Source organism: Alosa pseudoharengus, unplaced genomic scaffold, assembly GCF_046254945.1.
Source record: "Alosa pseudoharengus isolate Yale_2024_CS ecotype anadromous, Long Island Sound unplaced genomic scaffold, YU_APseudo_1.1 YU_APseudo_1.1_scf_12, whole genome shotgun sequence".
Taxonomy (NCBI): domain Eukaryota; kingdom Metazoa; phylum Chordata; class Actinopteri; order Clupeiformes; family Clupeidae; genus Alosa; species Alosa pseudoharengus.
Window position 1 is genome coordinate 10,720,745 of NW_027468587.1, and position 60,000 is coordinate 10,780,744.

At 42.8% G+C, this 60,000-nt stretch overlaps 5 protein-coding genes across 9 annotated transcripts; 4 read left to right on the forward strand and 1 right to left on the reverse strand.

Annotated features, from left to right (window-relative positions):
- Positions 1-12,158: 12,158 nt before the first annotated feature.
- Positions 12,159-25,163, reverse strand: rbfox1l (RNA binding fox-1 homolog 1, like). Of its 3 annotated transcripts, none has more exons than XM_076280125.1 (13): positions 24,878-25,163; positions 20,079-20,315; positions 16,995-17,174; positions 16,827-16,880; positions 16,630-16,722; positions 16,447-16,504; positions 16,169-16,261; positions 15,961-16,029; positions 15,243-15,381; positions 14,467-14,506; positions 14,150-14,223; positions 13,945-14,026; positions 12,159-13,633 (listed from the first exon to the last, which is right to left on the reverse strand). In XM_076280125.1, exons 1-13 carry the CDS (start codon positions 24,962-24,964, stop codon positions 13,589-13,591), a joined length of 1,251 nt encoding a protein of 416 aa, XP_076136240.1. In that variant the 5' UTR covers positions 24,965-25,163; the 3' UTR covers positions 12,159-13,588. The 3 variants fall into 3 exon arrangements, with proteins under 3 accessions (XP_076136240.1, XP_076136241.1, XP_076136242.1); XM_076280126.1 differs by lacking the exon at positions 24,878-25,163 and adding an exon at positions 21,084-21,136; XM_076280127.1 differs by lacking the exon at positions 16,169-16,261.
- Positions 25,164-26,945: 1,782 nt separating this feature from the next.
- Positions 26,946-29,476, forward strand: rps9 (ribosomal protein S9). The gene is made up of 5 exons (XM_076280132.1): positions 26,946-26,970; positions 27,497-27,609; positions 27,694-27,816; positions 28,443-28,629; positions 29,214-29,476. Exons 2-5 carry the CDS (start codon positions 27,513-27,515, stop codon positions 29,389-29,391), a joined length of 585 nt encoding a protein of 194 aa, XP_076136247.1. The 5' UTR covers positions 26,946-26,970; positions 27,497-27,512; the 3' UTR covers positions 29,392-29,476.
- A 701-nt stretch (positions 29,477-30,177) lies between these two features.
- Positions 30,178-40,257, forward strand: mboat7 (membrane bound O-acyltransferase domain containing 7). Of its 3 annotated transcripts, none has more exons than XM_076280130.1 (9): positions 30,178-30,317; positions 31,105-31,241; positions 31,390-31,519; positions 32,315-32,441; positions 33,130-33,286; positions 34,073-34,268; positions 34,604-34,756; positions 35,867-36,043; positions 37,578-40,257. In XM_076280130.1, the coding sequence occupies exons 2-9, from the start codon at positions 31,166-31,168 to the stop codon at positions 38,002-38,004; spliced, it is 1,443 nt and encodes a 480-aa protein (XP_076136245.1). In that variant the 5' UTR covers positions 30,178-30,317; positions 31,105-31,165; the 3' UTR covers positions 38,005-40,257. The 3 variants fall into 3 exon arrangements, with proteins under 3 accessions (XP_076136245.1, XP_076136244.1, XP_076136246.1); XM_076280129.1 differs by having other exon boundaries at positions 30,179-30,317; positions 31,133-31,241; XM_076280131.1 differs by lacking the exon at positions 37,578-40,257 and having other exon boundaries at positions 30,181-30,317; positions 31,133-31,241; positions 35,867-36,047.
- Positions 40,258-40,631: 374 nt separating this feature from the next.
- On the forward strand, positions 40,632-49,847 carry tmc4 (transmembrane channel-like 4). The gene is made up of 16 exons (XM_076280142.1): positions 40,632-40,808; positions 41,199-41,391; positions 42,232-42,368; positions 42,849-43,010; positions 44,133-44,218; positions 45,037-45,182; positions 45,321-45,468; positions 45,594-45,752; positions 45,925-46,082; positions 47,149-47,269; positions 47,414-47,511; positions 47,694-47,877; positions 48,132-48,262; positions 48,513-48,668; positions 48,977-49,055; positions 49,205-49,847. Exons 1-16 carry the CDS (start codon positions 40,766-40,768, stop codon positions 49,364-49,366), a joined length of 2,163 nt encoding a protein of 720 aa, XP_076136257.1. The 5' UTR covers positions 40,632-40,765; the 3' UTR covers positions 49,367-49,847.
- Positions 49,848-51,283: 1,436 nt separating this feature from the next.
- On the forward strand, positions 51,284-55,957 carry leng1 (leukocyte receptor cluster (LRC) member 1). Its single transcript, XM_076279404.1, has 4 exons — positions 51,284-51,932; positions 52,659-52,850; positions 53,708-54,048; positions 55,561-55,957. Exons 1-4 carry the CDS (start codon positions 51,801-51,803, stop codon positions 55,781-55,783), a joined length of 888 nt encoding a protein of 295 aa, XP_076135519.1. The 5' UTR covers positions 51,284-51,800; the 3' UTR covers positions 55,784-55,957.
- Positions 55,958-60,000: the final 4,043 nt, after the last annotated feature.

Below are 60,000 nucleotides of genomic sequence, written 5' to 3' on the forward strand. Positions count from 1 at the left end.
TTATTAGCAACCCTTTGAAGTAATCAATAATTTTTTTTTTTTTAAATGTATAAAAGTAGATGAAAAAGTGAGTTTTATTACCGGTCACAATTGTGACCGGTGGGATAATATGCGTATACTCAATTAAAGGTTGCTCAAATTGCTTTTTTGTTAAAATAAAGGTATTCTGACAGGACTTTTCAAACTGATATGAACACTGACACCATTGGCAATAATAAATATGAAAAATATGTAAACATTGTTTATTTACCAGGAGCTTCGGCTCGTTAAAATAGAACCCTGAATGTGTACATGTATGTCTGTGCGTGCGTGTCTGCATGTAGTTGTGAGAGTTAGTGTATATGGTCTCTGTGCGTGTATCTGCATGGGGTGTGAGAGTTAGTGTGCATATTGTGTGTGTGTGTGTGTGTGTGTATATATATATATATATATATATATATATATATATATATATATATATATATACATATATATATATATATATATATATATATGCACTTTGCCTGCTGCTCTCACACACCCACCTGCAGATACACACACACACACACATATATATATGTGTGTGTGCATGTGTACTGTATGTCTCTGTGTGTGTCTGAGTGTCTATATCTGTGTGTGTGAGTGTGTATGTCTGTGTGTGTGCGCGTATATACACACACACACACACACACACATATATATATATATATATGTGTGTGTGTGTGTGTGTGTGTGTGTGTGTATCCGCATGTGTGTGTGTGAGCAGCAGGCAAAGTGCATGTCGCGTGCAATGTGAAGTCCCCTTGAGTGTGTATGTCTGTGTGTGTGTTTGTGTCTTTGTGTGTGTGAGTGTGTATGTCTGTGTGTGTGAGTGTATATCTGTGTGTGTGTGTGTGTGTATTTGTGTGTGTGTGAGTGTGTATCTGTGTGTGTGAGTGTGTATATCTGTGTGTGTGAGTGTCTATGTCTGTGTGTGTGTTTGTGTCTGTGTGTGAGTGTGTATATCTGTGTATGTGAGTGTATATCTGTGTGTGTGTGTATGTGTGTATTTGTGTGTATGTGTGTATTTGTGTGTGTGTGTATGTGTGAGTGTGTATGTGTGTGTGTGAGTGTGTATATTTGTGTGTGTGTGAGTGTGTATGTGAGTGAGTGTATGTCTGTGTGTGTGTGTGTGTGAATATGTATGTGTGTGTGTATCTGTGTGTAAGTGTGTGTGTATGTCTCTGTATGTGTGTATGTATGAGTATGTGTATGTGTGTGTGTTTGTAGCTGTAGAAGTATGTGTGCATCTAGATACAACATTCTATCCCACCGGTCACTATTGTGACCGTTAACATGTTTACTCATTCTGCAAACACACCAAAGACATTTGAATAATTATAAATGTATATATCATAACTAGACACCTAGTGTACAAAAAATATTTGTCCTATGTTTATTTTAACATACTTTAAAAGTGAGTTTATTTTTATTCATCTTCTTCTGACCTATAGGAGTGTATTGCAGAAAATGAAGTAGAAAAGAATAACTTATAAATGTAATGTAAAGAATAAATGTAATGTCTATCACATGCTTTGATGGGCATGTTTACAACAACAATGACACATTGCATTTATAAGGCGCTTTTCAAGGGACCTGCAGGCAGTGCAGGAGAGACTGGCGCCACTGGCACTGCTGGCACTGTGAGATCTCACACACACACACACACACACACACACACACACACACACACACACCCTTCGAGATTGTTTACCATGGCAGTTCATGTTCTGCAGGCAGTGGGGGAGAGACGGGCACCGCTGGCCCCACTGGTGCCCCAAAGCCCTCATGCTGGTTGGCAGCGGCATGTCTGTGCCTGCTTTGTGCCACCCTCTTCCTGGGCATCGCCTCGCTGGGGATCCACTGTGAGTTAGAGTTCCCCACGCATTTACACCCCTTAGCCGCTACCCCCTAGAGTTACCCGTAGGCATCCACTGTGAGTTACCCCACACAATTACACCCCTTAGCAGCTACCCCTTGAGTTACCCTCGAGTAACCCCTCAGAGTTGCCCCACGTGGCCAAGAGGGCATCAGTCCTGAAGAGCCTAAACAACAGGAGCACACAGATAACATGTGTAGCCAATTCTCTGGTGTACCCCACCTGTGTAAATGACTTTGTGTGAGAGTCACATAACACCACAAATAAGTCATCAGTTTAAGTGTATGTAGGCCACGATGACACCAGTTAATGTTTGCAATCAGAAGAAAATAGAGCGGACCTGATGACCATTATCATGACTAAATAGGAAACATGAGCATCATTTTTATTCTACCATTCTGACATGATAGATTCAGAACAGAACAGAACAGAGGAGTTGAATGAGCTGACTACAAGTATGCCATGACAGTACCTTCCACTGCATCAAATTCAGAACACATATGGAACAAAACTGACCTCAAGTGTCACCTCTTGTGAGCCATTTCTGTACATGATCATGTGATTAGTCCATCTTGTGTCCCTCTTCTTTCCCTTTTGGCGGTCAGATCACAGAAGCTCTCTGAAGTTCACTCTCCTGAGCCTGGAGCTCAGGGCCTTGCAGGAGGCCAAGGCCCTGCTGCAGAGGGAGAACGAAGCCCTTCTGGCCTCCCACGTCGCACAGTCCAGCCGCGCAGCCATGGCCAGGGAGCAGCAGGCCCAGAGAGACATCCTCACCCTGGTTCAGTCCAGAGCGCGGCTGCAGGTAGACGCCGCCCAGCTTGTCCACGCCAACCAGCGGCTCAGGGGGGAGCTGGAGGAGGTCAGGGCGTCCGCCGCCACGCTGCGCGGAGAACACGGCCAGCTGCAAGAGGCCCAGGGCCGGCTGGAGGCGGAGTGGTCGAACCGGACGGAGGCGTGCGTCCGGCTGCAGGGGGAGAGGCGGGAGCTGGCCGAGAGCGTGGAGCAGCTGCTGAGGGAGCACGCGGAGATGACCGGGGCCAGGGGCCGGCTCCTGGCGGAGAACGTGAGGCTGTCCGAGGGCAGAGCCCTGCAGGCCCAGCAGCACGCCATCCTGGAGAGGGAGAAGGGCAGACTCAGGAGGACACTCACCCAGCTGGGACACCTGCCCGCGGTGGAGCGACACTGTCCTCGGACAGAGCTGGGGACAGAAGGTTAATGACAACAACAACAACAACAACAACAACAACAAAATAGAAAACAACAACAAGATAAACAACAACTGAAATATTTACAATATTGATGATGATGATGATGATGATAATAGTGATAATCATGGTGATGGTGATCATTACAACAAAAACTATAAGAAACTTTGCACTTGCACTTGCAGTAATCATAATATAGAGTCACTGTGATTACAATAATTATGAAATCATTATCAAATGAGAAAATGAGAAAGAGCAATGACTGTAAAATAGTAACACAAGGAATGAGTTGACTGAAGGAGAGTGTTCCGCAGCTTAGCTGCTGACAACAGGTTTCCTGTGTGTGTGTGTGTGTGTGTGTGTGTGTGTGTGTCCTGACAGAGCGGGTGTGTACACCCTGCTTGAGGGGCTGGAAGCTTTTTTCGACCCACTGCTATTTCTTCTCTACGGAGCTGAGGAGCTGGAGCAGCAGCCGGATGCACTGCCTCCAGCAGGGCAGCGATCTTGTGGTGATCGATAGCATGGAGGAGCAGGTGCAACAACTCATCTCATTTTACTTCCATAATGCCAATGGAACTGGCTACACCAGACGGGAGTGTGCTGCGCACATTCCAAAAAATCAAACCAGTCTTCTAAAAAAAAAAGTTCTCGCTCGGCAAACGGAACGTCCCTAGAATCTAGAACTCATGAGGGTTCTCTTATTCCAGAGCAGGCTCTTCTTAGACATTTCTGACGAGGGCTTTCAAGGGTGCTTTGCTAATTGGAGTCATTTAAATGGAGTAAAAGCTCTTCCAGCCCTTTAGGATATTCAAAAGATGAATCATGTTAATGCTTATTTAGCAGGCTCTTTTATACGTGGGTGCAATAAAAAAAATTCCCATGTGCACTGACTCTGTAAATCTACATGATCTCAGTATAGCTCTATTAACGTACATTATATATATTTCTTTTAAAACCCTCGGCATATCTAGTTTTCTGGGGGAACTCACTTAAGAATGTCAAAAAGCTTTCCCAGCCCTGCAGTGACTATGAGCCATCTAGTGTGAACGAGAGAGCAAGCAGTATATAAACATGACCTCACTTACACCCCTCTACTGAGTTTGCCAATCAGGCTGCCCACAGCAAGGCTGGCGAGAGTGAATGGCCCTGCTTATGACAGCAAAACCAACCATAGTGCCCTGTCCAGTCTTCACTCTGCTTAGGACTGCAAAACAAACTATATAATAGTCTTCACTCTCCATACCCATCTGTGAAAAAGCAGACATTACCAGAGTGTGTATTGCAGTTTGTGTGTGTGTGTGTGTGTGTGTGTGTGTGTGTGTGTGTGTGTGTGTGCGTGTGCGCGTGTGTGTGTGTGTGTGTGTGTGTGTGTGTGTGTGTGTGTGTGTGTGTGTGTGCGTGCGTGTGTGTGTGTGTGTGTGTGTGTGTGTGTGAGAGAGAGAGAGAGAGTGTGTGTCTTTGTCAAGTGCTTGTGAGTGATCAGAGGAATAACAAAGCATTGCATAAGTGTGGTGCATTTGTCGTTTACCTCCAGGAGTACCTCCACAGACAGACTCCTCAGTACCGAAGCCCAGAGTATCGGTACTGGGTCGGGCTGAGCGATGAGGACGCAGAGGGGGTCTGGGTCTGGGTGGATGGAAGTCTACCTATGCAGAGGAGGTGGGGGCACTTAGACCAATCCGATTTACATCAGTGGTGACTTCTGATGGCAGAGTACTTACTCTTGTAGTTGGAACATCTTGATTTCTCTCACTGTGTGTGTGTGTGTGTGTGTGTGTGTGTGTGTGTGTGTGTGTGTGTGTGTGTGTGTGTGTGTTTTCTCAGCTTCTGGGTGATTGGATCTGGAGGAGAGGCTGCTGATAAAGACTGTGTTTCCATCCTCAAGGAGACCAGCCCTGTGAAGAACTGGAGGCACGACGCCTGCAGCAAGACATTCAGATGGATCTGTGAGAGCCCAGCACTAGTGGAAACAGCATGAAACACACACACACGCACACACACTCAGACACACAGTCTCTCCTCTCTCACACTCTCTCTCTGTTTCTCTCTCTCTCTCTCTCTTTCACACACACACACACACACACACACACGACAAGCTCACAAAACATCCATAAATAGAAACACAGACAGCTTTGCGTATCAGCCCAGTTTTGTGAGCTTTATTTATTTACGGGAACATATGTAGAATCTACTTAAGTTTACTTTCATTCTTGACTTAAATTACCATGTTTACATTACTGTGTGCCGCTCTGCACATTTGCAATCTGTGCTGAGTCTTCATGTTCCTTTTACAATATTCATTCTGTCATCCCTTTTCTTTGCCAGATAAACCACAGATGATGTTGTTCAACAGAGCGAGTCTGATTCTTTGTCTTTGAAAAAAAAAAAAAACACTTTGAACAGGACTCTAGTTCAGCACAGAGTGGCAGCCATTTTATTCACCATCGATTCATACCTGTGTTTGGCCTGGTCGTGGGAACGTGTTACCTTGAAATATTTAAACATGTTCATATAAATATTTATTCACTGCTTGTCTGAGTTTACATTTTTAATGAAGAGCACGAACAGTTATGTACTCTTCCTTGCAAAGCAGTGCCTGTGATGGCTTGGTCCTCCCTAACATCTCAACAGATATTCACAGTAACCAAACCACCGCCTGGACAGATGAGCTCAAATCTCATGGCCCTAGAAGTACAATGGCCATGTATTGGTCAAGTACAATGGTCATGGTCAAGTACAATGGTCATGTATTCGTTAAGGATTTTAGGTCAGTGCTCAGTCCAGCCATACACATTGTTTGAAGTTTCTATTAACCCCAAAACCTTCTCACCTAACCAACCAAACCATGTCACATTGTTGAGATGTGTTACAGTAGGGTTGTAAGTAACACATGCACACACAGCCATTGCAGCCTTGTTCCTCCCTGGCCTGCCCTACCAAACCTCTCTTTTATATATAGGCTATACATATTCATATTCCATATCATATTTATGTTGATATTTTTATATAATGTGGACATATAAAGACAATTTGCAATATTTTAACCCATGTGTGTCCATGCAATTATGGAATCTCAGGACTATGCTGCTAAAAACTGGTTTTAGTATGTATGTATGTGGTGGGTATATATGTCATGTGTGTATCATGTGTACAATGACAATAAAGGTAAACTAAATCTATGTACCGTAAGTATAGTTCATATGGCGAAGAGGATACACACATATCACCTACTGACATGTGTCCATGTGTACCAAAGTTATATTTGATCCTATTTTATTTTTAACTATTTATTACATTTGTTTCTGTTATAAATGTAATACATGTATATCCAGGTGCTTTTGTATATTCTAAACACAGACAAATCCATTTCCAGTGATGGTTCTCCTGGATCTACTGCAGAATCAGCGGATATGTCAAAAAACAGTGCAGAATGACAACAACAATCCCATCCCAGGATGACCACTTAATTGATCTCCCTTACACACATATCTGTAGACTAGGTCCACTCATCAACTATTGTCAAATGCTACAAAATTAGCTTGTGGACTGAAAGATACTCTGGCCTGTTTTCAAGCCTGAAAATGACCATAGCAGAGAAAATGACATGACAAAAAAAACATCATTTATTGTGAAACATCAGAGGGAACAGCAATGCGAGACAACAGCACTTGGTTGAGGATACAGCAACTACATGGGTGATTAAATGCAGACAAGCACCACCTCAGTGATGAGAGGATCAGTGGGACGCTCATTTCAAAATTCATGGCTTGGTGTCGTACAAAAACACTAGAATAAAGGTAGACCCAGGAGAGAAAGAGAGCATTTTAGACAGTAAGGTGACTTAGAAAACAAAAGAGGACAGCAATGCATGCAAGAAAATTTAAAATATAGAGAAGGCTAAAGAAGACGACTAGAAGACTAGAAAGGCTAAATATAGATATACTTAAGAAATGAGAGACAGAAATGCATGCAAGAAAATAAAGGTTTTGAGAATATCTATTCTAAGAGACAGCACAAGCAGAAAGCAGTAGCGAAAATGAAGGTGCAAGAAAGAGAGAGGAGACAGCAAGCAGCAAGAAAAATAAAAGGCAAGAAGATTAGGAGCAGCAGCAGAGGATGCCGTCCAGAAAGGAAGAATGAAAATCTACCATGACATGCAAAACAAAAGATATCAAAGACAAAAGGAGGTAAAACAGTAGCACCCGGGCATAACAAGCATGCACAAAAGCCTGCCACTCACAAGTAGGTAAAAATTAGCAGCCTTCAGTGATGGCACTCAGAGAAAGAAACAGCTTTACAGCAGTAGGAAAAAGAACAGAGAATGCCAAACGACATAAAGAAGAATAGGGACAGACAACTCGTTCACAAACACAGAGTTAAAAAAACAAAACCCGACTGTAGCCTTCAGCTCGGCAGTAACAGAAATAGACAAGCAACATTAGGGGGAAGAGCAGTGAGAATAGACTGTTTCAGTCTCAGTAATTCAACCCCTTCTAAACCAAATCCCCCTGTTCTAACATGGCACGAAAAATGCCTTTCTGTGCACTGCACCACTGAATGGGCCACTCTCTACATACTTGACTGATGCTACTACAAAAACTCAAATTGAAGTTCAAGTTCTGCTATTACTGTGGCCTTGGTTGACTGAATTGAGAAAAGCACGAGAGAGAAACAGAGACAGAGAGAGAGAGAGAGAGAGAGAAAGAGACAGAGAGAAGAAATGGAGAAAGCAGAAAATACTAGCAAAATCAGCAAAGCAACAGTCCACGGGAAAGATAATTGGTGAAGAGAGGAGGAAGACAGGAAAGCTTTGATGAGCATAGCCTGGTAAATTAAAAAAGAAAAGATAATGAACATTACATTTTCCATCTGATTAGGCCTTTACAGGGCACCATTTTGTAAGAGGAAATGCAACATCTTGCCAATTAACGTCCATTTATCATAACCTCAGATCCGCTTGGACTAAATATGCACTAATCCTAATGTTACAATCACTTATGAGGAGCCATAGAGTAAATCTGGCACTTGTGACAGCAATTAATTACGGCCTCATAGAATAACAAAGCAGCTAAAGCAAGGATGGGCAAAGGCTTAGCAATGGAAGAAGGGAGCAGACTGGACACCTAGAAAGATGCAAACACATCACAGATGACAGTGAGGACAGGAAAGACAAGAAGAAGAGGAAGAAGGAGGAGGAGAGAAAGGCAAAGTAGGAAGAGGAAGAAGAAGAAAATATGAGAATACAAAAGTAAGATAAGGAAGAGTCATTCGAAAAGAAGACTGGGAAAGATGCAAGACAGAACAGGAGAGGAAAATAAATGCAGAAGATGATAGGGACCTGTGTGTTAATTAAGAAGTAGGCAGTTGTGAAGTATAAGACAAAGAAAAGCAAGGTGACAAAGCAGTGGTGTAATCAACAACACCTTTTCCATTAGGCTACACAAGGAATTGAGATGAATAGATTGCCTCATGGTAATTATGATGAAAAGCAATCAATAATATATTTACTGTCCTGACATTAATTAATGTTTGATGAGCTATTTGGACTCCCCATTCATATACAATGGTGAGATTTAAGAGAAAAAGCAAAGTCAGCAGCAAAGTCAAACCACACAGGAGAAAAGGCAAGAAAGGCAGAACTGAGAAAGCCTGATAGATAGACAGATATAAAAATAAAACAAAGAGTGAAAGACACATCAGGCAAATAAGAAGAGTATCGCCATGCAACAGGAGTACAGGTAGGAAATGGCAGCGAATGAAGGACAGAGAGAGAAGCCAAAAGAAAACAGCAGCTAAAAAGGGGAGAAGAACGGGCCTACAGGGTCCAGAGAGAGGAGCGGGCGAACAGGAGGCTCGTGAGGGGCCACAGAGTCTATCTAGCACAGACAACAACTCCTCTGCTCATGCCAGCAACAAGCCATTACAACCTCCGTTGTGTTTTGAATGCGCAGGTCAAACCTTGCCCAGTCTCAAACCTGCAAACTTGCTGCATCTCGGACTGGGAGGCTGGTGTGTCAGCATGGAGGCTACAACTAATAATGAGTGCTAGTGTTAAAAACTAATGCTAAAACTAATAATGAGTGCTAATGCCTGTGTTAGCACGTCTCTTAAGATGTCGGGAGCAAGTTTTAGCCACTTACTGCAACAGCTACTGCAACAGCTGTCTACTGTTACACCATTTAATGACAGGAGCTGATTGTAGGATAGACCTGGCCTGGATCAGCACAAGATCACTCAACCCTGATGGATGGGAAAGCAAAAGGACTGAAGGCAAGCAGAAGAAGAAAAGCAAAAAGAAAAGCTGAGGGACAAGCCAAAAAGAAAAGCACAGAGTAACGCTAAGAGAAAAGCAGAAAGTAAAGCTGAGGGAAAAGCACAAAGAAAAACAGAGAGAAAAGCTAAGGGAAAAGCAAAAAGAAGAGCAGAGAGAAACGCCAAAAGAAAAGCAGAGAGAAACACTGATGGAAAAGCAGAGAGAAAAGCTAAGGGAAAAGCAAAAAGTAAAGAAGAAAGTAAAGCTGAAGGTAAAGCAAATAGAAAACGCAGAGAGAAAAGCTGAGGGAAAAGCAAAAAGAAAATACAGAGAGAAACGCCAAAAGAAAAGCAGAGAGAAACACTGAGGGAAAAAAGCAGAGAGAAAAGCTAAGGGAAAAGCAAAAAGTAAAGAAGAAAGTAAAGCTGAAGGTAAAGCAAAAAGAAAACGCAGAAAGAAAAGCAAATAGAAAACGCAGAGAGAAAAGCTGAGGGAAAAGCACAAAGAAAAACAGAGAGAAAAGCTGAGGGAAAAGCAAAAAGAAGAGCAGAAAATAAAGCTGAAGGAAAAGCAAAAAGAAAATACAGAGAGAAACGCCAAAAGAAAAGCAGAGAGAAACACTGAGGGAAAAAAGCAGAGAGAAAAGCTAAGGGAAAAGCAAAAAGTAAAGAAGAAAGTAAAGCTGAAGGTAAAGCAAAAAGAAAACGCAGAAAGAAAAGCAACAAGAAAAACAGAGAGAAAAGCTGAGGGAAAAGCAAAAAGAAGATCAGAAAATAAAGCTGAAGGAAAAGCAAAAAGAAAACACAGAGAGAAAAGCCAAAAGAAAAACAGAGAAAAACAGAGAGAAAAGCTGAGGGAAAAGCAAAAAGAAGATGAGAAAATAAAGCTGAAGGAAAAGCAAAAAGAAACGCAGAGAGAAAAGCCAAAAGAAAAGCAGAGATAAACACTGAGGGAAAAGCAAAAAGAAAAGCACAGAGAAAAGCTTAAAGGAAAAGCAAAAAGAAACGCAGAGAGAAAAGCAAAAGAAAATGCAGAGAGAAAATCTAAGGGAAAAGCAAAAAGAAGAGCAGGGAGAAAGCTGAGGGAAAAGCAAAAAGAAGAGCAGAGAGAAAAGTAGAAAGGAAAGCAGAAAGGAAAGCAAAATAAAAAGTAGAAAGTAAAGCTAAACTTTGCAGGACACTGGGGTTTTGTTTTACGATAAGAGCGTCATTGTATCATTTATATTTAAATCCTTTTATGCAAAACTACGCAAGTTCAAGTTTCTGGTAACATGTGGCAGCTACGTAGCTGATTGACAAAAGAATAATTAAGAAGAGCTAAGAAATCAGTAATGTAGCAGTCCTGTGGCACAGCTTAGAGAGATCAAGAGCCAAGCATGCAGGGGAAAGAGTAGAGCAAGAGAAAGCCAAGAACCCAGAGTGATGAAGATCAGCAGAGAGGGCCGGCGTAGGAGGAAAACAAAGAGAAACAGAGAGAAAGATCAAAACATGCAGAGAGGAAAAACAGGTGGTGATTAAAGTCAGAAATCAGATGTTTAAAAATAGAGATTTGTTAACAATGACAGATATCTGAAAAAGCGAAAGTGTGTTAAGAGACAGTAGGGACAATGAACAGAGGTAGGGCAGATAAATAAAATAAATGTTTGATCTCTCTAAACAGATATAGGTGTTTTAGAGGTAGGCTATAGGTGAAAGACAATACTTCTGGACAGTGGACTGTATCATCAGACCATAAGCTTTTTAAAGTATCATATCCAATTCAAGTGTGTTTGTGGCTTCTGAAGAACTTCTGGGCTTGTTGATTTTTGTAGATTTGCGCTAGTTGGTCATTTTGGCAGATGAAAACCTGGTTAAAAGCACGAAAACGCAAGGGGTTGTAAGCCACCACAGCCATTACAAGCATGAAGCCTGGAGCCAGGTGGAGAAATAGATTTTTAGAGACAGCCAGGAGACAAGGGAAAGGGAGCTGAAGGACAGCACTAAAATAAGGAGGCGAAAGTAAGCAAAGCAAAACGCAGAAAATGATAATAATGGAAAATGGGGAAAGCAATTATAGGAAGGAAAGAAGGAAGAAAAAAAGAAAAAAAGAAGTCAAATCCATATAAGGATAGAAAAAAGGAAAAGCACAGCACTCAGATCACAGAAGTTGGAAAAAAGAAATGGGAAAGTAAAGGTCTACCACGAGAAATGAGAGAAAGAGAAAGAGAAGGAGAAAGAGAAAGCCATGGAGAAGGGATGGGTACAACTCTCACATGTGTGTTACGTTGTCCCTTCAACATTTAAGCTTGAGCACTGAATAACTTGATTTCTATCATATATCAAGTCAGGTCATTGTTATCTCCTAGACATTAAATACAAGCATAATAGATATGCTAATTAATCCATCCAAATAAAATATGTAAAATATTACATATTCACATTATTAGTCACATTATGAAAAAGCACATTTATTTAGTAATGATACAATGCAATATTATGTTTTGTTTAAATATTGTCAATAAATGGCTAAATTGCAAGTAAATGTAATGTTTTTTACCATATCTTAATTTCATACCAATGTTGAAATGTTAATTTAATAAATAATATAAAATCTCTATAAATGCTTATCTGTTAGCTGACTGATGGAACCTGGCTAATCACTTGTTTTCCAACCAGAGAGATGCAAGCTCAGAGAGCTACAGAGACATGCTCAGGGAGAATGATGCAGGAGAGGATGCTAAGAGAGAAGACCAGAACAGCAAGGGACTGAGGAGTAGCTACCATAGACACCAGGGAAGAAGGAAAAGAAAAGAAAAGAAAGGAGATAGGATGACAAAAGAAGGTTTTATTGAGAGAAATAAACAGCAGTCACAAAGACATTGAAGTATGTACAGTGTCCAGACAGCAGCTGACTACAGAACAGATACAGGTTCAGCTGACCCAGCATGGACATACCATAGGGCCAACAGAGGTGGGCTCAGTTTTGATATAATGGAGGTAAATGTGTTTTGCTTTAAATTTTCATATTTCTTTTGAAATGTTTCTTTACATTTGTGTGTGAAGATTTCAAATTGTTTGGTTTAAACTGTAAACCTTCATCCGGCGTCCATATTTGTTTACCAAGAACTATCTCTTCAGATCATTTGTGTTGTTTGTAAATGGTCGCAGTAAACTCAAAGCAAGCGAAACCATGTTTGAAAATATTGCCGAATGATTGCTGTTTATAATGATTACTATTTGGAACACACCACTGAACCTGATCTGTTCCTGTTTAAACTGCTATTTGGGGAGAAAAGGGGGATGAAGTATGACAAAGCAGAAAGAGGTACACAGAAGGAAAGAAAGAATTAAAGGAAAATAAACAGAAATAGAAATAAACGATAGCAGTAGTCTGGACACCAAAGAGAAAAGTTAGTGACATTTGCTTGGCACCAAACAGCCATTTAAAATATTGCACATAAGAACCCACAGCCTCTCAGCATCTTTTTAAAAGCTTGTTACTTGGCTGAACTACAAATACAAGAGGAGTGTAAAAACAGCACTATGTTGAAGTGTGAACAACAACAGTTTAAATCAGAGGTAGATTTACAGAGTTCGGCTGAGGTGTGTGTCTCACGCACTTCCTCTGCACCTGTGCAGTTGCTGTATCTCGCAGTTTGTCATTTTCTGAGCACTTTGTCATTTCACACTCAAACACACAATCACACACACACACACCCACACACACACAACGACAACAAACCCACCCGTATAACACACAAACAGTGCCCTAAACATGTCACAAAGACAATCATCAAAAATAACTTGATCTTTTAAGGTTGTATAAAATGCATTATCCTACTGTTTGGCTCTTGGAGGAGAGAACTCTTAAAAACAAACTGTACAAAATGAACCCCTGTAAAGTTGTGTCTACCAAATGCCTGTAGAGCAGAGCATTACCCTCAGTCTGAGCCAAACAGCTGATCTATGGGTTATGGAGGGATTTGAGTATTTAGGGCGCCTCTATCAAACACAGATCTTCCAAAGTTCTGTTTTAAATAATTATCCTTAGTCATAAATAATGTCACCCTTTCTTTGGTACTAGAATAAATACTTTTCAATTTCCCTACAGTATGTACAGTCACATTAGTCTTTTTTTGGGGGGGAGGGGTTTACAGAGGAAATTACACCGCCATTTCCAGCACACACTTTCAGCACCTGTTGTTGGTTGCGCCACGACATAAACGCAGGCCTAAACGCGGGGCTGCCTTGGTGCTCAGTAGGGAGTGAAACGGTTGTAGCCTCCTCTGTACAAGCTTGCCTGTCAACATAACAGATTAAAAACGACAAAATAGACATTACTACTCTGTAAAAAAATCAAGAGGCAAGATTTGAAACATTGACACACAGAAATTAATCCTCACATGACTGATTGACATATGGTACCGACAGAAAATAAAAATAAAAAAAACTCTGAAGGTCAATTTGCTGTCTTATTGCTTGTTGCTATGGTTACAAAGGGTCTCAGCTGTGGCCTCCCGCAGACCAGTGAGTGTGAAATGCATAGACGCCTGTACAAACTGATTAAGTAGATACATAAATAAAGATGAAAATACAACTCTAAAATCGCACCATGGTTCCAACTCCATACGTTGCTGTTGGTCCAACTGAATGGTGATAGGGGTCTGTAGTTGAGGCGTACACACGTCCATACCTACAGTAGGAAATGGGATGGGCATTCATTTATCTGTGTAAAACATTATTTAAAAATACTTATGGTATTGATCCCAACGTGAGGGACAGTCTTTCTGCTGATGAGGACAGTATCCTTACTTACCCATCACTGTAGGCTGCTGTGGTGGCTGCAGAGGCAGATTGAGCTACTCGGTATGCTGCAGCAGGATAGCCTCCCTAGAGAGATGGAGAGGAGGGAAAACAGAGAGAGAGAGCGAGAGAAAGAGAGAGAGAGAAAGAGAGAGAGAGAGAGAGTGAGTGAGTCAAAGGGAGAAAGAGTTAATGAGATGTGGAGAGAGCGAGAGAGAGAGAGTGAGAGAGAAGTCAGGAGATGGAGGAGAATGATAAGAGAGATGCTGGTCCACAACTAGTTGGAATGAGTGAGGTGTTGCCATGGCAGTAGCTGTTTTATTGACTTACATAAACTTCGGTTCCATACAGCCCGTCCTGATACACTACACTGGTGAACACACAGAGGAGAGAGCATCACATCACCACTCACTTAAATCATGCACACATCAAACATGTAGCCCAAACAAAACCTCACAGAGCCAGACAGAGCCAGCAGAGGCTTTAAAGGTGTGGTCTACAATTCTGTTACCTCACAGAGCCAACAGAGGCTTTAAAGGTGTAGTCTACAATCCTGTTACCTCACAGAGCCAGCAGAGGCTTTAAAGGTGTAGTCTACAATCCTGCTATCTCACAGAGCCAGAAGAGGCTTTAGAGGTATAGTCTACAATCCTGTTACCTCACAGAGCCAACAGAGGCTTTAAAGGTGTAGTCTACAATCCTGTTACCTCACAGAGCCAGCAGAGGCTTTAAAGGTGTAGTCTACAATCCTGTTACCTAACAAAGGCAACAGAGGCTTTTAAAGGTGTAGTCTACAATTCTGGTGAAAGGCTGTTGGTATTTCAGCTCAACAGCCAGTAAAATGACACCCTTTCCTTCCGTGCTCCTAAGGCACCTGGGTTTGTTTTTCATTTACAGAGCCAGGAGTGTATATATATATATATATATATATATATATATATATATATATATATATATTAATTGTGTACACTGAATGGACAGGTAGAAGACCATGGGTTTGACAATAAGTGAATTAGAGTACACTCATACATAACTTCAGTCACTAATAGGCTACTCTATCCGTTGTCTACTATAAATGACTTTCAGTGGAACTGCTATGACCTTACCCTGGATAGCCTGGGACAGCAGTGGGTGTGGCTGCAGCGGCTGAGCGAATGGTGTTGTAGACAGCTCGGCCACGCCCCCGTAAGGCGGGGCCTCTGTATGCCAAAGTGGGTGTAGGCACAGGATATGGGAAACTGGCAACTAAGGACAGAAAGAGTGGTCATGAGGATGTGAGGGAGGATGTGACAGGATACAGGACGCTACATCACATATTACATGCAAATGAAAAAGCAGACAAAGGTTTCGTAACACAAGGCATGGATGGGTCAGTGCTTAGGGCAAGACTACGAGGCAAATTCAGCCAAATCAACATAACTATATATCAACATATCCACTGCGTGTCTAGTTATATTTAAGACACAAGGGTCACTAGCGTGTCTGAGTAAGCTGTAGCCAACCCTTGATAGTTTGTTATTGTGTGTGTGTGTGTGTCTGGAGGGGGGGCACTCTGAAAATCAGAGAAGTAGTCTGTGATGACGAGGAAGAAAGAGAAATGAACTGAGAGCTGATATTTTAATGAGGTATTACGGATATGTTTAGTTATTATTGGATATCATTACGCATATTATAGATTATTACATGTATAGCAGTGTACATTATTACACATTTTTAGGGTTTGGGATTTTGGGATGCCCCAGCCGGAGGGTCTGAGTGAGGGGCAGTGAGAGGCGTCTGTGAGGTCCAGAGTTGTAGAATGGTGCTGGGGGTAGACTGACTGACCTGTGTAGAGCTCAGGGCCTCCCATCCCATACATGGCTCCCATCACTGGGTTGATCTTCCAGCCTGTGGCTGAGGGAAGAGAGGAGAAGAGAGGAGAAGAGAGAGAGGGAAAGGAAAAGGAGAGAGAGAGTGTGAGAGTCATTAAGATAGCAAAGGGGGGGGGGGGGGGCGGGGGGCGCTGTGGCGCAACTGGTGGCAGCGCCCGTACCATAATCGGGTCCACATGCCCACGGGGACCCCGGTTCGAGTCCAGCCTGGGTCATATCCTGTTCCCACCCCGGCATTCTCTCCACTGTCCTGTCTGATTAAAGGCATAAAAGCCCCAAAAAGATATTTAAAAAAAAAAAAAAAAGATAGCAAGAGAGTGAGAGACTCTCTGTGTGTAGAGAGTCCATGCCTGTTGTCTGTTTGTGTATGTGTGTGAGTTTGTGTGTGTATGTGTTAGTGCGTGTGTGTATGTGTTAATACATTAGAGTGTATCCTTACCATTCACCATTGGAGTCTGGGGCTTCTTAGTGACAACTCTGGCTGTAGCGTTGTTCACCTGCATGAGCAAGACACAAAACAACAAAAGACTCTCAGACAATTGAGAATAAGACACAAGCCACTTTAAAACGTCATCAGTATGACACGATCGTCAGGACAGCAGAGGCCTTCTCTTCCTCTCACCTCGATCTTCCTCCCCTCAACAATGGTTCCGTTGAGTTTCTCCCGTGCTCGATCTGCCTCCATAGCGCTCTCAAAGGTCACGAACCCAAAGCCCTGCGTGGGGTGAGAGAAAAAAAAAGATACGCAGAGATGAGGAAGAGAGGAAGAGAAAGATGAGGTGAAGTGAAAAATGGCGACTCTTGTCACTTCTTGTTCACCTTAGATCCTCTCTCATTAAAGATGATCTCCACATCCAGGATCTTGCCAAATTGCTGAAAGACATCAAGCCATCACGTCCTGTTACTGATTGCTAACTGTGGTATGTTACTATAATAACAGTGTTGTGAGGGACTCGGTGTCTGTCTGCGGAGGCCTTCGTCTCCTACCCCAAACATCTGCCGCAGGTCCGGGTCGCGGAAGCGGAAGGGGATGTTGGAGACGTGCAGCCGTTTGGGCTGGGCTTTGCCAGACCCCTCCTCATCACTCCCACTTCCTGCTCCGCCCCCCGATGACACGGAAACGCTCAGAGATTGAGGGTCAGAGGTGACTGGAGCCAAGGAGTCATCCTGGCGGAGGGAGAAATGGTAGAGACGGAGGGAGGGATGGAGCGAGAGAGGGAGTGGAAGAGCGGAGAGGTGGAGAGATAGAAAAAAGAGGAGATCAGTTAGAGGGGGAGAGTGAGGGAGAGAGTTAATGCATTTGTTTACCATTGCCACACGTCATAAAACAATATGTTCTAGTTTTTGCACTAATTTTAAAAATATATTTAAGATTTTTTTTTACTAGACATTCGTAATAAAAGTTTCAGCATAGCATTGCACTGGGAGTGCACCATCTTAGAGTGATCACAAACAAGTCCAACAGAGCATTCCCCATCCAGTGTTCCCTCTCAAGCAACGTGAGGAGGCATCAACAAGTCTCCATTTTAGTGAGGCGTCCACATACATGCCCGTTAGAAAAGAATGACCTGGACAAATTCAGCTCAGAAATTATCTTTACACTTGACATTCAGAGTGTGTCATTATTTCTATTGTTTTACAGTGTGTGTCTAATCCACTCACTTAAACCTAATTCACAAATCAGTGGTGTGTAAGCCACAGCCTCATCAACACAGACCTAGGGGGGAACTGCAACTCATTGCTATATTGTAAATATTTACAATATAATCAGTGATATCAGGAAGCATTCCCTAGAATAGGAACTTTTTTTGTAACACCAGTAAAATGTCCTCATGCAAATCAACCCATATGAAAGTAATGTGTGCGTCAAACCCAAAACATCCAACCCATAATGCACCACGATGCCAGTGTGTGTCACAACCTATGTCATCAAACTCCACATAACTGTTACACCGTCAAAATCCAGGAGATTAAAGAAACCCAAAGAGAAAGATGAAAAATGTATTAAAACATTGGTGAGCGTGAGCAAAAAAAAAAGAGGTCCAAAAAAAAGGAAAACAGAGAGAAAAACAAGAAAAAGGCAAAAAGAGAATCCTCTAGAAGGGCAGGCTGGACAGAGTGAGGTGAATTAGCTGCTTGAGGAACAGACCCTTTATGCAGAAAAGACCAACACTTTTATTAGCTTAGCCTACAGTGAGGAGAGAGCAGTGAGAGAGGAGAGGTAGAGAGACCAGATGGAATGATAGAGGAGAGAGAGAGAGAGAGAGAGAGGATGGGGGGAGAGTAGGGTGCAGAGACAGAAAGAAAGAGCATGAATGAGTTGATGTTTAGTGCTTGCTCTTTGATAGCCTGCAGAACTTTGTGTTGATTACCATAGCCGCTCAATGAATTCCACCGCACATCTCTACCCCTGATGCATTTGTCTTCGTCAGTGGGGGCATTTCTGTTGCGGTGGGATCCATTCGGAGCGAATGGTGAACACGGCAAAGTCTATGCAACACGGACACCAAAGGCTAAGTACTGAAACCCAGCTGAGTCACACTCAAGGAAACAACCAGAGGAGTGCAGAGGAGAAAAATAAAATGATGGGGGGAAAAAAAGAAAATGAAATCAAATGAAATGAGTGGCACAGGAAGTGATCAGCTGCGCAGGCAGACAGTTGCGCAAAAAGCTGAGGTGGGTGGGCTAGGGGGTGAAAGTTCACAGGTCAGTCTAGGGTCACGGTGCTGCTTGTCTGGCAGAGGTTAAAGTTAATTACCCAAGATTCCGAAGGAAGGGGACTTGTATTAATAGGGACAGGAAACACAGCAGGGTAGACACACGAATATTGCATCATGTACACACACACACACACACACACGCCCGCACGCACACACACATACACATAAACACACTGCGTTTATAACACGTAGGCTTGCCATTGCCATCTACAGTGGTTGAATGTCACACAAACACTATCGAAACCTTGTCCTCACACACGCAAAAACGCAGACACAATCTTAAGTGGCAGGGCTGGATTTAGGGGGGGGGGGGGGGATTTACACAGGGAGAGGAAGAGGGGGTGGAGGGAGGGTGGGAGGAGGGGAGGGAGACAGTGGGGGGTAGGGGTTCAGTTGGGTGGTGCTATCATGTCACGATGCAAAGTGTTTTCTGAACCTGGGCGATATTTCGGTAGGGGGGATCTTCTGGTCTGCCGCCCCCCTCCTGGGCGACGTCTCAATGTCCGAAAATCAGGAGCAAGTAATTCTGGCAGTCTAGTGGTGGGATATATAATACATTTGACTATAAAATATCAGCAGTGAGGAGGCATCATAGCTATGGTATCTGCTTCAGACGCCCACATACTGTTTACACTGAAAATACCATTTAAAGCAGAAAAAGAAAACAAAAACCAGAGAACATGAGTTTGCTAAAACACACATTATGTGAAGATGTGTGGTGTAAAGTCTGGCTGTGTGGGAGAGAATGCTTTTGGACATAATTATCAAAATATACAATTTTCATTTTTTTCATTTTCAAGTTTTAAAAATGCCAGAGAGAGAGAGAGAGAGAAAAAAGAAATCACATACAAATGTTACATGACCCCTTACTTTGCTCAACAGGGACATTTGTTTTCCTGAAATATAACATGTGTGGCGTTCACCTGTTGTTTCTATGTACTGCCCTGTATTTATACAGTGTCATCTGTTGACAGCTGTTGCTTTGTATCAGACTATTCCCCAGCACTGGACTGCCCTGCGTCTCTCCTCTCCTGTCCTCTCTCAGCGCTGGGATTGCCTTACATGGCCGCTACACGGAAGGTGGTGTGCTATAAATAGCTCACACTGGACCCGACAGGGTGGTCTCCGCTTCCCCAGATAGAGGCTGGCTCAGAACAGATTAGGCCCGGATCTGGCGCGACCCCTGAACTGGAACTGGTCCCGGTGTGTGGCCTGAACCTGGCTCAGGTCTGGTGCTTATCCTGTTCCAATGTCAGCTGCTATGTGGGGTGTGTGTCCGTACACCCCTCCCCCACTCCCACTCCCCAAACCTTCTGATTGGTCACAGACATGCCGGGTGGCTTCCTCTTACCGCGCCATTGGCTGAGAGTGAGTCTGGGACCTCATGCTGGGAGCTCTGGAACACGCGGAGCTGGTGGTGCTCCTGGTAGTCCACGCTGGGGTGGGCAGGGCTGAACTCCAGGGGCGGGAGCCTGCCAGCAGGCGTGGGAGGGCCCTGCCCAGGAGGAGGGTAGGATGGGGGTGGGGCATACACCTGGGGGAGGGTGGGGTCACCACTGGTTGGACCCCCCTCCTGGGTGGGGGTACCCTGGGGAAAGGAAGAGGAATGGTATGGTGACAATCTGTGACTGAAAAAAATGATGAAAACCTATCTGTGTTTGTTTGTCAACAACATCAACAATGACACGATTCTAACCTTTGACTTACGTATGTTATAGACAACGCGCAAGACAGTTTGAGAACATTATAATCTTGTGAGAGCTGGGCCGAGATGACATACAAGTCCCTGACACTCAGTTGATCATTTAATTTAAGAAGTGGTATTTCATGCTAGGATAAAGACAATTGCAATTATATTGGTTAAATATGCCAAACAATATAATTACAACATCATTATCATGGTCTCATTTAAATACACCCTCCAAGCCACTTTTGCTGTGTTGTGATTTCAGATGAGAACAGTTCGACACAAAATACAAGAGAGTATGCCAGCATGGACAACACTCCAGAGAATCAACTTCATTCTCCCATCAGAACAATCCTAAGTAATTTCTAAATTAAACATCACCATGACATTATTTACTGAACCTTAACATTCTAAAGTAATTCTATACATATCAGATGTTTACTTGACTCATTCATTCACACATTCATTTCCATGTTCAATCAGCTGCCTGACAAATGCACACAGTTAAATACAGTACAGGTAAACAAGTCAAGGAATACATACTCTCTCTGCAATTACTTCTCTACAGCAACCAAAGTATGCAGGTGAGCAAAATAAAATATGTTCTTTACAACTACAAGACCAAAGATGACAAAGAAGCTGAGCCAGACTAAAAGATGAAGATCTTACCCCCTTACAGCATTCCACTCTCTGTGTTAGACCCAACAGCAGCTGACGCATGCTTTAATGCTTGTCCCCCCTCCCGCCCACCACAACATAAGCCCCCCCCCCGGTGGCCAATCACAGGCCTGTTTGGCCGGGCACAGAGAGGCTTTCTCGCCAGCTGCGGTCAGTTGTGCCTGTCAATCATCTTCCCTCCCCCAGACACTCAGCGCAAGGCTAAGAGCCCAAGAGAGGACGGACGGGATGCAGACTTTTAAGACTTGGCCCATCTTTAATCTAATCTCCGTAAGGTGACATGAACGTTAAACAGCCTCTGTGCAATTACTCTATCAGACAAGAGAGCAACCAAAAGGTATTTATAAAGCATTTAACAGAACTGTTGTCATTTAAATATGTCAAGATGCCCGGCTCCCAGATAGAGGGCCTACCTACGTTTCCTACGGGACATTCACAGGATAATTTACCATTATGGAGTTTGTGGTATGCTTCAAATGCATCATCATCATAGCTATGGCTAAAAACAGCACATTCTAGCCTATCTTTCTTCCCAAGTATTCCTTATATTTTTATCTTCCAACTCTGGAACAGGTGTGCCTCTGAATCTGTTCTGGAGTCAGCCACTTTTAGAAGTTTATCATAATAGCGCATTATAATAGCTACATAATAAAATATAGTTCAACTTTTAATATCGTCTGAAGATGATGGAATTGGCATATCACTTGAAAGTCTAAAACTGCATGCTTATTCCGCACCATTAAGATACAGTAGGTCACAGAAAATAAGATTTACGCATGTGGCCTAGAGATGTTAGCCTGGAAAAATCCAAACTCATTCACAAAGTAAATAGAGTCTGGTGACTCTGGATTGGGAAACGTTTGCAACACTTGCATTGCGACGAGCACTAACTTTGAAATCATTGGTCCAGCCTTACCAATCACATTGATCAGAGATTCCGAACGTTACTTCCTACTTCGCATAAACTTTACAAACTGACAATAAACAGCATCAACAGTCAGGAAACAATGTATGTGGGTCTGCCTTTGCTGTAAATACATTTCTGCATTTTTCCAAATGCATATTTTGACGTTTGCAGGTGTTGCTGCTTCTGTTTATCACAATAAGTTTCGGCTTTGTCTTCCCCTCTCGTTACTTATTTGTCTGATATTTTTCTTGTCTGAGGGATACGGTTATGAACTATGGTGTTCCAGACTAGATCTCCCTGAAAGAAGACCTAGATGGGCAGGGCCAGGCTAGATGTGGCCTAGTCTAGAAAAAATCAATGCACAAGAAACATGACTGATTCCACCTTGTGTTCTTCTCTCTCCACATGTGTTTTATAGCTGATGATATTTAAATGTGACATGGAGAGAGACAGGCTGCCCTTTTGGTGTTGACAAGAAGGGCTCAACTAAATCACACTGGAGTATGTGAAATAACTGGGACATGTATATGTGGATAGCGACATAGGGCAATTGCACACGAGTACACACACACACGCAAACATGCAGCCATGCGCGCACACACACACACACGCGCACACACACACACACACACACACACACACACACACACACACACACACACTGATTGATACATGTATAGGTATAGAAAATGCACACCTGAATCAGAGATCTTGCGCACACATACACAGAACACACACACACACACACACACACACACACACACACACACACACACACACACAAACTCGTCCGCCACCTTTTTCACCATACAAGGAGCTCGACAGATGCTAGATAACCAAGACTACCAAATACCTCTCTCTCACACATATCACAGACACACACACACAAACAAACTTTATTTCTTTTAGTACATTTACATCTAACTATACTTTTCATTCACTTTCTTCTCCTCTCTTGACACAATACCAACGCATTCAATCACCTATAGGTGTTGGCCATCTTTTTTTTCTTCTAGATGGGCATTTGGTGCCCCCCTCCCCAGTCCCTGTCAGCTGTCAGTGTGAGGGTCGAAGGTCAGTGGCAGCCTGCCAGGTGCATGCTGGGACAGCTGGAGGGGGTTACGCTGCTCAACAAGCGCTGTCTCAGTGGCCTTTAGAACAGGTTCACGTTACTCACAACAGCCTCACATATGAACATGCTGACAACCACACTCACACACACACTCTCTGCTCTTAACTACACCTAATTTAAACTCATGTATCTAGTGACACCTATAGATTACAAGAGGATATCCCTGTAAAGCACCAAACCCTGGCATAAAAATACATCCAACACATTTTAAACATGTGCCTCTGACATATGCTTAAAATGCTGTTTCATTGTTTCACATACAGTGCCAAAATATTCATTGGGAAAACTCAACTTCAAGTATTATACATTCCAAAAAGCAAAAGTAATGCAGAAAAGCTTGAAACAGATCTCCATATATAAATCACATTCAACGTGTCCCTTGCCCTTGTTAAAGATCTCACTGAGATGTCCCAAATGTATTATCCTGTGCAATAAATTTGTATCTTGCATGTGAATTTGTGTGTGTGTGTGTGTGTGTGTGTGTGTGTGTGTGTGTGTGTGTTTGTGTGTGTATGTGTGAGAGTGAGTGTGCATGTGAGGTGTGTATGTGTATTTGTGTGTGTGTGTGTTTGAGAGAGAGAGAGAGAGAGAGAGAGAGAGAGAGTGTATGTGTATGTCTGCACCCTGCCCTTGCCATAATCATGTGCTGGTGCCGGGGTGTGATGCAGGCCAGAACTCTGATAGTGCTAATCTGTGTGGAGTGGCGCTAGCTAAAAATATGGCCACTATCAGAGAACATCGGAGGGGAGGACACACACTCCAGACCCCCAGACCTGGAATTTACTGATGGGACACCACACTATTCACACCAGCACTCGGCTCCTATACCACCATCCTACCACCCCCTTGGAAACAACCTCTCTATAAGCCCCAACCAGTGCACCCACCCCCGTCCCTCGCCCCTCTACCTGCCCAGCCAAATATAAACTGACACAGAGACAGTGTGTCCTTGCCACCCCAACAACCCCCCCCACCCCACCCCCTCATTTCGCAATGTTGCTGAGTTTTGTGAGTCCAATATCGAATCGTTCACTCCGTCCCAATGAAGAGAATGATGACTATTCCATGTTACCCATAGAACATGTTAAACTTCAATGCTAACGCAGACTTCTACAAAACTATGCAGCTCTGTAGTGTTGGATGAATAATATTGTGCATTTGTCACTAGCAGTTTAGCTTCTGCCTGGGGCTAGACTTTTCCACAGAGACCTTGTGAACTGTCTGATCAACAGTCAGGTTTGAGATTTCAACACGGTACATACAGTACTTTGTGTCATCTATGTAAAGGGATAGAGGTCAGTTTTTTTTAATCAACCATAAATAAATGTTTTAACGCCACATGTACATTATACCATGGATAATGTATATACATGCATATTATAAGATACCATGAAATAATGCTGTATTTGACTATTTTAGTTTTGCCAGCGGTGAAAATGAAAGGCAGACTTGTAGCAGTTAAGCATTCTGCACCATCATTCCCCTCATGAGTGTGAGGTCAGCTGCCAGAGCAAACAGCGCTTTCAGTGGGCACAAGAACAGCATGAAGGTTACTGCCACTGGTCAATAGACAAAATAGAGTATAAAAAGAAAGAACTGTAACAGGGTATGAAAGAAACTGAGAGAAGAATTAAAAAGTGAGAAGTCAGAGAGAGTGTAGATGTGAAGAAAGAAAGAGAGAGAGAGAAAGGGAGAGAGAGAGAGAGAGAGAGAGAGAAAGGGAGATAGAGAGAGAGGGGGAATTACCTGTACAATGCTGGGGTAGCAGGAGGCTGTCTGAGGGTAGACGGGGAGTCCATACGGCTGAAGAATCACAGTAGGGGAGGAGAGCATAGTGCATAGCCAGACGCAAAAGAAAAGTGAAGAGGAACAAAGGAGGGAAAAAAGATGGAAGGGAGAAGGAGAGGGTGGAATGCTGACCGAAAAGAGAGGTGAACCAGGCAAAGGAGCAGGGCAGTTAGAATCCAAGCAGGTGGGGGAAAAGGGAAAAGAAACAGAAGTCCCAAAATCAGAGGAACAGGAAAGGAAGGAGCCGCTTTCGGGTCAAAAAAGTACTAATAAAACTGGAGTTCCATAGGGAAACACACAGAGGAGAAGACAGAGACAGCCTGCCTTGTTGAAAGAGCAGGATATCGCCAAACTGACTGGGCTCTGGAGAGCTAGCTGGTGTGTGTGTGTGTGTGTGTGTGTGTGTGTGTGTGTGTGTGTGTGTGTGTGTGTGTGTGAGTGTGAGTGTGTGTCCATCTGTCATGCAGTTACTCTGACATACTGAAACACATGTAGAGAGTCCTGTTTCAAGACTGTATTAATAGGCCCTCTCCTGCCTCCGCTGCATGTAAGTCTGAGGTTGTGCTCTTGTACTCACTGTTTTTTAAGGTCTGTTTCTACTATAGAAAAATCAATGGTGAACTGGTTAATCCTGTACCAGACTTTCTTTAGTGTCAACATTTGGCAAAACCCCTATTTGAGATGTCTGACAGTATCCTGACCTACACTGTGTTTAACACCTCCATATGCAGGTAATTTGATCCTTGCTGTTACTCCAGACTGCATAGAATCATGTTCTGGGTGAAGAGCCAAAAACAAGCAGATAAACTAGTGTATTGACAAACTTTGACACAGCATGTGACATTCTATGAGGGCATCAATCTTAGCCAGTTGAACTTAGCAAGTTGGTTTTACGTAGAAATAATGCATAGCTGTCCTTGAGTCCCTATACATATATAAATGATCCTAGTGGATGTTGATGAAGATGGTCACAGGAAGATTGGATGTAAGCCTACAGATAATGTGTGGCAAGGGTTTTACTAGAGCAGAGGTTCTCAACCTGTTTGGGGCTAAGGCATACAAAAGGTCAAACCAAAACGTCAAGGCACACCAACTTATGTTTAATAATTATAAATTATGTTGCGCACATTATTAGTATGCTATCACAGGGATGTTTATTTTCAAGCCCATATTGTTTTTTTCTATACAGAGTGTTCATGAGCTGAGACCACATAGGCATAATAGGCATATGCTCATATGATGTTGACTGAGCTTTTTAATTAAGAAGCTGTGTTACTGATGCATTTTAAAATAGCCCTTTAGCCTATTTCATGAGCGTGTATGAAAACACATTGTGTTCCTCAAAATGCAAAGGCACACAAGTGAGAACCACTGTAGGCTACAGCATGGATAACAGGAAAGCGGGACAGAATATCCTATCCCTTCATTGCCCCATTTGCTACACTATTATAAAACGTACTTAACAAATTAACAGAACACTAACCAGCCCAAACATACTGATACATACTATAAATGTTATTTCTTCAAAATGTTTTTGGACAAAGGCTTCAACATTTCACTATTAGGCATATTAAACTAACCAGCAGAGGGCAGCAAGTACGTTTTTTGAAGGTCAGCTGCCTGTCAGCTCCATATGTAAAATCATTTAAACCACCGATAACAGTTTTGTTATCAACTACTTAAACCTTCATATTAAATGATAGGCTTACAAAATCACAAAATTGCTCGACATGCTTCAACATGCTTGCCTATGCTAATGAGTGTTGTTTAAGTTTGAAAAGAAACAAACGATTAAGATAGTTGTGTCGTCTATCAGTGTTTTAGGTCATAGTGATAAAAGCTATATAGGGTGTATATATATACATATATAGCCAGAGCCCGTCTGATATAGCCTACAAAAGTAAAGAAACAGATGTTCCAAGCGGTCGCATGTTCATGACGATCGATCAAGTCGCAAAGGTCCATGGGAAATGTAGTTTCTTGTATCAATTATATATAGTCGGTGAAACCTACCATGCGGTCTCTTTACTGTTCGAGCCTGAGGAAGACAGGTAATGGCGGATTGAGCCGCGGCTAAACTGTCCTTTCCTTACAAACATATGCTTCTCAACTAAGTTGCCGCAAACCGATGCCGCTTTCTAAAACACTGATAGTTCTTTAACGTTGACAATTGAGCGCTCTGAACATGTTTAATTGTGAATTTATGCACGTTATGGTCAACGTGGTTTGATTGCTAACTTAGGCTAACGCAAAGCATGAGATGGCGCCTCTGCGGCCTAGATTGTCCGGGGCAACCATGACTTGTGTTGTGTCTATAAATGTTATACGTGTGATTATATTTATTATGAAATACACGTATCCTCGGAGGTGAACCCTTATAGGTTAACCTACCTGGTTAAGTGACATGAATGCATGCAGTTACTAACGTAACGTTGACGTTAGACTAAATTAGCCAGCTAATGTTAGAAGCTAACTTTAACCAATACGCTAAAGCCATGTTGGATATTGCTTAAGGTCATGTGTTATAAAACTGTGGCTGAACTATCGTTTAATTCTAAATTTATTTCTCATTTTTAGGCGCAAGTAACCCGCCATGCCCGTTGCCAGGAGTTGGGTTTGTCGCAAGACATACGTTACCCCCCGCCGTCCCTTCGAGAAGTCCCGTCTCGACCAGGAGTTGAAACTCATTGGTAAGTCTGACATAACTGTATGGCATGTTTTGCAACTGGATTACAGTGTTGTCTTGGTGTACTAACTTTGTTTAATTATCTCAGGTGAGTATGGACTGAGGAACAAGAGAGAAGTGTGGAGGGTTAAGTTCACTCTTGCCAAGATCCGCAAAGCCGCCAGAGAGCTACTCACCCTGGATGAGAAGGATGCCAAGCGTCTCTTTGAAGGTAAAACTAGTCAAGCACTTGCTTGGGTGTGGTTTTGCTTTGTTTACGGGAGTTATACATCACAGGTCATTAATATTTGAGATGTTCTCAAGGGAATATATTTATCTTACCATGTGTTAGTAAACTCTTCTTGGCTTACTGATTTGGGTTGATTTCAGACACCATTGTACCATTGGTGTCATGAATTCATACTAGTTTCATCCATTTCTCCATTGAGTTTGATTAGGAACAATCAGATGGTATCCATTGTAGGCAAACTTCCATGATCTTAACACTTGTGATTAGTTTTATGGTAGAAAATAGTTTTTTGCCAGGCCGATGATTTTAAAAAGTCAGATTCCACCATGGTGTCAAGAATTCCTCGTGAATGAGGTCTGTCAAGAACACTCCGCTCTTAGCTTGATCTAATATTAAGAAATTCAGATGTGAACTGAATGCAGGTGAGACGCCACATCACCTGTGTATCTATGCACGTACATGACTATGAGTTATTGTTTTTTGTTTTTTTAATAGTCATTGGGGGAAAGGAAGGACAAATGTACACCTGGAACCAGTTATTGCAGAGGTTGACTGTCCCTTAAGCTCCATGTGTTCATTGACTGAGCTTATTTGTGTTTAATTCCTAGGCAACGCCCTGCTCAGGCGTCTGGTGAGGATCGGTGTGCTGGACGAGGGCAAGATGAAGCTGGATTACATCCTGGGCCTGAAGGTTGAGGATTTCCTGGAGAGGAGGCTGCAGACTCAGGTGTTCAAGCTGGGCCTGGCCAAGAGCATCCACCATGCCCGCGTGCTGATCCGCCAGAGGCACATCCGGTAAGTGCTGGGGGGGTGCCAAAGAGCTGGCCCATGTGTGCAGGGAAGTTCCCCCTGTTATGCTACGCTAGTTGGGGAATGCTAAGTATACTGAGCTCTTCCTCAATGATGATGCTGTGACTTGCTGTGGGTCTTCATTGCCATTATCCTTCCTGTTTCTCGGTAGTGGCCCAAGCTTTGCCCCTTGCTGAGCGGGGAATTAAAGTGTTTCCGCAAGGTCAATTCAGCAATTAAGCTGTATACCTTGTCAGTAAGACTGCCCATACCCTAAGCAGATGAGCGAGACTTGGGGCTTTAATGAGGTCATGGCTTTTGGGCTGTCAGGTAAGGTGAACTGGTCTTCACATCATGGGTTCGTCCCCTCTGGAGTGGATGTTTTATTATGTAGAAAATGGTTTTTAGACAGACCGATGATTTAAATACATTTTGTCAGACTCCACCATGGTGTCAAGAATTCCTCGTGAATGAGGTCTGTCAAGAACAGTCAGCTCTTAACTTGCATGACCTAATGTTTCAGACGTGAACTCTTTGGTATGGATGCAGGTGAGATGCCCTGCTCACATCCTTGTCTCTTCTCTCCTCAGTGTGCGCAAGCAGGTCGTGAACATCCCATCCTTTGTGGTGAGGCTGGACAGCCAGAAGCACATTGACTTCTCCCTGCGCTCTCCATACGGTGGCGGTCGCCCTGGTCGCGTGAAGAGAAAGAACGCCAAGAAGGGCCAGGGTGGATCTGGAGGTGCTGACGACGAGGAGGAGGATTAAACTGGAGCAGGGAGGAGACTGAACAGCTGGAAATTACTGCCTTTCAGAATCCTCACAATTTTCAATAAAAATGGTTGAAAAAGTCTCTTTTGGGTCTTCAAATATATTTCTGTTTTTAAAAAAAAAAGCAATTTTAGAGAGTAGTGATGGATCAGTGTTTGGGTTGCTGTAACACAAACTCTGCTTGCACAGGTCTGGGCAAGTGTGGCATGTATTCCAGGCCTGTTAATGTGGGTATAGTGTGTGGGAATGTGTGAACTGTCAGGTCAAACTCCAAGCAGTGATTGTATGAAACAGTAGAAAACTGGAATTAGATTTTGGGGGGTGGGTATAGTGATCATTGGTAGCCTGATTAAAACCAGACCCTTGCATAAGAATGTAAGCCTACTGAGCCACCGACCTAGAGAAGCCTACATAAATGCTAATCATTCCATTGTATGTCATTCACAAGCAAACAAATTGCTTATGTATTTGCAATACAAATTGCGTTTGTATTGCTTGATGGTACAAGGCTTAACTGGAATGTGTACTTTGATAAGCTGTTTAGTTTCCACAGAATAAAACCACTGATGGCTTCATGATTGATCCAAATACTTACGTTTACTTATGCTCTCCTAAAAGCTTATTTCTCTGGAATTTAGTTTTGTCACGTGCCTAGACATATTTGAAGTTTCATTGTATGACTACATAATGTAAAGAAGAGATACCGATACATACGGTCAGAAGTGAAAGGGTGGGACGATGGTTTGAGTGGCACCATAGACTATAATATAGAACAGTCTATGAGTGGCACTTGTTGACGTACTGACGTGGGCGGGGACAGTAAAAGGAAGTGGCGATCTCAGCAACCTCTGGCACGACTGGAGACTTTCCGAAACAAAATCGGGCAGAGCGACGATTGTTAATTTGACAGAGGCGCCTTTACCGTGAGTATTGATAACGAGATTTTATGAGTTGTTTTTAAGGTGTATATGAAGACAAATAATTCAGTGGCGTTGGTGGATTATATTAACGTTGACGTTTGCTACACCAGTTCAATTACTGGTATGTTGTGAGTCAACACCTTTTGAGAGACGTGGGATTTGAATGAATAGATATCACTTCAAATATGCAAAACATCTAAAAGTAATTTTCATCGCTCGGTACTACTAGACCGTGTTTTATTTCAGTTCTGATTTACTGGTGCACAAATTATATTCCTCGGTAAGTCATGAATGCCTGCGGACATTAAGCAAGACCAGTGAATGAAATGTAGCCCCTTGCGAAATGATGACGTTACACCAGATACTTTAAAGAGGAGGTTACAGCACACTGACACAGCCTCCGATGAGTGTTTAACAGTCTGTTCTTGGCTGTGATGGTACCATGGTACAAGTACATGTGTGCTGTAAAGCTGTCTTCGCAGCACAGGTCTTAACGGATTTAAGCCAACCGCTGCAGTGCAATGTTTGGCTTTGCTTCTAGTTAGTTTTTCTGCATTGGTCATTGGTAACATCAAGTTGTTTTGTTTTCTAGAACATGAAAGCTGTAATTTCAGAGGAAGAGTGTATGGGCGGTTTCACACAAAATATTGAGTTCACATGAAATATTAAACAACTGTTTGTTCCTAGCTGGCTAATCTTCAGCTAAGCTGCAAATTTGGTTGTTAGTGAAATCATATACAGCGTTTGCATGTGTTCAGAGAGCAGCATCATTATTTGTGTGTGGACACAGTGTCCCTTTGTGTGTTTCCCCTCCCCAGGTTGTGGGTGGTGTTTGTTTGCATGAAACAGAGATGTCACCAGATGAACTGGTCTACCTGGGATTCATTGCTGCTTCAATACCTATTGGGTTCCTTTTCCGTTATCTTAGTAAGTGACAGGTGTTCTTAAACGTCACATCATTAATGTATTTGTTCTTTTTAAATGAGTGTCATATAGGCAAAGCTTGGACTACTGTAATGTACATTAGAAATGTACATGTAGGCCTATAAAAAGTGTGATTTCTTTTTGTTGACAGGTCCTCCGGTGAAGCAGGGGGCAGCACTGTTGTTAGGTCTGACTATAACCATAGTTACCTGTAGAGTCCACACCTTACATTCTCTGATTACGGTTTTGGGAACATGGGCCATCATCAAGCTGAACTGGAGGTGAGTATGATTCCCAAACATGTTTTACATAACACCGCATCACACATTCACACACACACACACACACACACACACACACACACACACACACACACACACACACACACACACACACACACACACACACTCTTACATAACCACATCTGTGTGAAGAGAGATCTCCAACCAGGAACATATTGCTTGTAGAGGATTTCAGTTTATTTCTAGAAACCCTCCAAGGGTGAGTGTTCAGTCGGCTGAAGTTCTTTTTTTTGTTAGGCACTCACAGGAAAATGGGCCCGCTGTGTCATACAAACTCTAACCTCAATTATACTCGGGGCTTAAATTAGATCTTAACCATAGATTTGCGATTCAGACACTTACATTTCCGGCCTGCCTGACACCCTTATCATTGCCTAGCATCCCCATCTGTCGGTATTTGAGTCATTTGTGTCCTATTGACATTTGAACAAAAGCAAATAGGGATGGTTTCGAAGGTCATTGACCTTCCTAATAAGAACTTACTTCTACCAGTAGTAGTAGTAGTAGTAGTAGTAGTAGTGTCAGCCAGTGAGAAACATTGTCTGATTATAATTGAGCAGTTTTAGCAGTTGTTCTATGAAACATGGGGCAGGTTTTCCATACACAGATTAAGTCCTAGACTAAAAGAAAATCTCAATAAAGATCACTATTGAAAAGAGCTTTTAGGGCTTTGTCCATGTATAGGAAGCTGGCCCATAATGAACAGATGGCCAATGGCCATCTTGCTAGCTGACCAGCATGCATGAGTATTGAGATGTGTTTATCTCCTGGCAGGAGCGCCCCCGCCATCACCCTGGGCTGGACATTCCTCTACCTCTTCTTCTTCCGCTTGTCCACATGGCTTGGCCTTCCTCAGCCCACGCCTTTCTCCAATGCCATTCAGCTTATCCTCACTCTCAAGGTTGGAAGTGTGTGTGTGTGTGTGTGTGTGTGTGTGTGTGTGTGTGTGTGTGTGTGTGTGTGTGTGTGTGTGTGTGTGTGTTGGGGTGGGAGTGTGGGGGTCTTGTCTGTCTGTGGGTGTAAGTTTGTGTTGTTGTTGTTATCATGTGCACAGAACCCTTTCTTGGGAAAACATGAGTTTATCTATCAGGATTATCTATGGAACATATGCAAAAGAGTTTACAGTGACATTGGGTTGATCCATAATGTTGGAGTTTGCCATACTTCGAGCTCTGCAGGCTCTGACTTGTTGATGTGTGCTGAATTTAGCCATGACCCCAAAAGCTACATGACATAGATCTGCCTGTTTTATAGAAACAGGAAGTTAGATTGGAGATCAGTGTCAAAGAAAGCCTGATCTCTCTCTTTCAAAAGCACAGAGCAATCCCAACAACAGTGTAGTTTCTCAATGCCTGTATTTCTTGTACTGGAAAGTAGTATATTGATGTGTATCTATATCTACAGCCTGGGGGGTATAAACATCTTTGAAAAGAAAGCCAAGAATGGCCTTCTAAGCTGCACTTGCATAACACAACAGGATGTTCAGCACACTACTATTTATGCTTAACCAAACGCTTTGCTATGCTCTGTCTGGGCTGAACAGCGCTCAAAGATGTTTGTAACGTTTGTTTGCTGTGGCCTCTCCGCAGATGGTCAGCTTAGCCAATGAGGTGAAGAGTTTTTACTTAGAAAAGAAGAAGGAAGTGAGCTCATTCTCCAAATCACCTGTAGTGGGTGTTATTCCCCATGAGCCTTCCATCTATGACATCATATCCTATAGCTACTGCTATCTGGGTATAATGACAGGTAGGTGTGATTTGCATTAATTTGTGTGTGTGTGTTTATTTATTTTCATAGTGCACAGCTATTATTATTGCTGTCAGTTAGTTATGCCCACTGTTCTTGTGTTTTTGTTCAGTGTCACTGTAAAGTTTGTTGTGCTACTGTTTAGCTAATTTTTAATGTCGTCTTTTGATTTAAATATTTTAACATGTGCATTTTGTGTCTCTTTTTCTGTCAGCATCTCATTGCACGTGATGTGTGATGTGAGTTGTCTAGCTTTTTTTAATCAATTCTCTTCCCTCTCTGTTTTTTCTGTGTTGGTCTGTGGTGTTGAACCATCACCCCTCTCCCACTTGCATGGTGCTGCTTCTTCTGACTGCTACCTTCTCCGTCTTTGTTCTGGTTCATGTGTCGCTGCTGTACCTCTCTGGTTCATGTTGTATCATGTCCATGCCTGTACTACCTGCTATCATGCTTACGCCATTTTTTTCTCAAACTCCTTCTCTCCTTCTTTCTCTGGGTGGTCTGACACTTTTCTGATTTTCGTAATCCTCCCTTTCTCTCTCTCCTCTGTCTTTCTCTCTCTCTCACACACACACACACACATGCACACACACTGTATCCCCCCTCCCCTCTTTTGCTTTTGCTATCTTCTCAATCATCACTATCCTCTCATCTTGCCTCTCTTCCTTTCCCCACCTCTTATCTCGCTCCTCCTCTCTCTCTCTTTCTTTCTTTCTTTCTTTCTTTCTTTCTTTCTTTCCTTCTCTCTCACTCTCGCTCTCACTCCATCGTTTTGCGTCGTCTCAGGCCCTTTCTTCAGGTTCCAGACGTACATTGACTGGCTGCAGCAGCCCAGTCCTCTCTCCCTGCCGGGGAAGGATCCCTGCCTGCTCAGACTCAGCATGGTGCCCGTGTACGGGGCGCTCTTCCTGTCCGTCAACTACGTCTTCCCCCTGGCCTACGTCCGCACTGACGAGTTCCTGGAGCACAACTTCTTGTTCAGGTCAGTGCTTGTAGGCAGGGACAGGAAACCCTGTATCTGTGTTTGTGTGTGTGTGTGTGTGTGTGTGTGTGTGTGTGTGTGTGTGTGTGTGTGTGAGGAAGCAATTTGGAGGTTCTTTTAAAACAAACTCTTCTAAAATTAAAATGTATTAATAATTACACAGTAAGGGATCATATAATGTCTTCTATAACACTTTGGTGTTGTCTGTCTTGTTCTAGTAAATCACAATACATAACATGTACAAGTACACACACACACACACACACACACACACACACACACACACACACACACACAGATTTATGTTGTTAATAATGCCGTCTGTGTCTCTGCAGGTTCTTCTATATGGTTGCTGTGTTCTTCGTGTTCCGGATGCGGTTCTACTCGGCATGGTGTGGGGCTGAGGCTGGCTGCATCAGTGCAGGACTGGGGTGCTACCCAGAGGGGGCGCAGGCCAAACCTGGAGGAGGACCCACCGTTCAGTACAGGTCAATCTTACCCGCAAGGCTCGCATATAGAAGTTTGCGTAGAACTTTATGCTATATTATCACCCGGAGAGAAGAAATACTCTTTTCTGATTGGCTGGCGGGTGGCCTTTAATTCTGAATAACAGGACACCATTCCATATCAATGCTTATGAATGGTAACTATAACAACCATAGTAGGAAGACGGTTGCAGCGCTCTAGAATCTTTTAGTTGCAGGCTTCCCAACAATGGAATCAACTGTAAACAAGCTAACTGTCCATGCTAAAGTTGTACAACAAGCTGAACTAGTGAGCTTCTTTTTAAACAGAACCGCGTGTTTACAGTGTTTACAGTGGCAACCGGGTGATAAGCGGGATAACGGCCTTCGAGGTGTGTCCAGTTATACGGAATTAATGGACTTGGGCGGAGGCAACTCCCCTCCGCTGCGCGTCGGGGAGTTTTTGCCCCTCGCCCTCGTCCATTAATTCCGTATAACAGGACACCTCGGCGGCCGTTATCCCTTACTCAATCCATAGGGGTATGTGATGTGATTCTATTCAGAAGGCCAATATGAGGCAAGTTCCATGCTTGGAATTATCTGAAATCAGGAGCACTACATTTGTTTCACATTTCTTTTTTATCACAGTGATTGTTGATGAGCCACCGACACAGATGATCATAATCCACCCACTTCAGACCACTAGTAGTGATTATGAAATGTAATCCTCCTGCTCTCTGTAGGAGTATCTAGGCCACCAACTGTCCTGTCTACTTGAAAGCTGTTGGAGTACTATACTTTAGAATGTTTAAAGAAAGTGAGGACTGGCATCAGTTGTAAAATGAACAAGCATCTTTGTTTCCAGGTAGATAATGTGGAGGAATCTGTACAGTCATTGTTTTTGTCATTTGTTGATGAAGGCACTGTATCCAAATGTTGCCAGTAGACATACAGACACATTATATATTCAGAGTGCAATGGTTGAAAGTTTTTATATTTCTGTGTGTGTGTGTGTGTGTGTGTGTGTGTGTGTGTGTGTGTGTGTGTGTGTGTGTGTGTGTGTGTGTGTGTGTGTGTGTGTGTGTGTGTGTGTGTGTGTGTGTGTGTTCCATATCCCTCTGTGTACATGTCCAGCCCTGACCCTGACACCCCAGTGCAGTATGACTTTAGAACCATCCAGAACATTGACTGCTACAACACGGACTTCTGTGTCAAAGTGAGGCACGGCATGCGCTACTGGAACATGACTGTGCAGTGGTGGCTTCACCACTACATCTACCCCAACGCCCCCTTCAGAGCCTACGCACTCAGGTGAGACGCACACAAACATACTGGCACACACATACTGACACACACACACACACACACACACACACACACACACTCACACTAACATACTGGCACACACACACACACTAACATACTGGCACACACACACACACACACACACACACACACACACACTAACATACTTGCATACACACACACACAAACATACTGGCACACACATACTGGCACACACACACACTAACATACTGGCACACACATACTGGCACTCACACACACTAAGATACTGGCACACACATACTGGCACACACACACACACTTACATACTGGCACACACACACACACACACTAACATACTGGCACACACACACACACACACACACACACACACTAACATACTGGCACACACACACTAACATACTGACACACACACACACACACACTAACATACTGGCACACACACACACTAACATACTGGCACACACACACTAACATACTGGCACACACATACTGGCACACACACACACACACACACTAACATACTGACACACACACACTAACATACTGACACACACACACACACACACTAACATACTGACACACACACACACACACACACTAACATACTGACACACACACACACACACACACTAACATACTGGCACACACACACACACACACACACACACACACTAACATACTGGCACACACACACACTAACATACTGGCACACACACACTAACATACTGGCACACACACACACACACTAACATACTGGCACACACATACTGGCACACACACACACACACACACTAACATACTGACACACACACACTAACATACTGACACACACACACACACACACTAACATACTGACACACACACACACACACACACTAACATACTGACACACACACACACACACACACTAACATACTGGCACACACACACACACTAACATACTGACACACACACACACACACTAACATACTGGCACACACACACTAACATACTGGCACACACACACACACTAACATACTGGCACACACATACTGGCACACACACACACACACACACACACACTAACATACTGACACACACACACTAACATACTGACACACACACACACACACACACACTAACATACTGGCACACACACACACACTAACATACTGACACACACACACACACACACACACACTAACATACTGGCACACACACACACACTAACATACTTGCATACACACACACACACACACACAAACATACTGGCATACACACACACACACACACACACAAACATACTGGCATACACACACACAAACAAGCATACAGGAAAGACACACTCACGCACAAACATACACAGCATTCAAACATTCTGTATTACCTCATCATTGGTTTACAACTTTACGTTGGACTTGAAGGACCTTATGACAGATCGTGTGTGTGTCTCTCTCTTTCTCTCTCCATACCTCCCTCTCTTTCTCTCTCTTATTCTCTCTCTCTCTCTCCCTCTCTTCATCCCTCCCTTTCTTCCTCTCCTCTCTCCTGTCCTCAGGGCTGGCTGGACGATGCTCATCAGTGCCTACTGGCACGGCCTCCACGCTGGCTACTACCTCTCCTTCCTGACCATCCCGCTGTGCATCGCGGCCGAGACTGCCATGGAGGGCGCTGTGCGCTCGCGGCTGGGCCCACAGGGCCAGAGCATCTTCGACTGGGTCCACTGGTTCCTCAAGATGCGCGCCTATGACTACATGTGCATGGGCTTTGTCCTGCTGAAGGCCAGCGACACGGTCAGCTACTGGAGCTCCATCTACTTCAGCATGCACATCGTCGCCGTCGGCTGCATCGTGCTCGGACGACTGCTGAAGGCCGGCGGAGGCAGGAGGGAGAGGAAGGGAGCGAGCGAGGGAGAGAAGACGGGTGCGGCAGAGGAGGAGAAGAAGACGGAGGAGCAGGAAGTCCTGAGGGAGAAGAGCGAGTGATGTGGGGTGTTTTGAGAGCCCGCGGTGGGGGACTGGTGTGGTGTGGTGTGGGGTGGAGTGGTGGGGAAAAGCTGTTTACTCTTGAAATAAGACCTGCAGGTCCTAGCATGCACTGTCAACATGCTACTGTGCGCTTAGCCATGTGCTTTGTGAGCAGAGATATCAGGTTACGTGTGTGTGTGTGTGTGTGTGTGTGTGAAGCAGAGGAGAGGACTGAAGAATGTGAAGTTCCACACATGTCAGTCTTACCATGAGCATGGCTGGTGCAAAGGATCATGGGAATGTTTATCCTGGCAAAGCCTCAATGCATCTGTAATACAATTGTAGGTCATCATAGCACAAAATAATGTATTAAATAATTAAGGCAAGCAAGACAAGGAATCTGACCTACCTGGTCATATTTTTATCATCTCCAAAACTAATCCAAATAGTGTGTATAGTGTGTGTGTGTGTGTGTATGTGTGTGTGTGTGTGTGTGTGTATAGTGTGTGTGTGTGTGTGTGTATACTGTGTATGTGTACACATGCCTGAGTGTGAATATTTCTGACTGTGTGTATAAATATATATATATATAGTATATCACAAATTAATAACATCTTAGAAATTCACCAAAGTGTATAGAAATGTCTCACAAGTGTAAAATACTGTGGCAAAAATGCCCCTGTAACAAAACACAGACCTGTATTTTTTTTTTTTTTCACAAACTAAACTAAGTAATGATGTGATGCCTGTATGATATTATTACACATTCATGAGATAAGGTTAGCTAATGTCCCTGTAAACATTTAACTCAAGCTGGGGGCTACCGCAGCTCCAGAGGAAGCAGGCTGAACCGTTTGGCTCTGGATGCAGACATTCTCTCTCATGTTTGCACCTTTGCATGTTAGAATATGTATAGTGTATAATACTAGGAAATATATGCAAACCATACATTCCAACACCAATACACTCCTTTTGCACTTGAATAGAACATTCTTTTTTTTCCCACCCTTAGCTGTGTATATAAGTATCTTTAGTTTAAAAAAGTGGCCTTGACTTGGCCCAGATTAGGTAAAGGTCTGATTTGTGTTAGAGCCATTGGCAGAAATGTATTCCTAAATTAGGCAGAAGTATTATTTTTTTCCCCTATTTGATTTATCTTTTTATTGATATATTGTTGATAAGAGTACAGTGCTCCATCAGGCCAAATTTTGTCATCAGCGTTTTAGATTTTATAATACTAGACATACAGACAGGCAGGTTTTTAATATATAATATTAAGGTTGGCTGAGATATTAAACAGAATGTTTACCTGGGTAAGGATGTTAAAATCTTAATTGTACAATTATTTTGTACAATGTACTTTGGAAGATTTTTTTCCCTCTTTTCAGTTTTGAATTTCAATTTCTTCCAATTTCAAGAATGTACATATTAGCTATTGTTTATGTCAGCTAGGCAGGGAAAGTATAGACTTTAGGTTTGTCTTGATCTAGGTTTGAGTTTTTTTTTTTATCTTTATGCTAGCCAATTGCATATTTTCACATTTGGGTAATGATGCCATACCTTTATGTATAGCTTCTTTGATTTCTGTTCTCATCGTGTGTGTGTATGTGTGTGTGTGTGTGTGTGTGTGTGTACACAGTGGTACATCTCTCCTTTTTCTCTTGTAGTTCCTTACTGCCATATCACATGCTTGGACCATGTGTGTTGTAGACCAATAGGCACTTTACGATAGCTCTGACACCAGTTATCTCTACACTGAAGCCTGTACGTCTTGACATACTGTAATGTAATGTAGTGTAATGAGGTAGTTGTGACCTAATTGCCTGGCAGTGGAGCAGGTCCATTCCAGCTGTTTACTGGAAGTCAAGGTTTTTGTTACATCATGATTGTGATTGCTAGACCAAGACTAATCATATTTCCATTGGCCATGGCTGGTTATTGTTGCCTAGAGGACAAGTTTACATCCATAACCTGGCTTGGTGTTGGTGTTGATCCCCTCCTATCTCTTTCTCTCTCTCTGGTATAAAATCCAAACCCCTTTAGAGGCAGTAACTTTATTTGTTAGGGGCTTACTGTTTTACAGGAATTAAATAGCCCTATTGTGAGAACCAGTCTAAATGCACATGCATTGTTTAATTTCTTTCCTGATTCTATCCCATGATGTTTTCCAGTTTTACATCAGTGGTTCATCATTTTGCCATGATGATTGTAACATCCCCTGCCTTATAAGAGTTTTACATTGTTATAAATTAAATAAAGGACATCTTTGCATTCTTGTTTGGTTTGGGGTCATCTCTACATCTTCAAAAGAGGCTTTTACTCAAGGGAGAGCCCAGTGAAAATCCTTTACATTGTTCCTAAACACACACACACACACACACGATTAAGGACCTGCTTACAAACTGTACATTAGCTTGTCAAAATTTTGTTCTTAACAAAATAATAATTTTCTTTTAAATGTTTTTTTCTTTCTTTTGAAGTCATTATATTTGGGCTCCATGATTAAAACAGTGTAGCTGAATGCACATGGAAATTAGAGTTGTGGGAGTTGTTGAATGGGTTAACCACTCAAGGAAGTTGGCTGCCTGGGAAAAGATTGTTTGCATGAAGCACAAAGTCCATAGAGACGTTGTTACTGGGTGAGGAGAGGAGGGGTTTTTGATATGGTCTGTCAGACATAACAAACCAAACATAGTTATGTGTTAACGTATTTACCTCGGTTTTGTACATTGGAATTATTGGTTTGCTCCTTTTGTTTATCTGGATCTATCCTGGCACAATGGAGTTGAATGAATTTAACCGCAACGGTGTTGCCACAGCAGGTAAGTAGTAAGTTCAGTTTACTGGTAGTTTCTCTTCCTGGTTGTAGCCTAGGAGTTAGGGGTTTAAACTGTAGTGTTACAGTAAACAAAGTCAGGTGCCTATATTGAAATTGTTGTGTGTGGCATACACTTTATATATGGGTAGTTGGTCTATTTGGAGTATGTAAACAAACTGGTGAACTGAATCACAGACTTCAAAGATGCTGGCTGGAATTGATCCATTTGATAGTTGGCTGCTATGTGATGTCAGTGTCGGAGTTGATCTGACCCAATATTTGGCCTTCAGATGTGGCTTTTGGTGAAGACAACCCTCTTGTACAGAACATCCCTGCCCCTGTATGTTGAGTCTCCTGAATGAAATGAGCTGAACTAATGTGTCTTCTCTTGAAGGCTCTGGCTATTTCAACTCTGAGCAGTCCCTAAGGTTACGGAGACCGCCATCGCATGCGTCCAATCAGAATGCATCCCCTCACTTTGACTGGGGCAGATCGTCTGAGGGGGGTGAAGATGAGGAAGAGGAAGAGGAAGAGCCCCGGCACGTGAGGGAGCTGCCCATGCCCTTCGCCCTGAGGAAAGCTGTCAGGTATCTCAGACGGCTTCACTTGAAGCGGAAAATGGGGGATGTCATGGCATAGAAAAAACAGTATCATGTTTCTACTTCGCTTGGATTAATAATTAATGTTTGTTTATTCTGTAGTCATGATGAGGTGGGGTAGAGATTTTTTTAACCTGACCACAGGATGTCTTTGCATTCAGGTTCAGGGTCTGCTGGGCCTGATTTGCCCCCTTTTCATCCAGATTTTCACAATTATATTCCATTGATTCATTTATAAAGTGACTCACAGGTGAGGTTCAATTTAAGCAAACAGCACATCAAAGAGAAAACATCAAAAGAAAAGTGCTGTGCTGTGACTTCATCTGACTCTTGGCCAGTTGTGGGGTGATGGCATAGTGTGTGAGTAAGAAACTGAAGTGCCAGGCTGAGGTAAAAGACAAAGGGGGGAAATGTATTTGTGAAGGATCAGAGGGTGGAAGTGTGTCTGGCTTTCATGTTTGATGGCTATAACCTAACACTGCCAGCCTACAATGTGCACTCTGACTCTGTAAAATGAGTCTCCGTCTGAGTCTGAGGCCAGATACATGGCCCTCAGGTGAAGATGCCTCATCAAGTATAAGCTGCAGGACTGGACTTAACTGGACTGTCATGACATCAAAACATTTCTACTTTTTCCTCTGTCTTTCTTTTGCTTTCTCTCTGTCATGCTCTGTCTCTCTGAATCCTTATTGTTTCTCTCTCTCCCCCTCTTCCTCTCTCTTTTCCTCTCTCCCTCTTCCTCTCTCTCCCTCCCTCTCCCTCTCTCTCTCCCCCTTCCTCTCTTTTTTTCTCCCTCTCTCTCTCTTTCTCTCCCCCCCCGGCCCTCAGGCAGGTTCAGCAGATGCGTGTACCTGTGGCCTCCAGGCGGGCGCGACGGTCCAGAGCCCTGAAGCGCTTCTCCTCACAGGCCAAAAACGCTCTGGCCCTGGTCACTCTCTGGAGAAAATCCATACACAAGATAGGAGGTGACACACACACACACACACACACACACACACACACACAGAGGGATAGAAAGAGATAGAGAGTTGGACACTCTGTTACAATGACACACTCAGAACACCAATATAATGCCACAAAGAGAATGTCCCACCTGTCACTACAATTAACTAAAAACACTCTCTCCATATTAAAAATACTAACTCTCTCCATTTATTAAAAATACTAACTCTCTCCATATATTAAAAAATACTAACTCTCTCCATGTGTTAAAAATACTAACTCACTCCATTAAAAATACTAACTCTCTCCATGTGTTAAAAATACTAACTCACTCCATTAAAAATACTAACTCTCTCCATGTGTTAAAAATACTAACTCTCCATGTGTTAAAAATACTAACTCACTCCATTAAAAATACTAACTCTCTCCATGTACTGTAACTGAAAATGCTGACTCCTTCCATGTGCGTCCCTCTTTGTTCACCTGTCTCACTCCCTTCTTAGGGCACTTTGGTGGGGGTGTCCAGTCCTACTTTGTGTTCCTGCGGTTCCTGGTCGTCCTGAACTTCCTGTCCTCCCTGCTGATAGCTGGGTTCGTCCTCATCCCCGCCATCGTCTTCAACTCTCTCCACCTGAACACCACTATCACAGAGGCCAACCTCACAGGTGACCCGGTAGTTTAACAAGCCATGTAATCCTCTCTGATCGCAGTTAACTATAATCTTGTTCTACTGGCCTTTGTTAGCAATTTAACACAACTCATCTAGCCTGGAAAATCCAGACCCTGGTAATCTAGAAAGATTAAGGGTCTGGCCACGAACAATGTAATGGCCTAACTCGAGGGGCGGCACCAAACATGCATTTGAAAATCTCACTGCACGCAATTGGATAACACTAGACCAATGTTTACTCTGTGAGTCTGGACTTGAACGCAATTGGATAACACTACGACCAATGTTTACTGACCTCCAACGTTGCAGCACTTTCGTCATCAGTTTAGCTCGCCTCTGGCCCGCATATATCAGATACGCCAATTTGATTGGTTCCCCGGGATGCAAGGGGTAAAAGTAACGTGCATCATTGCTCATTGCCAGAGTGTCTTGCAGAGTCAATTCCATTGTGCTCTCGCGAGAACTCTGGATTTCCAGGGTACAACTCATCTCACCTCAGTACTATTTACTTTCATGACTACTCAAAGGAAAACAGTGTTTCCTGAGAACAGAGCACCCCAAAACATAGAAAAACTACCGTCTTTGTGGAGGTTTGTCTGAGAGCAGTCTTAAATGTCATAGTCTGAGATCTAATACCTGAAATCTGTGATTATTTAACTACTTGCTGTAGGTCTGTGTTTGAAGATTTTTGTCAGTCTGTCTTGTTTCATATTTCAGTCATCATCAATTATGTTTGTTTTATTTGTCCATTGCAGCCTAATTTGTCCAGTAGCAACTGTCCCCTAACAAGAATTACCGCCAGATCAACAGAGATTTCTCTAATAATTAGTTCAGACGAGATCCAGCTCTGGTTCAGTCCAACAGTTGTGGGTTACTGTGCTAGTTTCCTAGCAACCTTCTGAGTCTGTCAAACTTTCATTATGGCGGCTGGCACCTAGTAACTGGTGTTACAGGGTTCTCGATACGTTCTGTGGGACCTCACATAGATAAAGAGCTGTTAATGTAATGGATTCCAGATCGTTGAAACATAATTATGTAATAAAGTGCTTTTGTTGGTGCCTGGCGTGGAGTCCTACCCAGCTGATGATTTTATGACCATTTTCTGTTTTATTATCAGGATGGGAGGTGTGCATGGTCTATGAGACCAGCCCAAATGCACTGACAGTGTTCTACACATACTTCCTGGACTTGCTGTCGGGAACGGTAGGTATATCCTCATTCCCTTGAGCTAATATACTGCCCAGTGATGGCATGCAATATTGTACCTTAATCTGGCTCTCAACTGATTACTTGACATAAATAAATGACAGCCATTTCCTGATGTGAGGTTAAAGTTCAGTGGCAAATTACGTCAGCTGTTGTTTTATGACTATTCACTGTGCTCAGTGGATGCAAAACCACATTCTTGTAAACAAACAGGAAAGCAATCAGATTAGGGATGTAACGGTATGAAAATTTAACCTCACGCTTATAGTGACCAAAATTATCACGGTTTTCGGTATTATCACGGTATAAAAAGACGCAGAGTGGCTACATGATACCTACACGTTTTGCGGTGAAAATGTTCCGCCTTTTAAAATCAGGTGTAACCTAATCTGTATCGCCGTTAAATCCATCAATTATACAACAGAATCAGTAAGGTACCTTTTTTTTTTCATTGTACCAGGCCTACTGTATGTCGAAAGCAGGCTCGGATGAAGCTGGGAAGGATTAAACACACGGTTTCCACACCGTGGTAATCAACTGCGATAATTATGATATTTGAAATGAAAACGGTAATTGTTATCGTCAAGATTTTTATCGCGGTTTACCATTATGACGGTAATCGTTACATTCCTAAATCAGATGTTACTGATCAAACACAGTGTGTTTAAATATGTATGTAACTACTCCTCCTTTTCGGGGACATGGTAGAATGTGTTTGATATAGCTTATCTATGCAGTTATTTGTACAAAACCTGTCAATTAATTTAGACACCCATGACACACACATACACAAAGTTCTTTTGTTCCCATTGCAGGGCTTTATGGAGTACTCCTACATGTTCTACGGGTACTACAACAACACGATGATAGTAACCAATGGCTTCTCCTACAACATCCCTCTGGCGTATCTCCTGACGGCCTTATTCTACTTCATATTCTGCTTCATATGCGTCGTCGTCAGGTCAGTTAACATTTTAAATGACCTGGCCCAGGCCTGAATTCTTTAAAGCTTTAGAGAGAGACCTTTAAGCCCTGCAGTGGCAAAAAAGTCACGTTTGGTTATGGTTCTATCAAAATCTTGGTTGATCTTGGATGTCAGGATGGGAGGTGTGTGGCGGGTTGCCGTGACAACGGGTGGAGGCACTGTCGGAGGTTACAGTATGCTGCTGTTCACTGGCTGGGACTATGGTCTCCAAGGAGACCGTGCCACCAAACTGAAGCAGAACAACATCCGCTACCAGCTGCAGGTATGCACACAACTGCCTTATGAGACACGATGACTCACCCAAGACATAGATCTCACTCTGTCACCCTAACACCCGAAATAACCTGAGCTTTTCATTCTCTCTCTCTCTCTCTCTCTCTCTCTCAGGTGGACCTGGAGGAGGAGAGGCTCCAGTTGAAGGCTAAGTCCCTGACTCTTCTTCAGACCGTGGGCACTTATGCACTGCGCACCCTCCTTAACCTCATTGTCCTCGCGCTCATCGGAGGAGCCTTTGCGGGCATTGCTTTTGCAACACAATTCAGCCAGGTGAGCAGACCCCAAACTCTCATTCTCTACGTCTGTTACCATGGGACTGTTTGTTCCTGCTGGTGTTACACCTAAACTCTTCTCCATTCATAGGGTGGTAGCATTTTGTTCTTGGTGTTTTACTGTCTTTGAGATGCTGGTGGGACTATGTTGCTTGTGTTTCACTGAACAGACCCAGGAAGCTCAGGAGGGGATAGTGGGCCTTCTGCTGGAGTACCTGCCCTCCATCGTCATCACGGCCAGTAACTTCGTCGTTCCCTTGCTGTGTGACCAAATTGCCCTGCTGGAGAAACACAGCCCAAGCACCACCATTATCCTGGCCCTACTCAGGTAGCTATCTGGACAGAGGAGGGCGCATCTGAGAGATGGAGCGAAAAAGAAGGAATCAAATACAGCAGAAGATGCTTTGGATAAAAGTGTCAGCTGAATGACTAAATGTGAAATGTATAAGATAGAATAGAGTACAATACAATACAAAACAATGCAATACAATACAATACAATACAATACAATACAATACAATACAATGCAATGTAATGCAATGCAATGCAATGCAATACAATAGAAAATGTACACTCACACAACTACACAGGTGAAGCAGATAAGGAGAACTTATCTCACTTATCTGGTTTGCTTTGATAATCACATCTATTAAATTTTTGCTATTGGGTTCTAGAACAGCTATTTTAGCACTGGCTTTAAATTAAATTTGAAGATTTGTTTCTTTGATCAACTACATAACGTGTATAATAAGAGAACAAGGATGGTAGGATCTTTCCTATACATTATTATTCTTATACGTCATCCGGTAGAATAGTTAACTTGACCTGCTATAGACCGTTTCAATCTGTTCCTAGAGGGCTTCCGGCTGAAACGTTCAAAACCAGCGCAGATACTTTGAAATGAAAATGAATTGGACTTTAGTGCAATGCCCTACAAAACGTTGACTCGTTAAATGTTTTTTACATTTTTATTTGTCTCCAAGTTACAATTAGCTCAGTGTCTGTTTCTGTGCCACCAGACATGCCCTAGGAGCGCACCTGTTTGTTCGCAGAATAGACCCTTTCAAGAGAGTTCCATTATCAGCATCATAGTTGGCCCCACAAGACTTCCTTTTTAACATTCCATATTATCTTAATGCAGAGGAAGTAGATTGGGGCCCAAATAGAACGTTCAAGCATTGTTTTTGTTTTTATTGTTGAAAGGGTCCATAGCCCTGGATGGACAGTCCGAGTATTTGTAGATTTCCTGTACTGCTTCTCCAACCTATTCATGATCTGCAGTGCCGGACAGCTTTGAGTGGATTAGATTTGATAGACTCCATTGATTAGGCCGCCTACTTTACATCTCTGTCATGTCCGCAGTTCATCTTGTTTTGTTTTCTTTTGCCAAACAGAGCAGTGTTCCTGCGCTTGGTCAGCATTGCAGTTTTGTTGTTCACACTGTGGGAAAACATCACCTGTTACGAAGATAGGAGTGCATGCAGTCCCTGCCAGTACAACCACCGCGTATATCAGGTATGCAGGTATACATAACACAGTATATGGTATCACCTATCAGTGTAGACATTCACATTTCTTTATTTTGATAAAAATAAAAAGGTTTTATATTCCCTCTCACACAATCAAATCTCAATCTCTCCCTCTCTCACACACACACAGTGTTGGGAGACCCGTGTGGGACAGGAAATGTATAAGTTGGTGCTATTTGACTTCTTGACGACCATTGTTAAGCTAATTCTGGTGGAGTTTCCTCGACGGTCAGTCCCATTTACTCATCTTATACAGTCATTACTGTGTGTGTGTGTGTGTGTGTGTATTTGTGTTGTATTGGTATTGGTATCTTTGTGCATGGCTATAATCACTGAGTCTGACCATTAAGTGCCACTGCCATGTTATGAAGCTGTGAGACTCTATTTGTGCCATATGATTTGTCCTGCAGCATGGTAGTGGACAACTGCTCCTGGTCCCTGGTCCAGTGGGTGGGTCGTGAGGAGTTCCTGGTGCCCCCCAATGTTCTGGGGCTGGTGTATGCCCAGACAGTGGTGTGGACAGGAGCCCTTTTCTGCCCACTGCTGCCTCTGCTCAACACCATCAAGTTTGTCATCATCTTCTACTGCAAAAAGGTCAGTCAGGGCTCCTGGTCTTTACCCCCGTTTGACGTTTGAATGATCTCTCACTGGTCTCGATTCTGTTCCAATCGTTTCTGTGTGTGCCTGTTTGTGCGTTCATGGCCTGTTTGTTTGTTGGTTCTATTTCTTTTATTCTCCGTCTCTCTCTCTCTCTCTCTCTCTCTCTCTTTTATAGTTCTGTCTATACTGTATAGCCTCTTTAACCCATTTCAACCTCACGCTCACCATCTGCTATGTTCCCCTCACAGATCAGCCTGTTCCAGAACTGTCGCCCAGCAGCGAGGACTTTCCGCTCCACCAGCTCAAACGTTGTTTTCTTCCTGGTTCTGTTGTTTGGTTGGAGTCTGGCCACCACTGTTCTGATTTACAGTATGGCTGAGTAAGTGCCTGACAGAAAACATGACAGTCTAGTTCACTGACATCCCACTGGTTTGATGGCTTACGTGTAGGCTTTCATTCTATTTTTTTTTTTTTAATCCAAAACAGTTACCTGTACACAGCTAGAGATCTGCCAATAATATAATACCTTAATTTACTACAGATGAAATTATTGTATACATTGTTATTAATTCTGTTAGTCTTAAAAATGAAACTTCTCCCCGTTTCCTCCTGGTTCCTGTGAACTGTAGACTTCACCCATCCTATGGCTGTGGTCCCTTCCGGTTCTCGGTGACCATGTGGAGCATCGTGCCCAACTCGTTCGAAGGTCTGTCCCCAACCACGAAGGAGTTCCTGCGCTACATTGGCTCCCAAGCTTTCTCCATTCCCCTCCTCCTCCTCTCCTGGTCAGTACATATAGGAGTCTACTACGTCCATACGAGTCCATTTCTTTTGTTAGGAACATGAATTTCCATGTATGCTACTTAATGTCTTAGTACTTCCCATGTATGCTACTTGTCTTAATACTTAATGAGGCATAAACTTCTAAGGTACTTTTTTTTTATTTAATTTAATTTATTTAATTTATATTGTAGTTCAGCATTTACTAGTTTACTGATGACTTTTTGGAAAACATTTAAGTAGAATAAGAGTGCTGGTATTCCATCTTCTGGCTAGATAAGCCTTGGTGTGATAATGTCTCTTCCTTCTTCAGTGTGGTACTATGTTACGTGGCTGCATTGGCCTCCGTCTATGGCAACAGCGTGGCTTTGCTCAAAGCCCAACTCAAACTGGTAGGCGCACAGTCAGAGAGAACACTTCCCTCGTGTCACTCAACTTAAGTCCACTGTTCAATGACAGAACAGAGCATTTCTATAAAATCCTAAACATCACGTGTGTGTGTGTATGTGTGTGTGTGTGTGTGTGTGTGTGTGATTCTCAGGAGGGACGAGACAAGCAGTTCCTGGTCAAGCAGATAGAGGAGCTCACTACGAAGCAGGGTGTCCCAAAACATGACAGAGATCCCATTCTGAGGGATCCCACCCCCATGGCCGTCGACCCCATGAGGGCTAGCTTCAGGCCGACGCAGAACAACTACAGCTAGACTGCCGCTTCGCTACCTCATGCTCTGGACTGAATCCCAAGAGCTGTTCACCATAGACCAATGAAGTTTGCCTCCAAAAAGGATCCAAAGCTGCCATCTTTGCCCATATAAGGATATCCCGATGTTAATTGAAGCTAACTGCCTATGGCAAGATGCATTGCAAGTTAGCTCTGGGGTAGCAAAAATCAAAGTTTGTGGTCTTAACGTACCAAAGATCGCAGTATCCACTTGAAGGCAGAGGACAAAAGTGTTTAGAGCAAAACGACTGTATTTCCGATTTCTTCGTCCACGCGAGAGTTTAACAGGGGCAATAATTAAAAATCCCCATGTTATTTTCCCATAGGAAAAATTGCAAGATACCGGATCTCCTTATATGGGCAAAGATGGTAGCTTTTTTGTAGGCGAACTTCAGAGATCTATTCCAGCTGACACTCCATCTTCCTATGAATTTGTGAAAAATATGTCAATCATTTCAATGGTTTAGTGTTAATTTCGTCAGACGAGACGAGAGGAAATATGTTCGTCAACAACCTTTTTTTTCATGACTAAGACGAGACGATGACGAGACGCCATTAATGTCCTGAGACACTGACTAAGACTATCTTAAGATGCATTATTGTTGACGAAAAAAGACGAGACTAAAATGTTTTGCATGAAATAAAAACTAAGATAAAATCTCTCTTCATTTTTGTCTACAAAATGAGAAGACAGAATATCTAGCTGTTACGTTATCAAAATATTCCGAATGAGTTTATGCTCAACAGCTTTCCTGTAGGCTAGTCTACGTGCTGTTGCTGCAACCCTGTGGACCGGACCACACTTTGAGAAACACTGGTCTAGGAATATCATGACAGTGGTCCAGTCAAATCTTTTACTGTCTATGGTCAAATCCCAGCCGAGCTATAACTAGCTTGACTTACCTGTGCATGTAAACATACTGACTGACAAAAAATCAGAATGAGTAATTATAACAGACGAGTAGCCCTGTGGACACACAATATTGTTGGAAAATTGAGATGTGTGAAACACTATTTGACTCGAATGGTAATCAGAAATAATTTGTTATAAAAAAAGAAGACTAAAATGTTTTGACTAAAACTGACTAAGACTAAGATACCTTTAGTTTTCTTTTGACTAAAACTAGACTAAAATGACGAGACTTTTAGTCGACTAAAACTTGACTAACAAAAATTATATTTGAATGACTAAATATGACAAAGACTAAAAAGGACATTTTGTCACAAGACTAAGACTAAGACTAAATTAAAAATAGGTGACAAAATTAACACTAGGACCTTCTAAATGCTTCCACATGCCAGAGGGATTATAATAGCCTAAGCAGTGTTCAACGAAAAGAATGTGAAGAATTTTGTAAAACAAAATCCTTTAAGTTAAATGTATGTATAAGCAATGAATTGATTTTGAAATGTATAGATAATTCATGCTAATGTATGGGCTGTGAAAGTCCATACCAGTTCAAGAGAACTCAGAACACGGTCTTTGTATGACATTCTGATAGTTTATCAATGTTCTTTATGTTTAAATATTTATGTGTATGGTATTTAGCAGATGCTTTTGTACGAAGTGACTTATAATGACAATCAATGAGCAATACAGTAACATTAAAATTAACTGTTTTAGTCTAATCAAAAAGCTTAAAAATATCAATATTATAAATAGGCTAGACTAATGTAACAGAATAATAAACATACAAACTGTGACTGTAAGGATAAATCAATTAGTGAGAAAAGGAAAATTAATTAGTTGAAAATCTTGTGTTGATATTGAGGTTATACATGGAAAATATGTATATTTAGAAAAATGCTCAAAACTGAACATAACTTCCTGAAACCTGAGTAGGGCCAAATATTGTTAAGGCGGAGCTCCGCCTTAACAATCTTTGGTAGGGCTCCCTCTGGTGGTGATGTAATGGTTTTGTTGTTGTGATACGTAATGATGTCATACGTCGACCAACTTCCTGTGTTGATACTCTACTATGAGTCTTGTGGAAGATAGCCGATTCAGCTAGATATTTTGAGAAAAACGTTTTTTTACGCGATATGTAATTGTCGAGTAAACATAGAGACTCATGCGTAAAGACTTATGCGTAAGCCTATCTGATGCCTTCGTGTTATAGCATCATGGCTCATGTATGAAAGGGGAAACTTTAGTCTAGTAGTTAGGTAGCTACAGCTAATTCACATTGACTGAGTCCAACTGTAATGTTAGGCTACATTACCCTGTATGAAATGCCTATTTTCTTAATGCGTTAAGAAGCACACAAGTAAAGAGCCACTTCAATATTCTCAACCTTAATCATCAAGCTCTCTCACTCTCTCTTAAACATTGGCCGACAGTTGTAGTTCAGATTTGATGTTGAAGAAGTTGTTGCGGCGGAAGGGTTAAATTCGACCTCTGATTTAAATCCCTGAAAATGAACATCTTACCCAAGAAAAGTTGGCACGTGCGCAACAAGGACAATGTTGCTCGTGTGCGACGAGATGAAGCACAAGCGGCCGAGGAAGAACGTGAGATTCAGAAGCGCATAGAGCGCGCCGAGCAAGAGGTGAGAGACATCCTTAGGCACCGTTTGTGTCTGCTAAACACAATAACTTTACCATTTGTTTCCCTTCATGTGTGTGTTGTTTTATGTGTTGAATACAGTAGTTCAATAATAATATGCCTACTACTGCACAGTGTCTCAAGGTGCAAATTCACAGGGTAAATGTTCCCTAATCCAATGGTTTTCAAAGTGTTCATCACTAGCCCCACTAGTGAGGAATGGAAACATGACAGGTGGGGCGCCACAAGCAGGAGGAAATGTGTATTTTGTTGTGCCTATCTTTATTTATGCATTTCTTTTTGACAAGGAAGATCATAGCATACATACCACACATACACATAGGCATCATAAACAGGCCTACATATAATTTAAGGGACCATCAGATCCAGGGGACTGAGACGGGAAATGTAACGTGAAACCAAAATGTGACAATAGTATTTTAACGTTACCATTTTGCTGGGTGATGGGGTCAGATGGGACTTGAAAATTCCCCACATGCAAAATGGGTAAAGACGGGAAAAGTTTGAAAACCACTGCCCTAATCCAATTCAAACAAATTTCCCAGTTTTTCACGTGAAATGTACCAAAGTTGCAATTGGTCCACAACGTAGTTATGCACAATTTATTTATCTGTTGGTCTCATCTAATCTAATGATGTCCAGTTGTAAGGATGTGTTTTGGAATGCCTTAACATCACGCTAACCATAACAAACCCCATGTCTCGTACAGGCACGGACACAATTCTTGAGGAACAAATCTCGCGGTGCCCTTGGGCAGAGTGGTGGGGCAGCGGGTGAGGACGGAGCTCCAGAAGGAGGAGAGGGGAAAGCAGCGGTAGAGCTCCTGAACCTGTTCCCCCTGGAAGATGCCTCTGGGAAGAAGGGCAACGAGGAGTACCTGAAAGAGAAGAAGGAGGAGAAGGTAGCCCCATCTAGATACCTGCCTCTAACTGTTCTGGGGAGGTTTCCCAAAACCATAGTTGCTAACTAAGTTGCAATGCAATTTCCCATTGCCAACCAACTAAGTTGCTGACAGGTTAGCAACTGACAGGTTAGCAACTAACAGGTTAGCAACTATGGTTTTGGGAAACGCGGCCCTGGACTCCTTTTTTCCAAGTGTTTGATTCTTTAACAAGCTAGGCTACTCAATAGCCGTACCTCATCATAATCCGTCGCTGTATTCTTCAATGCCAGTGGGAGGTTGTTAATTATTTGATTATTTACACTGTCTTGTTGTCTAGACTAGAGCGGCCATTTGTCTTCTTTAAACATCTGTAGCAAAGGTGGACAGCAGCATATGGGTACCCAGCAGCAACTCTCACTAGGCTCATCACACTAGCTATGCAGGTGGTGATCGCACTGCTGCTCTGTTACGTCTTTCCAGGTGTTTTGTAGAGCTTGGATGTATGGATCTCTGTTTTTAGGTTAATGAATGCTCTACTGGGGGTTTAGCCTACACCACACAAGAGATCTATTTCTGGTTAATTGGTTAATTACATTGGTTAATTACATGATTGACATTGAGTTAAATTAACTATCTTAATTCGTTTTGAATATTCCTATACACACAGAGTACTGATAACTAGTTCCTTAGTTGAAGCATTAGTTACCTAAAGAAAGAGATTTCTTAACTGTTAAAGAATTCGGGAAGCGTACCCTACTATACATAACCAGGACAGCTAGGGGGCACTACACATCTTTCCAGGTGTTTTGTAGAGCTTGGATGTGTCTGTTTTACTGCTAACTACCCCTATCCTCGCCCCCTCTCATACCCCCCAGGAGAAGCAAGAGCGAGCTATTGGCCTTCTGGTGTCACTGGGCCCCGCGCCAGGCACTGAGGCCACTCCCTGGTACCTGAAGAGTCGGAGTGAACGAGAGAAGAAGGAGGAGGAGGAGGAGGAGAAGGACGAGAGGGGGAAGAAGAAGGAGAAGGAGAAGGACAAACGGAAGCACAGGAGCTTCACGGCGGAGGAGAAGGAGAAGAGAGACCGCAGGCTGAAGGACAGCCTGGACCCGCTGGCGGAGATGAACAAAGCCCTGGCGAAGAAAGGGCACAAAGAGAAAAAGAGCAGGAAGAGAGAGAGGCAAGATCGAGGAGGGACGAGCAGCGGAGGACAGAGGTGAGTGTTCCAGGCTGTGGTGCTCGTCGTGCGATGATGTCCATGTCTCAGGTCAGTGAGATGGGGACCGGGGATGCAATGTAAGCGTCACCTGTGAAACAGTGAGACAGAATGATGGGGAAATGGGTGTGAAGGGTAGCAGCCATAGCTTTTAGGAATATTTCAGTCCATTGATTGCAGCACTGTTTGCTAAATGCATTTTTGTCACTCATAATAGATATAGCTATAGAATAGCAGCACATAGCTAAGAGTCAGCTACATGCAAAACACTTTTTACACTGGTTTTACACTTCTGTGGAGGACTATGGTTGGCATGCACAGTGTTGTATTCCTAGGCCAAGACTGATACTGATATTAAACATTAGTAGCCAAGGCTTTTTAAACTCCTCATGGGAAAGCTTTTAACTGTAACTGTTTGATTTCATGTCTTCGTTGTCTTCAGTCTTCCGTCAAACATGTTTTTCAAACTGTTCAAGAATATACAAAAAACAGTATCTAAGAATTATACCAACATATCAAAGCATTGCTATCAAAGCAATACTTTTCTATTATTATAGTCTTAAGGGCTGTTCACACCAGGAACGATAACCATAATGATAATGGCAAAAAAGTATCGCTCTAAAGTGTTTCCCACAGAATTGAATTCTATTTGTGGTGGTAGGTTTGGAGAATTAACTTGAATGCAACAGTTATTAACTAAATTAGTGCAGCGTGGTTATGATTCTAACCAGATTTAAACACAATTTAGTACAACCAGGAAAATCATTGTGTGGTGGTCAATGTTGATATTGTGGTGGGCCACCACAAATAAGTCAATGTATGGGAAACACTGCTCTAGCTAATATGAATGACAACGTCCACACATAAACCGTAACCATTGAAGAACAATGTTGTTGTTCTCACTTTCAGAGCAATTTTGATAATGATAAAAAAAAAAAAAACTGACAGCCAGTCGGAATCCGTCAAATTTTAGACATCACATTCATCAACACGAGGAGAGACTTTCCTTCCCTTTCCTTACACTATCATCATTATAGTGCCTGTTATCTTTATAGTTATCATTCCTGCTGTGAACAGCCCTTTACAGTAGTGTTATGTAATTATCCTGAAGGCACTCTCTTATTCCTGGACTGTCATCTTGGCCTCGTTTAGCAGCGCACATGGGAGAGCACCTGCTGTAATGTAACTGAGAAGCAGCTGTTAGCATATAGCATAAGTGTGGCCAGTGCAGTCAGTGTTTCCCATACATTGACTTATTTGTGGCGGCCCACCACAATATCAACATTGACCACCACACAATGATTTTCCAAGTTGTACTAAATTGTGCTTAAATCTGGTTAGCATCATGACCAGGCTGCGCTAATTTGCTAAAAACTGTTGCATTCAAGTTAATTCTGCAAACCTACCACCACAAATAGAATTCAATTCTGTGGGAAACACAGTGCAGTGCAGCGCAGCGGCGCGTGAGTCGCTGCCCTGTAACGTTCTCGTTTCCCGTTGACCCCCGAGCAGCACGCTGGAGAGGCTCCGTGCGGAGCGACTGCAGAGAGAGGCGGAGGAGAAGAGGAAAGCCAAAGCCCTGCTGGAGCAGAAGAGCGGCGAGGGGAAGCAGAAGGAGCCGGAGACCGTGGTGGGCGAGAGGGACCGGCCCTACAACAGCGCCTACTTCCCACAACTGGCCCGCAAGAGGCAGAGGAGGGACCGCGATCACTACGACTTCTCTAAACCCCTATAACAAATGGACACGAATGAGGAGAGTCAAAGGCAGCTGCTCTATTGGGATGAGTGATCCTGGACTGGACTTTTGGTGTGTGTGTGTATGTGTATGTGTGGGTGCTGGAATCAGGGGGCGTATACCCACCCTGTATTCAAAATTAAAATTCTGTCCGGTCGTTGACCGAGTCTGTAAGCTGTCTGTTTGTGTGTGTGTGTACGTTTGTGTGCGTGTGTGTGCATGTGTGCGCGTGCAGAGTTCAGTTCCAGCTCAGTTGTGCAAGCATGGTGTGGATACAGACTGTGGATTTATGAATTTCTGCTGTCAGACAGTTATTGTGTGTCATGTTTCAATTCTAGTAATGAAACTAAAATAGAAGAAATAGTCAAAGGCAGTGATTGTCTGCAACATCTCATGTTAATATTGTACATGGTGGCAAATGTATCTACAATTAGAGAGTTTTAAACACGTATTCATAGCACTCCGAACAGTACAGGTCTGTGCATGTCAGAGACAATAACTTAGTGCAAGATGTCAAAATAGCCTTTTTAACTGATTATAAAAAGGAAATGCAGGAATGGCAGATTTTAAACCTGTGTGCCAGCCCAAAAAATGCATAGAACTGGGACAAAACCAATTGTTGGAGACACACATGTTATTACTACCAATGATATTTAGTCCCTTATGAACCCTGATTTCCAGTATTTATTGTCGTTAACACATCTGTTGGTTTGTTATACCAAAAAGAGGGGGGCGGGGTATATATATAATTTCAAGCAAAACTCAAAAAATGGGCTGGACAAAATTGTTGGCACCCTCAACTTATATTTGGTTGCACACCCTTTGGAAAAAATAACTGAAATCAATCGCTTCCTATAACCATCAACAAGCTTCTTGCACCTCTCAACTGGAATGTTGGACCACTCTTCTTTTGCAAACTGCTCCAGTTCTCTCATATTTGAAGGGTGCCTTCTCCCAACAGCATTTTTGAGATCTCTCTCTCCTCAATAGGATTAAGGTCTGGACTCATTGCTGGCCTCTTTAGAACCCTCCAGCGCTTTGTTTTCATCCATTTCTGGGTGCTTTTAGAGTTTAGAGAAGAAACCTTGGGCAGATCCACGGCTCAAGGGGCTAACCCTTATGTCTCTGTGTCAGCAGTGGGCTCCTCCTGGGCCTCCTTCCATAGCGTTTCATACTGTAGATAGATAGATAGATAGATAGATAGATACTTTATTGATCCCTAGGGGAAATTCAAGGAAAACATAGAAAAAAAAGACACAGAGCTACTTGACGTGCTGCCACTCGAAAATCGGAAATCATTTCATTCAAATAACGACAGATAGTTTGCGCTGACACTGATGCACCCTGAGCTTGCAGGACAGCTTCAATATGTTTGGAAGGTGGTCGGGGCTGGTTATCCACCCTTCGGACTGCGTTGCAACCTTACATCATTTTTTCTCTTTCGTCCACGTCTAGGGAGATTTGCTACAGTGCCATGGGTTTTAAACTTCTTGATTGTTGCGCACCGTGGACAAAGGAACACCAAGATCTTTTGAGATGGCCTTGTAACCGTGAGATTGTTGATATTTCTCTACAATTCTGGCTCTCAAGTCCTCAGACAGCTCTCTTCTCCCCTTTCCGTTGTTTAGTGTGGCACACACACAATGCAAAGATTGAGTCAACGTCTCTGCTTTTTATCTGGTTTCAGGTGTGATTTTTATATTGCCCACACCTGTTACTTGCCACAGGTGAGTTTAAATGAGCATCACATGCTTGAAACAAAGTTTTTACCCACAATTTTGAAAAGGTGCCAATAATTTTGTCTGGCCCATTTTTGGAGTTTTGTGTGAAATTATGTAAAATTAAAATAAATTTCTCTGCTTTTTTGCATTGTGTCGATACACACAAAGGAAATAAACATGTGTAAATTGGGGTGCCAACACTTTCAGCCATGACTGTATATTTTGGCCTATATAACTGAGACCCATTATGTAACCCCTGGTCATGATGTAATATCTTTACATTTATGGTCATATCCCATTGGAGTTATCTCTAGGTAGGCTATGAATCACCACAACCACTATATTTGTATTTTAGAAGAAACATGAGCAAGTTCTACCTTCCAGGCATTTTGGAATTAAAAATAGTGCAATATTAATCCCATTTAATCCAAATAAACAAAATTATATTTACATTAAGTTCACAAGCATCACAGTAAAACATGGTGGTAAGCTCCTGTGATCTGTTAAAAATGAAGTCATGGTGTCCATGGCGGTGGAACCGTAGAGAGCATGTCGCGCAACAATGATACAGCAATGTAGTAAGGAGGCGCGTTCTGGGACCAGACATGAATTAATGGGAATCCTTGACGGGAGAAGAGCGCGGAGAAGAGAGAGGTGACCGCACACCAGCAGCCACCAGCTCGAATGGTCACATATTACCAAATCACACGCGTCTGACGTAGGCGCTGATTTTAGAGGAAACACGCGAACCAGAGAGGAGGCAAAACGAACATATACCATATCCATTGACCTTACTGGATGTTTGGATTTTTTCAGGCTTTAGGAAAAACGTAGCCTATTGTAAGTCGCGACGTATCCAAGGTTTAATGTCTATAGACACTTTATTAGAGATGATGTTCATCGCTGAAAACAGCGTAAAGTGGCTGCACAAAAGAGCATCTCGCATGGCGCGTTTAATTGCGGATTAAGGCGAATCAGACGGAGAGAAGCGGAGAGGCACAACAACAAGGAGTCGTTTTCTTTATTGGTGGGAGTAGGGGTCGGATTGGGAGAGACGAACTAAGGTTGGGATCATCGCTCGGATGGTGGTTCGGTGGATCTCGCGACCATGCGACGACGGTGCTGGATGATAGTACTGGTGGGGATGATGTCCTACTTCAACCCGGAGAGGGCTTTAGGAGCCCCGCAGAGAGAAGGTGAGAGGTGTCGGTGTGATGATAATGATGCTGAGGAGAAAGACGGAGTGGGGGGTGGAGAGGGGAGGGGGAGGGGGTATGAGACGATGAATAAGGGGTAAATATTGTGGCCGTTTCGCAATACAAGCAAATATAATAGCCACGTTTGTTTGTGTTCTTTTTTTCCCCAACGAAAGACAGCTAGGCTATTAGACTTCCATTTGGCTATTAAATCATATTATTCAGACTTGGGAGATATTAGAGCATATGCTTTACCTTATCAACGCAGAAAATGCTTCCAATATCTAACATGGGTAGAATTTGGACGGGGATAATGGATGCTCATGGTCAAAACTGCCTTATAGCCTACATCAGTCGAAATAAGCGAAACGACGAGAAAAATGCGGGTTTCTCTCCGTGGCTATGTCTTTACTTGAGGTAGACAGATTGAATATTTAAATCCTGTGGTTTCCACTTGCCTTTGTTTTCATAGCCTAGGCAATATCAGGCTAGGCCTGTGTTCCAGTGGACAGCCTGAGCCCACCATGAGATGAGGCTTATTTAGGGTGATATTCTGGTAGCCTATTTGTATTGTTATGATAACGTGCAAGGATGCCTCGCCTTACAGGCCGCGTGTGTTTATTTGTCTGAGGATGTACACCCCTGCCCAAAGCAGAGGAAACGCGCAGATAGCCTATGCACCATCGCTATAATAAAAGGGACATTGAAAAATGCCGTTTAATAAGCTAAGAATTAATTTAATTTATTTTAAAACTTAAACGGTCTGGTTTTAGTTTTTTCCTTTTCCATGGTGGATATATGCCGTTGGCGTAGGCTAGCCTACTGCTAATAAATAATAGCAGGAGTGATCATATTTTTTTATATAAGTTGGCTAAATGTATTCGGCCAACGACTGCGTTGCGTTAGCGTTGGTATTTCAGATATATAGCGAAGAATTCCAGCACATGCCCCTTAGTATTGATCGACAATCAGAAGTAGGCCTAATGAACTTCAACATGCAGGGACTCAGTAGTGGAAGCTTGTGGACTGAGAACAAAGTGAGCACCTATTTTAGGGCACTGATACGGAGAAAGTGCTGCATCAACGGCGCTCATATATGATGGCTTTGCATGGCTGACACGCGGAATTTCCAGGAACGTTCCAGCTGATCGCATCCTCACGTGCCTGACGGAATCCCGCGTATTATTAATCATTTATAAACAGGTCCATGTAATGATGCAAAGAAGACGACGAGGACCCCTAGGATTCCTCGTATTTGATGTTACATTTGGCATTGTTTGAAATGCGACACCCATATTTA

Excerpts from the sequence above, each read along its gene's own strand:
- rbfox1l (XM_076280125.1), bottom strand. The coding sequence starts at position 24,964 with ATGCTCTCCTCCCCTACTGTGATTCTTCAGCCGTATGGACTCCCCGTC. Across the intron at positions 16,881-16,994 it reads ACCTGCGGCAGATGTTTGGG|CAATTTGGCAAGATCCTGGA; the intron begins GTAGGAGACGAA and ends GATGTCTTTCAG. Across the intron at positions 13,634-13,944 it reads CGTATGGAGTTGGAACCATG|GCAAGCTTGTACAGAGGAGG; the intron begins GTGCGATTTTAG and ends TTATGTTGACAG.
- rps9 (XM_076280132.1), top strand. The coding sequence starts at position 27,513 with ATGCCCGTTGCCAGGAGTTGGGTTTGTCGCAAGACATACGTTACCCCC. Across the intron at positions 27,817-28,442 it reads TGCCAAGCGTCTCTTTGAAG|GCAACGCCCTGCTCAGGCGT; the intron begins GTAAAACTAGTC and ends TTTAATTCCTAG. Across the intron at positions 28,630-29,213 it reads ATCCGCCAGAGGCACATCCG|TGTGCGCAAGCAGGTCGTGA; the intron begins GTAAGTGCTGGG and ends TTCTCTCCTCAG.
- mboat7 (XM_076280130.1), top strand. The coding sequence starts at position 31,166 with ATGTCACCAGATGAACTGGTCTACCTGGGATTCATTGCTGCTTCAATA. Across the intron at positions 32,442-33,129 it reads AGCTTATCCTCACTCTCAAG|ATGGTCAGCTTAGCCAATGA; the intron begins GTTGGAAGTGTG and ends GCCTCTCCGCAG. Across the intron at positions 34,269-34,603 it reads GAGCACAACTTCTTGTTCAG|GTTCTTCTATATGGTTGCTG; the intron begins GTCAGTGCTTGT and ends GTGTCTCTGCAG.
- tmc4 (XM_076280142.1), top strand. The coding sequence starts at position 40,766 with ATGGAGTTGAATGAATTTAACCGCAACGGTGTTGCCACAGCAG. Across the intron at positions 45,183-45,320 it reads TTCATATGCGTCGTCGTCAG|GATGGGAGGTGTGTGGCGGG; the intron begins GTCAGTTAACAT and ends CTTGGATGTCAG. Across the intron at positions 48,263-48,512 it reads CTGATTTACAGTATGGCTGA|ACTTCACCCATCCTATGGCT; the intron begins GTAAGTGCCTGA and ends TGTGAACTGTAG.
- leng1 (XM_076279404.1), top strand. The coding sequence starts at position 51,801 with ATGAACATCTTACCCAAGAAAAGTTGGCACGTGCGCAACAAGGACAAT. Across the intron at positions 51,933-52,658 it reads TAGAGCGCGCCGAGCAAGAG|GCACGGACACAATTCTTGAG; the intron begins GTGAGAGACATC and ends TGTCTCGTACAG. Across the intron at positions 52,851-53,707 it reads AAGAGAAGAAGGAGGAGAAG|GAGAAGCAAGAGCGAGCTAT; the intron begins GTAGCCCCATCT and ends CATACCCCCCAG.